This window comes from Nicotiana tomentosiformis, chromosome 2 (genome assembly GCF_000390325.3).
Source record: "Nicotiana tomentosiformis chromosome 2, ASM39032v3, whole genome shotgun sequence".
Classification (NCBI taxonomy): Eukaryota; Viridiplantae; Streptophyta; class Magnoliopsida; order Solanales; family Solanaceae; genus Nicotiana; species Nicotiana tomentosiformis.
In genome coordinates, this window is record NC_090813.1 from 19,055,123 (window position 1) to 19,127,211 (window position 72,089).

General features: G+C 35.9%; 3 protein-coding genes and 1 pseudogene across 4 annotated transcripts; 3 read left to right on the plus strand and 1 right to left on the minus strand.

Annotated features, from left to right (window-relative positions):
• Positions 1 to 5,734: 5,734 nt before the first annotated feature.
• LOC104110208 (aquaporin TIP1-1) lies at positions 5,735 to 7,703 on the plus strand. Its single transcript, XM_018775622.3, has 2 exons — positions 5,735 to 6,234; positions 7,101 to 7,703. The coding sequence occupies exons 1-2, from the start codon at positions 5,851 to 5,853 to the stop codon at positions 7,461 to 7,463; spliced, it is 747 nt and encodes a 248-aa protein (XP_018631138.1). The 5' UTR covers positions 5,735 to 5,850; the 3' UTR covers positions 7,464 to 7,703.
• Positions 7,704 to 24,816: 17,113 nt separating this feature from the next.
• Positions 24,817 to 26,062, plus strand: LOC138904434 (uncharacterized). Its single transcript, XM_070192933.1, has 4 exons — positions 24,817 to 24,849; positions 24,958 to 25,030; positions 25,482 to 25,630; positions 25,772 to 26,062. The coding sequence occupies exons 1-4, from the start codon at positions 24,817 to 24,819 to the stop codon at positions 26,060 to 26,062; spliced, it is 546 nt and encodes a 181-aa protein (XP_070049034.1).
• Positions 26,063 to 36,565: 10,503 nt separating this feature from the next.
• LOC117274479 (E3 ubiquitin-protein ligase RZFP34-like) lies at positions 36,566 to 40,591 on the plus strand (annotated as a pseudogene).
• Positions 40,592 to 40,894: 303 nt separating this feature from the next.
• Positions 40,895 to 55,758, minus strand: LOC104087548 (alpha carbonic anhydrase 7-like). 2 transcript variants are annotated; one of them, XM_070195056.1, is made up of 7 exons: positions 55,514 to 55,754; positions 54,944 to 55,155; positions 43,775 to 43,881; positions 43,540 to 43,648; positions 42,481 to 42,648; positions 42,332 to 42,385; positions 40,895 to 41,167 (listed from the first exon to the last, which is right to left on the minus strand). In XM_070195056.1, the coding sequence occupies exons 1-7, from the start codon at positions 55,599 to 55,601 to the stop codon at positions 41,087 to 41,089; spliced, it is 819 nt and encodes a 272-aa protein (XP_070051157.1). In that variant the 5' UTR covers positions 55,602 to 55,754; the 3' UTR covers positions 40,895 to 41,086. The 2 variants fall into 2 exon arrangements, with proteins under 2 accessions (XP_070051157.1, XP_070051158.1); XM_070195057.1 differs by lacking the exon at positions 42,332 to 42,385 and having other exon boundaries at positions 55,514 to 55,758.
• Positions 55,759 to 72,089: the final 16,331 nt, after the last annotated feature.

A 72,089-nucleotide genomic window follows, 5' to 3' on the forward strand; every position in this document is an offset into this window, starting at 1 on the left:
TATGTGATGATAATATTACTGATCATGATATGTTGGAGAAAACTTTCACTACTTTTCATGCCTCGAATATGCTCCTGCAGCAGCAATATCGAGAGATGGGATTCAAAAAATATTCTGAACTTATCTCACATCTTCTTATAGCCGAGCAACATAATGGGCTATTAATGAAAAACTATGAAAGCCGACCTACTGGTTCTTGTCCATTCCCTGAAGTGAATAAGACGAACTTCCACCAAGCTAAATGTGGAAGAGGACGTGGCCCCAGTCGTGGTCATGGCCGTGGTCGGGGAGGAAACTCTAATCGTGGTAATAATAATGCACCAAAGAACCCTCCTCACCACCAGCAGTGGAAAAGGAAGGAACAAAAGCATGAAGCGGTGCAAGCAGCAAAGCCAGAAAATGCATGCTATAGATGTGGAGGAAAAGGGCACTGGTCACGTACATGTTGTACGCCAAAGCACCTGGTAGAGATGTATCAAGCCTCCCTGAAGAAGACAGAGAAAAATGTTGAAGTAAATTTTATTTCTGAAGATAATTTAGACTTCATGCATTTGGATGTAGCTGATTATTTTGTACTCCCAGAAGGAGAAACAAGTCATGTGATCGGTAGTGAATCTGTAAAAATATAAATATTTTAATTTTTGTTGTTTGTAGTAGATGGTATGGTTATATAATTTTTGTACATAAATAAAAGTTATGCTTTAATAATAATGTTTACTATCATATTTATTTTGTTTATGTCATTTTGAAGAATATGGATAATCCTCAAATTATGTTTGGATCAAAGACCAATCATGAAGATATTTGTGCAATTGATAGTGGAACAACTCATGCCATATTCAAAGATCAGAAATACTTTTCTTATTTGCATAAGGAAAAATCAAATGTTTCTATAATTCCTGGTAATATAAGTTTGATTGAAGGCTCCGGAAGAGCTATTGTATTTCCGTCTAAGGGAACAAAACTTATTATAGATAATGCATTATTCTCCTCCAAGTCCCGAAGAAACTTGTTGAGTTTTATAGATATCCACCGAAATGGGTATCATGTTGAGACAATAGATGAAATGAACGTGGAATATCTTTGTATTACAAAGAATATTTCTGGCTAGAAATGCATTGTAGAAAAGTTACCAACTTTATCTTCTAGCTTATACTATTCAAAGATTAGTACAGTTGAAGCACACTCTATCATAAACCAAAAATTTACTGATTCAAATACTTTTGTGCTTTGGCATGGCCGTTTGGGCCATCTTGGATCAATAATAATGAGACGAATTACTGAAAATTCAAGTGGGCATCCATTAAAGAACCTGAAGATTCTTACAAATGATGCTTGTTATCAAGGCAAAATGATCACTAGACCATCACCAATGAAGGTTGGCATTGAGTCCCCTGCCTTTTTAGAACGTATACATGGGGATGTATGTGGACCTATTCACCCACCAAGTGGGCTGTTTAGATATTTTATGGACCTAATAGATGTATCTTCAAGATGGTCTCATGTGTGCCTACTATCATCTCACAACCTGGCGTTTGCAAAGTTATTAGCCCAAATAATTCGATTAAGGGCACAATTCCCAGATTATCCTATAAAGGCTATTCGCCTTGATAATGCTGGAGAATTCTCATCTCAAGCTTTTGATAATTACTGTCTATCAGTTGGAATAAAAGTTGAACATCATGTAGCTTATGTTCATACTCAAAATGGCCTTGCAGATTCATTTATTAAATAACTGCAATTGATAGCAAGACCACTACTTATGAAAACAAAATTGCCCACTACTATTTGGGCCCATGCTATCTTGCACGCAACATCACTTATCCGTCTCAGATCAACACATTATAATAAATATTCTCTGTCACAATTAGTTTTTGGTCATGAACCAAATATTGCCCATCTACGAATTTTTGGATGTGTTGCATATGTGCCAGTAGCACCACCATAGCGCAGTAAGATGGCCCCCCAAAGATGGTTAGGAATATATATTGGGTTTGAATCACCCTCTATTATTCTCTATCTTGAACCATTGACGGGAGATTTATTTACTGCTCGATTTGCAAATTGTCGATTTGAGAAATAAATTTTCTACAATTAGGGGGAGAGAAAAAAGAAATCAAAAGAGAAATTATGTGAAAAGTTTCATCATTATCTCACTTTGATCCACATACCCATATATGTAATCAGGAGGTCCAGAAGATCATCCATTTATAGAATATAGCAAATCAAATGCCAGACGCATTTACTGATTTGCTAGACCTTTGGGTTCTAAGGATCGAAATCCTAGAAGAAGAAAATCGACAAATGATCAAAATGATATTATGAAGGGATCTCGTGAAGAGACCCAAGATCTGATTAGTTGTGAAATTCCTGAAAAAATCAATGAACTTGAGACTCAAGTGCGTGAGAAACTTTTAATAAGTTATACTGGTGATGGAATTAATTTAAAGCGATCTGAAATAGTGGTGGATAATATTTTTGCATAAAATGTTGCACTTAACATTATGCAAGATAGTGAGAATCTTGAACCCCGATCTGTCGAAGAATGTCGACAAAGATCTGATTGGATGTTAAGAGTCAATTCAATCGGAATTGAAGTCACTTGCTAAAAGAGAGGTCTTTGGACCAGTAGTCCAAACACCTGCTGGTATAAAGCCAGTTGGTCATAAATAAGTTTTTGTGCGAAAAAAGAATGATAAAAATGAAGTTGAAAAATACAAGGCTCGCCTTGTTGCACAAGGATTCTCATAACGACCTGAAGTCGATTATGAAGAAACATATTTACCAGTTATGGATGCCATAACATTATGATATCTCATCAGTTTAGCCTTACGTGAAAGGCTTGAAATACATCTAATGGATGTGGTTACAACTTATATGTACGGTTCACTTGATAATAAAATGTACATGAAAATCCCTGAAGAATTTAAAATGCCTGAAGCATATTCAAATTCTCGGAAAATGTACTCAATCAGATTACAAAGATCTTTGTACGGTTTAAAGCAATCTGGGCGCATGTGGTATAATCGCCTCAGTAAATATTTGCTGAAAGAGGGTTACATAAATGATGTTATTTGTCCATATATTTTTATAAAGAAAATGGCTTCAGAATTTGTTATACTTGTTATTTATGTTGATGACATAAATCTTGTTGGAACTCCAGAAGAGCTCCAAAAGGCAATTGAATATCTTAAGAAAGAATTTGAGATGAAAGATCTTGGAAAGACAAAACTTTGTCTTGGCCTGCAAATTGAATATTTAGTAGATGGGATCTTTATCCATCAATCTACCTATACAGAAAGGGTCTTAAAACGCTTTTACATGGACAAAGCGCACTCATTGAGTACACCAATGGTTGTTCGATCACTTGAAGTGAATAAAGATTTGGTCCGTCCTTCAAAAGAGGATGAGGAACTCCTTGGTCCCGAAGTACCCTATCTTAGTGAAATTGGTGCACTAATGTATCTTGCTAATGCTACAAGGCCTGACATAGCATTTTCTGTTAATTTACTTGCAAGATATAGTTCTTCTCCTATACAGAGACATTGGAACGGGATTAAGCATATATTGCGATATTTAAAGGGAACTCTTGATATGAGTTTATTTTATTCTAACAAAGATAGTACAGATCTTGTTAGTTATGCAGATGCAGGTTATTTATCTAATCCCCATAAAGCTAGATCTCAAACAGAGTACGTATTTATATGTGGAGGTACTATCATATCATGGCGCTCCACAAAATAATCTATTGTTGCTACTTTTTCAAATCATGCTGAAATAATAGCTATTCATGAAGCAAGTAGGGAATGCGTATGGTTGAGATCAATAATTCATTTTATTCGAGAAAAATGTGGTTTGGAATGTGAGAAAAGACCCACAATTTTATACGAAGACAATACTGCATGCATAGCCCAATTGAAGGGAGGATTTATAAAAGGAGATAGAACGAAGAATATTTCACCAAAATTATTCTACACACACGATCTTCAGAAAAATGATGACATTGATGTGCAACAAATCCGTTCAAGTGATAATCCGGCAGATTTATTCACCAAATCTTTACCAACTTCAACTTTTGAGAAGATGGTATACATGATTGGAATGCGGAGACTTAAATATTTGAAACAAGGTTTTCATCAGGGGAAGTAAAATACGCGATGTACTCTTTTTCCTTATTAAGGTTTTTTCCCACAGGATTTTCTTTATAAGGTTTTTAATGAGGCAGCTAGAAATGCGTATTACTAAATATGTGTACTCTTTTTCCTTCACTAGGATTTTTTCCACGGGGTTTTTCCTAGTAAGGTTTTAACGAGGCACATTATCTTTTAATGAATATCCAAGGGAGAGTGTTATGAATATATTATATTATGGATGTTCATTTAGTACTCTGTTGTAAATAAGCTTCCTGAAGAAGTTTATCCATATGAGACTCCGCCATAAATACATTTATCTATTTAGTACTCTATTGGAAATAAGCCTCCTGAATAAGTTTATCCTTTCGGTACTCCGTTATGGATAAATATTACCCATGATAGAAGATTATCTATATCTGGCACAACAGTTTAGAGCAGTAGCTTACAAGCAGCTTACACAGCAGCTTACACAGCAGCAGCTTACAAGCAGCTTGCAATAGCAGCTTGCAGTAGCAGCTTACACAGCAGCTTCCTTTCTTCTATAAATAGAGGAGAATTCAGTTCATTATGTACAGAAGTTTGAAGTTTGAATAATATATCAGTTTCTTTCTATACTTGTCTTTATTTTACGGTCTTTATTTTATAACAATTATGTATTTATAAAAGGTTAACTAAAAAATTGGTAAAGTTAATTTGGAACATTCCAGAGAGGCAGAGACCAAGCTAGAAAGACAAAATAGACAACAAGAAAATTGGATAACATCTTATCAAGTATGCCACGTGTCAACAATTTGAGTCCCCTCTATGCCTCGCTTTGCTGGACCAATAGTGATGGCCATTTAAAATTTAAATAATAGACCAAAATACTAGAGAATTAAACCAAATAAGAGTGCCAAGTAAATATTCCAGCAATCTTAATATTAATACCAAATAGTTCAAAATGCAACTTGTTAATTGCACACTTTCTACCTGAAACCGATTACAACCGGGAAAAAACATTTAGTCGTACTATTAATCTAACTTATTACTTATATCATAGTTAAATACTTTCTTTGTCCCCATTTATGTGACGGAGTACGGATTTTGAGAGCAAAACAATTTTTTTTATGGTATTTTTTTCGTGTTTTTTTAGATATTTTGAATTATTAATTATTGTGACTTGTAGTATTTTTTTTATGTAATTTTCAATTATAAAAATTTTGTTTCAAAAAACTTAAAGATTCTATGTCTAAATTTACAGTCAAAATTAAAAAATTTGACTCTCAAAATCCGAGCTCTGCCAGAGGGAGTAATAAAATAAGGTGAGGCGTATAAAACTTAATCATGATTAAGCGAAAACAATTTATGTGCAAATGCGTATCCATTATTTTGGTGCACACTCAAATAATTTTGTCTTTCCTAAAACCCGAGCATATCCTTTTTTTTGTTTCACATCATTTGTCCAATACTCGCATGGGAGAGCGACTAAATTCGTATTTGAAAATTTCACATTAAGAGATAAGTGCTCCCTAATAAAAGTAAATTTAATTTCATACCCAAGACCAGAGATTTTTAAAAGAGCATACCTACTCTTGGCATCAACTATATAAGTAGTCTAGCATGAGACGTGGAGATCAGTATACTAGCATTTAATTAAGGATCACCATATACGTACCCACTAAAACTCCTAAACTCTCTTCCATTTCTTTGATCAACATTCATTCTTGATTTTCCGACGATGCCGATCAGCCGGATAGCAATTGGAAGGCCGGAGGAAGCCACTCACCCCGACGCCTTAAAGGCGGCGTTGGCGGAGTTTATTTCCACCTTAATTTTCGTATTTGCAGGTTCAGGTTCAGGTGTAGCATTTAGCAAGTTGACTGGTGGTGGTGCTAACACACCTGCTGGTCTTATTGCTGCTGCTATTGCTCATGCTTTTGGGTTGTTCGTGGCGGTTTCCGTTGGCGCTAACATTTCCGGTGGACATGTTAACCCTGCTGTCACCTTTGGTGCGTTTGTTGGTGGTAATATTACACTTTTACGTGGAATTCTTTACTGGATTGCTCAGTTGCTTGGCTCTGTTGTTGCTTGCTTGCTTCTCAAGTTCACCACTGGTGGCTTGGTAAGTTATTTATTTCTCTCTTGTTTTTCTTTCTTTCTTTCTACATAACTAGTTTTTCTTTGATTAATAGAGTTTAATATGTTATTTTAATTTGTTTGTCCCAAAGAAATGTACAATATTTTTATCTTAAAAAGAAACACACACTATTGCTATTTGGAAAAAGTTTTTTCTTCAATCATAGAAAATTTAATTAATTTTAAAATTTTTAACTATACAGATTATAGTTTTTGATAAGTTCTATATACTCCCACTGTTTCGTTTGCTCTCTCCTTATATCCAAAAACTCAATAATGTTAACATCTCTAGTTTAATCTTTTGGTCTATCGTATATATAATTGGCTAATATATCAACATAATCATATTTGTGAAGACATGTGTCATTTATTGATTTGATATAAATATTCCGAGTGATAAGTTCTTACCCGTCGTCTTCTCAAATTTTGTTTCCAATCAAATATCACGGTATAAAATGAATAATGAGTACTTCCTCCTGTCCATAATAAGTAACTTTTTTGCCTCTTTATTTTAGCGTCAAAATAAGCATCCTTTTACATTATTATGAAAACATTAACCTTATTTTTCAAAAAATTGTCCTTATTTATATAATCGAAGGTGTCAAGTTAATAATATGCAAGTTTTAATTAAGGGTAATTTAGTCAATTTTTTTTTTTTTTTTTAGGAGTTAGTATTTGCTTAGGAAATGTATCAAAGATCAAAGAGTCACATATTGTGGATCGGAGGGAGTAACTTCTAAAAACTTAAATTTTATTACAAAAAAAATAAAGAAATTAATGTTCAAATTCAAATAAAAGATTAATAGAGTACAAACTAACATTACATTATTTGACTTGGAATAAATAATGCAGGAGATAGGTGCATTCGGCTTGTCTGATGGAGTGGGTGTAGGAAACGCATTGGTACTTGAAATAGTAATGACATTTGGCCTAGTCTACACCGTGTACGCTACCGCAGTGGATCCAAATAAGGGTAGTTTGGGAACAATTGCACCAATTGCAATTGGTTTCATTGTTGGAGCCAATATTTTGGCTGGTGGGGCCTTTGATGGAGCGTCAATGAACCCAGCAGTTTCTTTCGGCCCAGCAGTTGTGAGCTGGAGCTGGGCCAACCACTGGGTTTACTGGGCTGGGCCTTTGATTGGTGGTGGGCTTGCTGGGCTTGTTTATGAGTTCTTCTTCATTAACCAGACCCATGAACCTTTGCCCCAATAAACAAAAATGTAAATGGTGAATTTTCTCTGTGTGATTTTGTTCTAAGGGGTTTTGTTATTCTCTGTTTGATTTGATTCACAATTGCCCTTGATTTGGGATGAACTTGGTTGTATTGTGTGATGCTGTTGGGGTGGGGTTGTGGGGGGGGGGGGGTTGAAGGGGTATTTATGTAATTCATGTGTTGGTTCCGTGTTTCAATTGTTCAGCTATTTTCATTCTATTGCATTTTCCTTTCGTTAATTGAGTTGCATCAATATTACACAAATAACCGGTCAGATTTACTGTATACTTTTCTTAGCCGGAATATATAGATTATAATTAGGGGTGCATATAGGTCGGGTTAGTTCGAATTTTTTAATTACCAAACTAAATCAATTGTGTCGGGTTATTAAATCTAAAGACCAAACCAAACCAATAAAAGTAGGGTATTTTAATCTCCGGTTTTCTCGAATTTTTCGGATTTTCTGGTATTTTTTTTTTTCTTCATAAAGTCTTCATAGCATAAAAAAAATTTGTACTCTATATATTTCTTCAATTCTAGTAAGACAAAACTATATAAGGTATTTTTCAAGAAAATAACATAAAATATGAGATGAGTCATGGCATTGTTCTAAAATATTGAACAATAAAGATAATAAAATTGAATAAAATAAATATTATTAATAAGCTATAATAAAAATGAACATAATCTAGACTTATTAAGTTGTTAAGATAAGTACGACTAATAAGTACTGTTATTTACATGAGTAAATACTAACGAAAATAAGTTATACACTATCTAAATCATGAAAAAAATTAAAAAATAGATATCTAACACTATTGTTATTCCTAGTGCAATTAAATTGAATGTCTTTTGTTAGTATTAATATAGATTTGATTTTGGTTTGGGATTTATTTGAGTTAGTAACATTTATGGACTATAAAACTTAATGGAGCATTCAAAAATTACAGTAAGTTCAATCCTGAAATAATCTGTTAAAAGATAAAACTATGAAAAAGTTTAAGAAATATTTATCAACTACGCTACAATCAATATTTTTATGTACTAAATATATTAAAAACTTCTATACATGTAATGTCGGGTTTGTTTGGTTTCGCTTTGATTTTTTTTAGTTATAACCAAACCAAACCAATTATGGTCGGATTTTTTTTCCCAACACAAAACCAAATCACAAACCGAACCATAGTCGGGTTTCTTTTTTCGGTTTGACTCAGATTATTAGTTTGATGCGGTTTGTCAGTTTTTTTTGTACACCCCTAGATTATATATTGAGTATGCATGAACTATACATATATTATACATTCGCCAATTATTTTTTGTTTAAGCGATTATTTAGGTTAATTCTTTTTTATTTTAACTCGCATAATAATACATGAGTGCAAAACATAATCTAAGTCTCCCTAATCCATATCATTAACGAGCGCAGGTCCACACCCTCCTTAATTTGCCATCTTGTTGGGAGCTTATTTTAATTTTTGGACACTTATATTAACTAGTAATGTGAAAAAGGGACTACAATAGCAATAGTAATGCCATATTTCAACAATTTGGCTGGAATCAGTATTTCAATGCGTATTTGAACAGTTATATATGGATAGGTCCTGATTTCTAATTCCCTGGCTCTCTCATGTAAGCTATTTGTTCTTTAGAGTAAAATGAAAAATAGGACTCCTTATCCTTTGGATTACGGACTAGTTGATACACAATCAAGAAAATATTAGGTTTTGCGGTAGCTAATAAGTTCTCTCTCCTGCTCTACTTCTGGAAGTGTTTTTTTAGAGAAAAAAAAAAACTATCCATATTACGTGTACAGGCAGAACAATATATCATAATAATTAGTCAATCAATTCTAGCATCAACAATATGGACTAATTCCGATCCGTTTTCCTTGAATAGAGACTAAAAGTATTGAAGCAGCTGGAAATAAGTAGTTGATTTTTTTGGTATTAAAATATGATGTTAAAGTGACATAGGGGTGACAAATGGACTGTTTGGGCTAAATTTGGACTGAACCAATAAATGAGTCATTGTCTAATCCAGTCCAAAACTTACTTGGGTTAAAATTGATTGGGTCAAGATTGACTAAACAATGTGTCAATGCCCAACCCGCCCAATTTCACCCGCCTACTTCATTTTTTATGCATGATTTGGTATCTGCTTTACATTTTTGATTCGCATATAGTTTAGACGAAATGTGATCAAGAATTATGAGACACATGGATATATTTCCTACATCGTTCTTTTGAGATAAAACTATAAAAATGAAAGTACATCATTTATCTCATTTTCTGAAATAGATAATTATTTAGGAAGTTAAGAACCAATCTCAGAAATCATTATTTAGAAAGTCAAAATAGCTTGTTAATTGATTAAAATTTTCAAAACATTTTATAGATATCTTCATCTATTGAATATTGTGAGTATAATATATTTTATATAGAGTATATAGGTGCACAACTATAAAACTAGAATTCTTTTGCTTAGTCGGCATTTAGGAAGTGCATTTTGTTTTAGAATAAATACTATTAGCATTTAAAATGAGTTCATAAATTATACTCACAGTTTTCTTATAAGTTAATAAATATAGCACAAAAAAAGTAAAGCACCTTTTTATTAAATAATTACGTTAATTTATCATTCTTCTAGATGGGTCAATATGGTCAATTTGCCTAATGATATCAGTCATTGTTAAACTTCTAGTAAACATAGATCATATACTTAGAAAACTAATTAAAGTGGTAGATATACTAGTGAATAAAATAAAAGGCATACATTTAATAACAAAAACAATATAGGAAGTTACAAAAAACTTCAATTTGTAGTATTTATTTAATCTTTTCTCAAATATAAATTTGTTTAATTCCTTAAAGAAAAACTGAAAATTCCCTAAAGCATAGTTCTGTAATGTCCTCATCAAATCGCTTCGTTCCGTGCAAAACAAATGATAAAGCATTAGAAAGAAAAATACTTTCTTTTCTAAATAAAAAAAAAGTATAGAAGGATAAAGATTGCCACGTTGAGTCCTTGACCCATAAGCCGCGGCTAAAGTTGCAAAAATTAGGGGGATTTGCATATATACCCAGTTTTTGGGTCACATTTTAACCTATACCCACTTTGCAAAAAAAATTGCAAGCGTACCCACTTTTCGGATAACTTCAGGCATACAGGCCTGAAGTAGCAAAAATTTATGTCTAAAGTTTGAACTTCCGAATTTTTTGCCTGAAGTGTAGCCTTATCAAAGCAAAACTTGCCTGAAGTTTGGCCTCACTTGCAAAGGCAATCACGTAAATTCAGTTCATAGCGCAAGGGAAAACTTCAGTTTCCCTCACTTCATATTGCAAACTCCAGACAAATTAGTTTGAAATTCTTCAATTTGTAGTGCAAACTTCAGGAACTTCAGTTCATAGTGCAAGGGCAAACTTTAGTTTCTCCTCACTTCATAGTGTAAATTTCAGACAAATTAGTTTGAAATTCTTCAATTTGTAGTGCAAACTTCAGGAACTTCAGTTCATAGTGCAAGGGCAAACTTCAGTTTCCCCTCACTTCATAGTGCAAATTTCACACAAATTAGTCTAAAGTTCTTCAATTTGTAGTACAAACTTTCGGACAAATTAACTTTTCAGTATAACTAAGAGCTAGTTTGGCATCACATCGGGCTTTACCAGTTTACCTCATGGGGAATTCTTCATCTTCTTCATACTGGATTTGGAACTTTTGTATATTCAGTATGAGATAAACACATAACAAGATGAACTAGAGAGTATCTGTTGCGCTCTCGATGCATTTGGATTTGTATTTCGAGCTTGCAAAATAAAGGATTGTAAAATTTGCAGAAGCCCACGTTTTATCTTCTGTTGACAGGGTTGCTGAATTCAAATAGAGAACAATAACAATATTTTGTTTTGATATTTTATGACAATATTTGATCAAATGTAGGTTAGGTTGTTAATTTGACTTCACATTTTGTTAGTGAATATATTAAAGTAGTGGTTAAAAAGTTAATTTGATAGACAAGAAGAGGAGAAAGAAAGGAGTGCATAGGTCAGGAGGAAGAAATGAGCGCATAGACAAGAGGAAGAAGAGGAGACGTCTGAAGTTGTTAAAATTAGGGTATAGATTAAATAATTTTAAAAATATGGGTATAAGTTAAATGGGGGCGACCAAATAGGGCGCCCGTGTAATTTTTACAAAAATAAGAGCTTGAATACCACTTGTAAATAATCCAAGGAGCATGACAGGTATAGGAACTACTAAAGGTACTAAAGAAACAAGAACAACAACTACTAATTCATCAACTAAGATATTCCCGAAAAGTCAAAAATTAAGTGATAAAGGTTTTGTGAAATCTTCTAAGATGTTAATGGGTAAAAGGACTTTCGCTATCTAGGGTGTAGCATTCGGGCTGCTTCGCCTATCAGCACAACGCTTGTATTGCTCTCCCACAACCCCGTTTTTCACGTTTTAGGCTGCTCCCATTTCGCTCGTCGCTATTACGGGAATCACTTTTGTTTTCTTTTCCTCTGGCTACTAAGATATTTCTGTTCGCCAGGTTGTCTCTTGCCTGCCCATGGATTCAGCATCAGTTCGAAAGATTTTCCTATTCAGGAATCTCCGGATCTATGCTTATTTTCAACTCCCCTCAGGTACATGCCAACTTTGGGTTCTGCACAGAACAACTGCAATGATAATGACCTGTTGGGTTGATTTTTAAATTTCATGGGTTAATTTGGGATTATCGACTCAGCCCAAGTTGACCCATTTATTACACGGGTTAGTTTGGGCAACACCCATAATGACCCATCATCAGATATAGCATTCGCCCAACCCGTGAAATATTGGGCGTTGAGCGGGTTGAGTGCGTCAAATAGGTTTGGGCCAAATTTGACAGCCCTAAAATGACTGAATGTGATCCTACCATGTGCGTCAGCTGCTATATGGGATAAGAGCTGTTCTAGTGGAAAGTGACGGCTGAATTTAGGAATAGGGCCACACTAGATATCTTGACAATTCAGCTTGTTACTCCCACTACGGCTACATTGATTGGTTTTTTCTTCTTCTTTAGAGAAATTAAAGAAGTTTAAATTGCTAGTGTTGATAATAATAAACTTATCTATTTTCAGGAAGAATTGAATTCAAAGAGAACCGAAGATCTTAAGAAATATTGATGATTCAGACTTGTCACTCCCACTCAGGCTGCATTAGACATTTACTTGTGTCATCACAACTTTTTTTTCTACTTTTGAGATAAATTAGCAGGCATTCTTCTATTTTCTCTTTTCATATTGTACTATACTTTGTTTTCCTCCCAAAATTGAACTGCAGTATGTTTAAACTAAACAATATTATAAAACAAAAAATATGTTTATTACTTTATTAAAAAATCCTAGTGTTAGATTCTTGATGAGAGGATGTGGAATTAGAGAAAAGAGCTTTGCCGAATGGAAAGACATAAAAGTCGGCGCAAACAATGTTTCTCATCAGAGTGGGACCCAATTTGCGTCAGATAATCAACTGAATCTATCCATTTCTTAGTTTAATAATTTGGCTTATAGAAAAGTAAACTTCACTTCATCTATACGGTTGACGAGGAGAAAACTGAAAAAATATCTTTCATCCGTTGATTGGTCGTTAAGTATTCGAAATATTTTAACCGCACTTAATATTTGTGAAAATTAATCAACACGATTATACGAGATACTATGTATTATGCGTATAAATTTTATTACTTAATTATGAAAAATTTACTAGTTCATCCGGTTAAAAAAGAATAAACCTATACTAAGCACGAATTTTAAAAAAAAACTAGAATAATTTTGAAACATGTGATCTAAAATAGTAATGCATGGATATTTGTGACTATAAATCATCTTATTTGTAACACCCCGAACATTCAGACTAAGTGTGAATATGTTAAATAGGTATTAATTTGATATTTTAGACATATGAAGTCATAGTGGATTGAGTATGGGTGAAAATAGTTGTTTTGGAATCAAGACGGAGAGTGAGATGTATAAGATTCGACATAATCGACTAAGTTTACAAAAGGTCTATCTTGCAGTATGATGTAGTGAAAATGTGTAAGGAATATGAAAAAACTCAAAACACAAAAGTTATAGTCCTTTGAAATAACTTTCCAACTATATATTATGGAGCCCGAACGGATCTCGGTGCAAAAGGTTATGTGCGTTTTACAGCGCAATATGCGCGCTCGGATGGTCCCGTGCGCGACCGCGCACTTGTGGCAGTGTTATTGCCTTTCCGGGAGGGGGGGGGGGGTCATTTTTAAAGCCTTACTTCGTCCCCCACACCCAAAAATACAAAAACATGCTCTAGAAAGGGAAGCTCTCATGAACCTATCTCCTTAAAGGTCCCTTTCCATTATCCAAGGTAAGTTCTAATGGTGATTCTAAGTTAATTCCAATTTTCCAACACCTTATTAACATGGGTAAACCCTCCAAATCATTAGATATTCGATTGGGACATCATGGTTGAGAAAAGAAACCCTAGAACTCGAATTCAAGAGGATTGAACTTCAAAAAGGTAATGTCTTCACCCTCTAATTGATTATAACATTGGATTAATAATTATAGACTCTAAGTTCATAAGATATGAGTTGATGGGTTTGATAGAAAAGCATGAACGGTTATGGATTTGGGTTGTTGGTTGTTGATTATTGATTAAGGGTGTTGTTTATCTTATGGGTGATGAAAAATGATATTGATTCTAACAATTTGAGGTTTTAGAATTTATCTAGGAGCAAGAGAATGAGTTGTTTGGTGTAAAAACACCATTAATGAGGACTATGAAGCTTTATACCCACCAAGTGTTTGATAAAATGCCTAAGTGACCAAAACATGAGTATTATTGCTAATATGGAATCCTTTTGACTTGTATTGATATAGATTAAAGTTGAAAGGGTTGGCGAATGTTGTATTATGCTCAAGAGCAGGAAGTTAAGGTATGTGAGGCTAACTCTCTATGTTTGGGAATGTCAATGATTCTCCCTACACTACGTTTTTTTTATGACGTTACTAATTGCCTCAGAAATATAGTTAAGCCTAGTTCCTTGAATAGTTGTAGAACTTCTATTCTCTAGCTTCGTAACCCGTTCATGACTTTCATTTTGAACGTTGTGAGCTTAGTGTGTAATCAATATAGACTTGGGTTTGATGCCCATGAGTCTTAGTCTAGATTACTCAGCATGTCATAAATAATTGAAGTTTAAGTTTTCATAATCAGTTCAAGAATACATGTCTCGGTCTAGTCCTATTCAGTATTCCAGTATCATGTAACTCAATATGATTAAGTATTTCAACATCACATATTACAGTATGATTTCAGCTCCAGAATTTAAATCCCTGAATGTTGAACACCTGTAATTGGGCCTGAGGCCGCCATTTATGCTTTATGCATGTTTGGACCTGAGGCCGCAGTTTATGCTTTATGCATGTTTGGGCCTGAGGCCACAGTTATGTCTACGTATACTTGGGCCCGAGGTCGCAGTTTGTGCACACACACACACACACACACACACACACACACATATATATATATATATATATATATATATATATTAGGCCTGAGGCCGCAATTTATTTATTTAGATAAACATGTTGTTCATCATTCAGAAGAGGCAGTATTCATATCCTTACTTCCTTTGTTCAATTATGAGTTATCAATTATCATTTCCGTTATCAGTTATCAGTGTAGTTTCAGTTTCAGCAATTATCATTTGAGTTAGTTATCTGTTCTCTATTATCAGCTCAATTTCAGTTTCATCATTTACAGTTCTTTCTTTTAGTTGCTTTACATACCAGTGCAATTCAAATGTACTGACATCCCTTTTTGCCCGGGGCATGCATCTCACGATGCAGGTAATGATTTACAGGTTGACGATTTAGAGCACTAGGATTCTCGTACTAGCTATTTGGCGATCCCTAGTTCTTTCGGGGCATTATCATTACCTTACAGTCTTCAGTATTTTCAGACAGTCAGTGTTTTCAGTACTTCATTAGAGGCTACATAGACTAGAGTAACAATTTGACAAAGTCACATGCTTTTTATTTTAAGCTATGTTGGCTATAAATATGTTTCAGAATTATATTAGTATTTCCGCACTTTGATATATATCATCAAGACTTTCAATATATCAGCATGTGTTAGTTTATCTTCTGCATTCAGTATGTTATGATATCACATGTTGATTCAACCAGCCAGTTGGTTCGCTCGGTCGCATGTAGTCAGGCACCGGGTTCCATGTTACGTCCAAACCCAAGTTCGGGGTATGATAAAGCTTGGTATGAGAGCACTAGGTCCAAGTGTCCTAGGGAGTCTATGAAGTTGTGTCTAGTGGAGTTTCCTTTATATGTGTGCGCCAGCCATGCATATAAATGGTTAACTACCACGACATTCACGATTGTCTCATTTTTCTTTTCTACTCTAGATTGTTCCATGAAGCTTAGAGCAATAAGCGACCTTCTCTTCCTATCGAATTCTAGACGTATCGAACGCCTAAGCAACGGGTAAGAAAAACTCAAGTTCCTAGAGAGGATAATTGCCCATTAGGGTATAATTATGGAGTACAAGTTGGTAACAAATGAGACTTGAGAGGATGTTACAAGTGGGATGCAATGGATAGTAGTATAGATTAGAGCATAATCTTATCAGAAAGTACAAAAGCAGTTATCATGTTCTATGGTTATTAGTTTACCTCAGTTACCAGTTATACAGTCTTTTAATTAGCAGGTTTATGGTTATTTAGTATGCCAGTTATCAGTTATTTTGTTACTAGATCTCCAATTTTTAGTGTATCCAAATTCTAGTGATACAGTGATGCCTATGGGTGCTAAAAGAAAATGCAAGTAACAGTGATTGTGGCAAAATATTTGTATGTTTTAGGTCTGGATTAAGACCCATGATTTGCTGGATGGTGCATGAAGTGATTTATCAGATGATTGTATACTCTAGAGGAGAAGTTTGTGTATGGTAGTGTATCCGTATGTGTTTTACCTCATAGAATAATTTTATTTTAATTCTTGAAAATGGAGCGACAGGTTGAGTGATGATAGTTTAGATATCAGACCCCATAGTGTAACATGCTAAGAATTTAACCTCAGGGGGCATGGAATTGATCACTATAGTTTTGGACAGAAAAGAGCCTAAGGAAAAAATATCTTGCAGTCAGAAACATTTGATATTACCAAGGATGCGTTTTTCGTACGACTCATGCATATGACTAAGAAGATATGATGTATGAAATGAGAACCAAGAGCAGTCGATATTGAATTTCGGGAAATGATTTTAAGTTGTTCATATTTATTCAAATCAGATTTAGATAGTACCACGTTGGTGAATTACTATGAGAAGCAACTATTATTGTGAGATAAATGATATGACAGTTCCCCCTTAGGTTATGTGACTATGTGTTTACCTCAGATGTTTATAGTCTGATATAATTTTGAAGTATATAAAAAGTTTGGGGTTAGATATTCTAATTTTGTTTAAGACAGATGAACTTCTCCTAAGTATGAAGATATTCCAATTTCGTTTAAGATAGATAAACTTTCTCTAAGTGTGATCCATGTACATAGTTAAAAAAGAATGATAGTATGCGACAGTAAAATAAGGTCAGATAGTGAGGGAATTTAGAAATAACCTTATACTTCACTTTAGTTATTCAAAGCAGAACAAGAAAGCATGATGCTAGCAGGTGGTTAGTAAAAGAATAGTAAGTAAATTTTGAGTAGATACAGTGAATTAACAATTTCAGCAGAGCTAGTAGAGGTAAGATTTGATTCACTTAGCCAGTTTAACTCTAATGAGTGGATGACAATTTGAAATACTGAACGCATGTTAGAACCCAAAGAGCTTAAGTTACACCCGAAGTTCAGTGACAGTGGAAGACAAAAAAAATCAACTCAATAGTAAGAGAGCAAGCTACAGAAGAATACCCTTTAAGAGTTATCGAAAGGAGGTTTCCCCAAGATTGACAGAGTGAGCAGAGTTAAATCATTAAGATTGTATATGATAGTTGTGAATGCATTAGTTTTCTGTTTATGTAAGTAGTCTTCTTTTTCCTAGTAAGGAAGCTTCCTCATAAGTCAGTCAGAAGATGAGTCTTCATTGACATAAAGTGCAAAAAATTGCAGAAGATAAGAAAAGTTTTTCGGATCCCAACAAAAGAGAAGGATCCGCAAGTACAAGACCTTAACCTTTGTTCTAAGGTAGAGATGTGAAAATCGTCAGTAAGTCTGGTTGGAGATTTGAAACCCTCATAGTTAGCATGGGATATGAAAATTATGAAATCATGCCTGTTAGGTATCATGAGGGTAGTGCCATTGCACGAGACTCTAATCTTCGGAGTACGGGTCAAGACTTAGCTCACAAAAATGTTATAAGTATTTTCAGGAAGTACCTTAAAGATAATCAAGTATGGGAAGTATAGCTCATGATTGAGGCAAATAAGAGAACTATGGTGAAAAAAGTTCACCGTTTAGCCAAGCTAGGAGTTCGACTATCGGATTCCAAAGATGGTGGAGTTATTTTCCAAAACATGACTTGTTCCTCCTTAGTAGCCGAAGTGAAAGAGAAATAGATTGATGATCCCTACTGGTTACAACTTAAAGAGGGGATTCACAAGCATAAGATGATGGCTTTTGAACAAGGGGGAGATGATGGTACTTTGAGGTACCAAGGCAGACTATGCGTTCCAGATATAGACGGGGTCAAAGAGTGGATTATGTTTGAAGCCCAGAATTTCAGGTATTCTATTTACTCAGGTTCCACAAAGATGTATCATGTTCTTAAAGAGATTTTTGGTAGAACGACATAAAAAAGAACGCCGCAAACTTTTTGGCCAAGTGTCCAAATTATCAGCAAATGAGCAACAGAAAACCAAGTGTTTTACCATATAATACACATATTCTTGAGTAGAGATGGTAAATATGGAGTTTATAACATGTTTATCTCGCTTATTTTGAAAGCATGTGTAGGCATACAAATTTTATTGAATTTAAATTCAATAAAATAATTTGGACTATATTTTAAATTCAAGATATATTGGTCTAAATAAATATTATGGGCTAATATATAATTGAATTAATTATATAAGTCCAATACATATGGACTAAATGAGTAAATCTTAGTCCATTGGGCTAAAATGATGAGCATATTTCATTAGGCCCAAGATATCATCTTTCTAGAGGCCTAGTTTGGTGCCACACGTGAAATGACGTGGCACGCCAAGTGAAACGGAAGAGCCAATAGGATCGTTCCATGTGTCAAAATGACAAAGCATGCCAAGCCAAATTAAAAGGCCAATGAAAATGCGCCACATGTGCAAGTGACATATTCTGGCCAATCAAATGCGGCCTTGTCACACTTGAGTCTGATTGGTCAGAAAGAGTTTGCTCTTATCATAACTCTTTCCTCCCACAACTATAAATAGGGGTCTTCATAACCTAGAAAAGAGATCGGAAGTTATATCAAGAAGCAAGAGAGAGCTCGTGGATCAAACGCCGTAAATTTCTCTACAAGTTTCAAGCTTCAAGCAATCAAGTTCAAGTTCAAGAAATCAAGTTCAAGCTCAAGAACGAAGAACTTCAAGCTCAAGAAATCAAGTTCAAGCTCAAGAACGAAGAACAAGTCAAGATTCAAGGAGTACGAGTTCAAATCAAAGTTTTTGCTAGTTGAATTCAATATCACCATTCGCGGAAATAAATATAGATTCAAGATCAAGCTCAAAGGCCCTTGAATTTATTTACTATTGGAAAGAAGAATCAGAGGATTCATAGAGATTGTACACTCAAATATTTGAAATCAAATACTACGATTGTTGCAATATTTTCGGTCTCGATTATTTTCCTGATGCAAATTTATTGTCTACAAATTCTGGCATGCCCAGTGGGACAATCTCTACCTCTCATCTCAACTTTTCAATCATTAAAGTTCAAGAACATTGAAATGGCTTCCAAGAAAATCAACTCCAGTTCAACTTCCACCAAGACTGTTAATTCCAGGTTTTATGCTGATGTGGAAAACATCCTCGATGTTACCTTTGGAAGCTTTGGACCAGTTACGAGGAGCAAAGCAAGCTCGTTAGGACAACAAGCACCCCAAGTGTTGTCCGTATCAACCCCTATTTTCGGATCTTCATCCTAAAAAGGAGCAAGATCTTCCACAAACGTACCCGAAGGAAGAAGCGATGTTGCTGAAAAGATGAAGAAAACTCTTGCTATGCTTGACCTCTCCGGATCCAAGAACTCGGCTGTGAAGGAAGATGATGATGCTTCAAGTGATGAATCTTCCCCACTTACACCACGTAGCGTGAGCCATTCGAGAATCAATCTGTGTGATAATCCATGTTACTCCTCATCATCTACAACAATCATACAAGCCACAGTGACAAACACATTATCTGTGGAAAACTAGTTGGCGAACTTGACGGAAGCAATCGCTGGATTGACCAAGTGCATGCAAAATCAAGATGCTAGAATTGACAAGCTAACAGACAGGGTGGGAATCTTGATGGAAGAAGAATCCACCCATATACCCGGAAAAGCTCCCAGAAGTTCCAGAGATTGATTCTCCCCCGATACGAGTAGCATCCGCTAAGGCTATCCCTGTCTTATCTGAAGGTATGATTCCCATCGATCAACTGAAGGAGTTCATTGAAGGAACTACTAAGAATAAATATGAAGTTGCTGCCAAGTCCTCCGTTAATTATGCAAAGTTGTACACTGCAAGGATCGATATGTTGAAGATGCCTGCTAGCTATCAACCCCAAAGTTTCAACAGTTTGATGGTAAAGGCAAACCAAAGCAACATGTGGCGCACTTCGTTGAGACATGCAACAATGCTGGGACTTATGGAGATTACCTTGTCAAACAGTTTGTTCGCTCGCTAAAAGGAAATGCTTTTGATTGGTATACAGACCTCGAGACGGGATCTATTGATAGATGGTATCAACTAGAGCAAGAGTTCCTCAATAGATTTTATAGCACAAGGAGCACTGTGAGCATGGTGGAACTCACAAATACTCGTCAACGGAAGGGTGAACCAGTTATCGAGTTTATCAATCGTTGGAGGAACGCAAGCCTCAACTGTAAAGACAAGCTTAGTGAAGCTTCTGGCATAGAGATGTGTATCCAAGGCATGCATTGGGGATTGTGCTACATCTTGCAAGATATCAAGCCTAGCACATTTGAAGAACTTGCAACTCGTGCCTATGACATGGAATTGAGCATGGCCTCTGCTGGAAATGAAAGGTTGACCATCAATGAACCTCACAAAGAGAACGACAAGCAAGAAGTCAGAAAATGGAACAAGTTTGTACCAAGATATGAAAATAAAGAAGCTATGAATGTCAACACATCACCTGTGAAGTTCACGATGAAGGTGAGCAAGAAGCAGAGTATGAAGTCCACTTCGTTTCAAGATAAGCCAAGTGTAAAGTTGACGCTAAAAGAAATGCAAGAGAAAAAGTACCCATTTTTGGATTCTGATGTGCCAACCATTTTCGAAGAACTCCTCAAGTTAAATCTCATTGAGCTTCCAGAGATGAAGCAGCCAAATGAAGCTGGGAAAACTGATGACCCAAATTACTGTAAATATCATCGACTTGTGAGCCACCCTATGGAGAAGTGCTTTGTCTTCAAGGACAAAGTTATGGACTTGGCTCGTGAAAAGAAGATCGTGCTTGAAGATGAGAAAGCAAGCGCAAACCAAGTCTCTATCACATTTGGCTCATTGAGTCTAGACGAATTATGTAGTTTTAAAGAAAGTAAAGATAAATAATTACTGGAGAACAACAAAGTTGAAGAACCTGAGGATGGTAGAGGTTGGATGTTGGTGACTCATCGTAGGCACCACAGAATGAGCCCATGAAAAGAATCAATAGAACAACCAATAAGGAAAATGATGGTAAAAAGACCAAGGAGATGGAATCCAATTAAGCACTTAAAGAAAGCAAAAGTGGAGGTGCACCGCCCTCAAAAGCCACGACATCCAGTGACCTTGGAGGAGTTTTTACCAAGTTGGTTCCGCACGAAGATTTCCCATGGAGGTATTGATGCTTCCTGTTGCCATGCTAACGAAGGGGAAGAAAAGAGTGATGACCTACCATTGGCACCATCTTCGGAAAAGCTCATCGAGTCCACTCCTCAAGAATTTAATGCTTGTGAGGAAAAAGTCATGTTCACAAATGACGATCTTCTGCTAGGTGACACTCTTCATAACCGCCCATTGTACCTGGTTGGCTATATGTCTGATGAAAGGGTAAATCGAATTTTGGTTGATGGAGGATCCTCAGTGAACATTTTTCCAATTCGCACTGTGAAAGAACTTGGTATTCCCATGAACGAACTCTCAGTAAGTCATGTGATGATCCAAGGATTTAACCAAGGGGGGCAAAGATCCATAGGTGCTATCAGGTTGGGAATCACCATTGAAGATATGCAATCAAGTGCATGGCTGCGTATGATCGATGCAAAGACTTCATACAACGTCTTGCTCAGAAGGCCTTGGATACATGAGAATAAAGTGGTTCCATCTACCTACCATCAATGTTTGAAGTACTACGAGGGTGAATTTGAGAAGAAGATAGTTGCTGATGATGAGCCATTCACAGGGGCTGAGTCACACTTTGCCGATTCAAAGTTTTACTTGAAGAACCGCATTATGAAGAAGCTAAAAGCTGACGATGGCATGAAAAGCAAGAATGGCGAGCCCACAACTAAAAGAGCTGAGGTGATTGCTGGTAGAGCCAAAGCTGTTACTGAGGAGGTACAACCCAACGCATCTTATGTCAATAAAGTAAGTCCTGCACTCCAATATGTCCCTAAAAGAAAGAAAGATGAAGGCGAATCATCTAATCTCCAAACTAACATACTAAAGGAGTTAAATCTTCCGGTAAAACGAATTGAGGCAGTAAAGTTGTCCTCAAAGTCACTTGCAGGGTTTGTAGCCCAAAATCGTTTGCACAATGTGGCACTCCCTACAAAGCGAACAGATGAAGGTTTTGATCATAATGCTTACAGGCTATTTGTAAAAGATAGATACAATCCCAATGAGCCATCAAAGTTAGGGAAGCTCCTATCAGAAGATGTGACGAGGCAACCACGTGAAGGTTTGGGATACAAGTAACCATCACCAGTGCACATCTCCATAAGAAGGGTGAGCGGCAATTATATTACTGTAGAAGACGAATTTGCCGCTTCTAACATGCCTTCTGTCTTTGATCGACTTGGAAAATCAACTGTGAGAACTTTTGTATTTGAGAGATTGGGTCCATTAAAGAAGGGGAATAAGTTCCTGAGAAATTATCGAAATACAAAAACAACCGCTTTTCCCAAAATTCAGAAGATCTCTAAATATTTCCAAAGTTTAGTTCCTTTTAGCGTGAAGCGACAAACAAAAGTCATGGTTTCGTGTGATGAGGTACTGAAGGTGAATCCATACACTGTGGTCTACACTAAATAACGTGATGAAGACGAAAAAAGTGTGGGTTCTTCGTATCATGTTACTGCACAAGGCGAGCATGGTGTTTTATCTCTAATAGAGGATGACGAGAAATTGGACGATGTTTTACCGTGTTATCACATATCCTTCAATGATGAAGACCCTCAAGAAGATGAAGATGTGAAAGATGCTCCACATAAACTTGAAGAAGGAGTGAAGACTACAGTTGATGCCTTAAAAGAAGTTAAACTTAGCACCGATAAAGAACCAAGACCTACCTACCTAAGTGCTTTACTAGAAGTGGATGAAGAAAGCACTTATATAGAGTTACTCAAGGAGTTCAGGGATGTTTTTGCTTGGAGATACAAAGAGATGCCTGGCTTGGACCCGAAAGTAGTAGTCCATCACCTTGCCGTCAAGAATGGTACTCTCCCAAAGGCGTTTTAGGCCGGACTTAGTTCCCTTGATTGAAACCGAAGTTAACAAACTCATCAAAGCGGAATTTATTCATGAAGTTGGGTTTCAAGTATTGTCCATGTAAGGAAGAAGAATGTCCAGATTCGAGTGTGCGTCAACTTCAGGGATCTCAACAATGCGTGTCCCAAAGATGAATTCCTGCTTCCTATTCCATAGCTGATGATCGATGCTACTACTGGGTATGAGGCAATATCGTTTATGGATGGTTCGTCAGGCTATAATAAAATTCGCATGGCACTAAAAGATGAAGAACTTACTGCATTCCGTACCCCCAAGGGTATTTATTGCTACAGGGTAATGCCTTTTGGCTTGAAGAACGATGATGCTACTTATCAAAGGGATATGCAGAATATTTTTGACAACCTTCTACACAAAAATGTCGAATGCTATGTGGACGACTTGGTGGTAAAATCAAGAAAGAGAGGCGACCACTTGAAAGACTTGAGAATGGTGTTTGAGTTACTGTGGAGGTACCAACTTAGGATGAATCCATTGAAATGCGCCTTTGGAGTTACTTTCGGAAAGTTCCTTGGTTTCATTGTCCGACATCGATGGATTGAAATTGATCAAGCCAAAGTAATGCAATCTTGAAAATGCATGAGCCTCAGGATATTCACGAATTGAAAAGTTTGCAAGGAAAGTTAGCGTACCTTAGGAGATTCATCTCAAACCTAGCTGGAAGTTGCCAACCATTCAATCACCTTATGAAGAAAGGTGTCCCTTTCAAATGGGACCAAGCGTGGAGCAATGCCTTTGAGAGCATTAAATTCTAATTGATGAAGCCTCCAGTTTTGGCAGCCCCTATACTTGGAAAGTCCGCTGATACTATACATTTCAGCACAAAAAAGGTATGTTGTAGCGCTGTTGGCCCAAGAAAATAGTGAAGGGAAAGAAAACTCCTTTTACTACTTGAGCAGGATGATAACACTAAATGAACTAAATTATTCGCAAATTGATAATTTATGTTTGGCGCTAGTCTTCTCAATCCAAAAGTTAAAGCACTACTTTCAAGCTCATACCGTTCGTTTGGTTTCTAGAGAAAATCCCATCAAGTTCGTGATGTCAAAACCTGTCCTTAGTGATCGACTAACAAAGTGGTACCTCCAGTTTCAACAATTTGAAATCGTGTACATCCCTCAAAAGGCTATAAAAGGGCAATCATTAGCGGACTTCTTAGCAGATCACCCTATACCTGATGATTGGGAGCTAACTGACAAACTACCTGATGAGGACGCAATGGTCATTGAAGTTCAGCCTCCTTGGAAGATGTACTTCGATGGTGCTGCACATCGCGGATGAGCTGGTGCTGGTGTAGTATTTGTCACTTCTCAAGGTGAAGTTCTGCCCTACTCTTTTACGTTGACGCAACTCTGCTCTAACAACGTTGCTGAGTATCAAGCACTAATACTTGGGCTTTAAATGGCTGTCGAAATGAAGCGGTTGCAATTGCAAGTATTTGGTGACTCTTAGTTAGTGGTCAATCGGCTTCTAGGTAGTTATGAGGTTAAGAAGCCTGAAATACACCCATATCATGATTACGCTAAAAATTAATGGGTTCAGCATGTGCCAAGGAAAGAAAATAAGAAGGCTGATGCTTTAGCTGCCCTAGCTTCATCGTTAAACGCAAGTTACTGTATGCCAAAAATGGGTAGTACCGCCGCCAAATGAGGCTGAAGGTGAAGAAAATGAACTCAGGCATCTTGTCGATGTTTCTAAAGTTTAGAAAGAAGAATGGCGACAACCCATTATCGACTACTTATACTATGGGATACTTCCAGAAAATCCGAGAAGAAGGACTGAAATCCGTCGCTGTGCACCTCGCTTCCTTTACTACAAATATACTCTATACAGAAGGTCATTCGAAGGAGTACTATTGCGATGCTTAGGGGAAGAAGAAGCACTCCAAGCTTTGCAAGAGGCACATTCTGGGTATGTGGGTCACACCAATCTGGACCAAAGCTCCACTTCCATATAAAAAGGATGGGATATTATTGGCCAACGATGGTAAAAAAATTGCTTGGACTACACTTGAAGATGCAAGGCTTTTCGATTCCATGCGAATTTTATTCATCAACCTCTTGAAGTGTTGCACCCGACTGTGGCATCCTGGCCGTTTGATGCTTGGGGATTAGATGTTGTTGGACCGCTGCCAAAGTTCTCTGGTGGGCACCTATACATCTTGGCTGCAACTGACTACTTCTCAAAATGGGCTGAAGCTGTTGCTCTTAAGGAGGTAAATAAGGAAAATGTTGCAAGTTTCATCTGAGTAAACATAATTTATCGCTTTGGCATTCCTCGTTACACAATAACGGATAATGGAAAACCATTCGATAATAGGTTGATGAACAAGATTTGTGATCTCTTTGGCTTCAAGCAACATAACTCTTCGATGTATAATGTTGTCGTCAATGGTCTAGCTGAGGCATTCAACAAAACTCTATGCAACTTGTTAAAGAAAGTCATCTCCAAATCCAAACGAGATTGGAATGACCGTATGGAAGAAGCTCTATGGGCATATAGGACGACTCACCGCACACCAACACAAGCGACTCTTTATTCACTCATTTATGGAGTCGAAGCCATTTTTCTACTCGAGCGTCAAATACCTTCATTACGATTGGCTATTCAAGAAGGAATCACTGATGAAGAAAATGCTCGACTTTGATTAGCAGAATTGGAGGCTCTTGATAAGAAGAGGTTGGAAGATCAACATAGTATTGAATGTTATAAAGATCGATTGTCTCACGCCTTCAATAAAAGAGTTCGCCCGAGATCCTTTCAAGTAGGAGATTAAGTCCTTGCCATACGAAGACCCATTATTACTTCCATAAACCTGTAGGGAATTCCACTTCTGTTACACCCTGTGCGTCCTAAGGTGACGTAATGAATATGAGACTTGTTAATCATAATTTAAATGATTTTAAAGTCATAATATGGCTATATATAATATTTGGATAGAAAATATGAAGTTTGGGAAAAATTGGATTAAAGTTGCGGAAAAATCGACTAAGGATTTGCCATGTAACAGAGCTTTTTGAGAAATATATTTCGTGTGCTATATGAAGTATTTTTAGGACATATTATATACCAAATTGAAGGTATTGGAATGTATTTTCCAACGCACTTAACCGTTCATTTATACAATATCCGAATAAAAGTTTATAAGCCTTGGAAGATGGGCGAATGAGAGGGTACCAAGCTAGCACCTTTTGACTTTTCAAACGTTGATATATATGTCTTAACTCGTCTATCTTCATTTCTACATAGAACCTGACCAGAGAATACCATAAAACCTATCCTTGAGCTCTCTAATAGTGTTTCAAAGAATATTATCATCCCGGGCACGGAATCGAGAAGCGATAACATCAGAACGATCCCTACGACGTAAGTATCGCTATATCGCCTCTCTTTTTCTTTGTAGTTTGAGTTTTGGAATGTATTTAATAGTTAATAAAATTCCTAATTTCTGTATTTAAGTGCTTAAATATCAAGTAAGGTTCATAAATTCATTTCCTAATAGTTAGAACTCACGGGACGGTGATCGGAAGCCGTGAGTTCGAGTTATTTGACTTTATAGTGGACTGTTTTGTGGGTTGTTTCGTGTTGCCTTTGGGGTGTATATTTTTATAAATTTTAATGGAGTTTTGGAGGACAAATTGTGTGGAGAAACACCGCATAATAATGGAATGGTGGGCTGGTCGTTCATCATTATATTATTTTAAGTTGTTTGACACTACTTTTGTTGTCGTTTTATGTATGAAGTGATTAGGGTGTGTGGGCTGTTTTGTGGCATATTGTGATGGAGATAATGTTGGAAAATGATGCTCACATGTTGTTATTATTGTGTTCTTGTTGTTGTTGGTATATGGTATTGGAGGAGGGCCTAGTTACAGGGGAGATGCTGCACAAATTTACATAAACGAACTACTAGTTTAAATTGCGGACTTAGCCTTTACTCAGCACTGATTTTGAATCTCCTTATGATGTGGTAGATTGAATTGAGTGGTTTGAAGAATTTCTTGGAAGGTATTAAGTAGTCAACGGAGTTAAGGTATGTTAGGGCTATCCCTTCTTTCTTTTTGGCACGATCCAAATGATACAAACGAAACGAGCAAAATACACAACTTTCATAAATGACTATATTCATAGAAATACTAGGAGTGTCTATATTATTTATTCCCCATGTGAATTATTATTATATCCTCTATTCATGGGTCTCATAAAAATATGTATTTGATAAAGTTTATCCGAAAGGCATATTGATTTTATGATATTTGAGAAATCTTATTAACGTATTTTTTATGCATTTCATGCATTTATACATGTACATTGATCCATGACCAGAAGGCGTTATATATGTGTATATTATATGTATATGGGATATGGGAAAAGGTTATGGCGTTATATACGCACCATCACCCGATCAGCTGGTATACGTTGATGACTTTGCCCATATTGGCTGAGATGATATGATGAGATGCCCTCATAGGCTTGATAATGTTATGAACGCATATACCTATGCATGGTATGACATTTATATGCACATGCATGATATTATAAATTTTCATGATTCACTGAGCTATTCAGAATTTCAGGTTAAGTTCTTTACTCCATGTTTCTTTCATGTCTTTTATATACTACTGTCATGCCTTACATACTCGGTACTTTATTTGTGATGACGTCCCTTTTGCCTGGGGACTTTGTGTTTCATGCCCGCAGGTCCCGATAGATAGGTTGAGAGTTCTCCTAGTAGGCTATCAGCTCAGCAGAAAATGTTTGTGCACTTCACTTGCTCCGGAGTTGCCTATTTGGTCAGTATGATTTGAATATATATTTTTTGGTATGGCAGGGCTCTATCCCGAACTTTATGATATTTATGTACTCTTAGAGGCTTGTAGACAGATGTCATGTATATATATACTAGTATGGCCATACATGCCAATACGTCATATGTATAAGTCGGTATATCAAGTTGGGTTACCTTATATTGAGTATTTCCTCATGTTTTATTCTACTTATCTCACGACATCCTCTCCGGCTCAATTACTTATGATAGTGTGATACGAAAGATACGTTACGTTGGTACTCGGTTGAGTAAGGTACCGGGTGCCCGGCGCGGTCCATCGGTTTGGGTCGTGACTACATCAAAATGGGATGGGCCATATGTCATACAAGAAGCTTACTCAAGTAGGGATTACAAGCTAGTTGATCACGATGGCATGAGAATCGGCCCTATCAATGGCAAGTTTTTGAAGAAGTATTACCCTTGAAGTTGAAACGCTCCTTGACGCATGGGCCTAAACTGCATGTTCCTATACTCCTGGCCCGTATGAATCTAAACTGTGTATGGCCCACCCAAAAAAAAAGTCCGCTAGGTTGAAAACCTCGAAAGGGGCGACCTAGATAAAAGATAGGACATAAAAAAAAAGAAGAAAAAAATAAAGTCCTCTAGGTTGAAAACCTCGAAGGGGCGGCCTAGGCAAAAGTTAGGACAAAAAAAAAGTCCTCTAGGTTGAAAACCTCGAAAGGGGCGGCCTAAGCAAAAGTTAGGACATAAAAAAAATATATCCACCCATTCTGAACTACGGTATGACTTGATCCTCTTCACCGAGGTACGTAGGCAGCTTAGAGTTTCATTCTGAGTTCAGTAGCATAAGTTCAAAAGGGAGATTATATGACTTAGAGAGGGCAAACCTTCATGATAAACCAGTGTCTTCAATAGGGAGATTATAGTCTTTTAGGAGGCTACCAAGTATTTGCACTGAAGTTTAGGGATTTACTATGTTCTCATGTTCACCAATTCTTTAAGTACTCTAGTTTTCAAGTTTGCTGCTCTTCAAGTTGAAATGTTTAAACCCTCAAAGTCTCCAAGTTAAAGTCTTCAAGTCCGTCGGTCTTCAAGTTGAAGTCTCCAAGTTGAAATCTTCAAGTCCATTGGCCTTCAAGTTGAAGTCTTCACGTTCGCCACTCTTCAATTTGAAGTATGCAAAGTCCGTCAAATCTTCAAAGTTTTCAAATATTCAAGTCAATATCGTCAAGTCCACGAAGTCTTCAAGTTGAAGCTTTATAATTTTCCAATCTTAAGGTGGACATATAAGTCCTTTTGCACCTTAAGTTGGCCTCTTCGTGAGTTTTTTTCCTTAAAAGGAAACTATAACTTTCCAATCTTAAGGCGCACATATAAGTCCCTTTGCACCTTAAGTTGGCCTCTTCGTGGGTTTGTCCTTAAAAGAAAACTATATTTTCCAATCTTAAGGTGGACATGTAAGTCTCTTGAGAGTAATCTCTCCTATAGTTGGGGCATATTGAGAGTAATCTCTATAATAGTCGGGTCATTTTGAGAGTAATATCTCCGATAGTCGAGCCACATTGAGAGTAATCTCTCATATAGTCGATTCATATTGAGAGTAATCTCTCCGATAATTGGGCCATGAGAGTAATCTCTCCGATATTCGGGCGGGGATGAGTACCCATCCCTTCACACTCTAAGATTATCTTCTTTATGCATGGATTATCTCGTTAAACAAGAACATATCCTTCTCGTTTGACCTAAAAAAAAAGAGACAAAAACGCAAAATTGCAATTGATGCTTAATAAATAGATGAGCAGGGGTTTATATAGATCTTAAAGGGGGCTACTGAAACGTGAAGTGCCGATGTGGGATCAATGTTTAGTCGGCTCCGACAATTAGTTTCCCACATGAATTGGGATGCGGTAATTTGATCGGATAATAATACTTTGTTCCACAATCCAAGTAGAAGTCTAATTAAGTATTGGAAAGAAGCTTGATTCTGACGGAGCCACGTGCACTAAATTGCACAACTATTTGAGAAGAAACTCAAGACTTACATGACGTGATCTTGGACTTACCTTGAAAATTCTGATCTAAATAGTTCATACCAATCAAAGCCCACTTTACATGGAACTTGCATAAAGAACTCATCTGGCACTTGTGTAGGAAAATGCCAAAATATCATGCAATGCTATGAGTTGGATTTGAGATTATTTAATTAATCTAGAATGGCAAGTATACTATACCTATGACTATTATGATTCTCCATTTTGGCTAAAGTCAAAATGGAACATTAGCAAACCAATAACATGTTCATCGTGACTGAATTTGGAACCTTAGTGTTTCAAGCTTTGGAGTTATCATTATTACTTTTTAGAAGGATGGGTTAAGCTTTATGTGAAAATAAAGAGGAGGAAGGATGTTTCTTCACATTACTTCAAGCCTAGTCGTTAAATGGGATGAGTTTTGAAGTAGGGGATATTTGTAGGCACACAAATTTTATTGAATTTAGATTCAATAAAATAATTTGGACTATATTTTAAATTCAAGATATATTGGTCCAAATAAATATTATGGGCTAATATATAATTGAATTAATTATATAAGTCTAATACATATGGACTAAATGAGTAAGTCTTAATCCATTGGGCTAGCCCATTTAATTGAGCTAAAGTGATGAGCCCATTTCATTAGGCCCAAGATATCATCTTCCTAGAGGCCAAGTTTGGTGCCACATGTGAAATTACGTGGCACGCCAAGTCAAACGGAAGAGCCAATAAGATCTTGCTATGTGTCAAAATGACAAAGCATGCCAAGCCAAATTAAAAGGCCAATGAAAATGCGCCACATGTGCAAGTGACATGTTCTGGCCAATCAAATGCGGCCTTGTCACACTTCAGTCTGATTGGTCGGAAAGAGTTTGTTCTTATCATAACTCTTCCTTCCCACAACTATAAATAGGTGTCTTCATAACCCAGAAAAGAGACCGGAAGTTATAATAAAAAGCAAGAGAGAGCTCGTGGATCAAACGCCGCAAATTTCTCTACAAGTTTCAAACTTCAAGCAATCAAGTTCAAGTACAAGAAATCAAGTTCAAGCTCAAGAACCAAGAATTTCAAGCTCAAGAAATCAAGTTCAAGCTCAAGAACGAAGAACAAGTCAATATTCAAGGAGTACGAGTTCAAATCAAAGTTTGTGATAGTTGAATTCAAGATCATCGTTCGTGAAAATAAATATAGATTTAAGATCAAGCTCAAAGGTCCTTGAATTTATTTACTATTGGAAAGAAGAATTAGAGGATTCATAGATATTGTACACTCAAATATTTGAAATCAAATACTACGATTGTTGCAATATTTTTGGTCTTGATTATTTTCCTGACGCAAATTTATTGTCTTTGATTGGGTGATTATAGATCAACTTACCAAGTCATCACACTTCTTGCCAGTAAATACCACAGATTCAGCAGAAGATTATGCCAAGTTGTACATTCAGGAAATCGTCTGATTGCATGGGTCTCCGTTGTCCATCATTTCAGATCATGGTGCTCGGTTTATAACGAACTTTTAGAAGACCTTTCAGAAAGGATTAGGCACAAGTTCTTTTTATCCTTAGAAAGATGGCAATGCAAAGTGCATTATTCAGATACTTGAGGATATGTCCATGATGTTAAAAGTAACTGGGATGATCACATACCTCTCATTTAATTTTCTAATAATAATAGCTATCATTCTAGTATCAAGATGGCATCGTACGAAGCTCTGTATGGGTGAAGGTGTAGATCGCCAATTGGTTGGTTCAAAGTTGGCGAAGCAGAGTTGTTGGGACCAGATTTGGTCCATCAGGCTATAGAGAAAGTCAAGTTGATTCAAGAGCGTTTGAAAACAGCTCAGAGCCACCAAAAGTCCTATATATTCGGACGTGCTACATAGAGACCTAGATTTTCAAGTTGATGATTGGGAGTTTCTGAAAGTTTTGCCTATGTAAGGTGTTATAACATTTGGGAAGGAAGGAAAGCTCAGTTCCAGATACATCTGGCCGTATAGGATCCTACGAAGGATAAGCCAATTAGCTTATGAGTTAGAGTTGCCACTAGAATTTACACCCATACAACCAGTATTTCACGTATCATGTTATGACATTCAAGTTTCTAGTACTCAGATACTCATGTAAATTCAGTACTCATTTACTCATATCAGTTCAATACTCAGATACTCATGTCAGTCCAGTACTCAGATATTCATGCCAGCTTAGTACTCAGAAATTGACGTCAATTCAGTACTCAAATATTCGTGCCAGTTCAATATTCATATATCCATGTTAGTTCAGTATTCAGGTATCCATGGCAGACCAGTATTCACTCAATGCAATAGTCATTCAGTTCAGTATCTAAACAGTTCAGTAATTATGTATTCATTCAGTTTAGTATACAAGTGTTCATGAAATTCCAGTGTTTAAATGTTTCCATCAGACCCGTTTAAGGTCCAGAGTTAGTCATAGTTTCCGTCAGGACAATCATTCAAGGACGAATGATCCCATGGGGGAGATAATGTAACACCCCGTACATTCGGACTAGGTGGATATGTTAAATGGGAATTAATTTTATATTTTAGACATATGAAGTCCTAGCGGGATGAGTATAGGTGAAAATAGTTATTTTGGAATCAAGACGGAGAGTGAGGTGCATAAGATTTGATAAATCGACTAAGTTTACAAAAGGTTTGTCTTGCAGCAGGATGTAGTGAAAATGTGTAAGGAATTTGGGAAAATGCAAAACACGAAAGTTGTAGCCCTTTGAAATATCTTTTCAACTATATATTGTGGATCTCGAACGGATCTTTGTGAAAAATGTTATGTGCGTTTTACAGAGCAATGAGCAATATGCATGCTAGGTGCGCGCCCGGATGGTTCCGTGTGCGGCCGCGCACTTGTGGCAGTGTTACTGCCTTTCTGCACGTTAGGTGTGCAGTTGGGCCTTCAAGTGCGCGGGAGCGCACCCGGGGGTCTTTTTTAAAGCCATACTTCATCCCCCACACCCCAAAACACAAAACACTTGCTCTAGAAAGGGAAGCTCTCAAGAACCTAACTCCTCAAAGGTCCCTCCATCATCCAAGGTAAGTTCTAATGGTGATTCTAAGTTAATTTCAATTCCCCAATACCTTATTAACATGGGTAAAATCTCCAAATCATTAGATATTCGATTGGGACATCATGGTTGAGAAAAAAAACCCTAGAACTCGAATTCAAGAGGATTGAACTTCAAAAAGGTAATGTCTTCACCCTCTAATTGATTATAACATTGGATTATTGATTATGGACTCTAAGTTCATGAGATATGAGTTGATGGGTTTGATAGAAAAATATGAGCGGTTATGGATTTGGATTGTTGGTTGTTGATTATTGATTAAGGGTGTTGTTTATCTTATGGGTGATGAACAATGATATTGATTCTAACAAATTGAGGTTTTAGAATTTATCTAGGAGTAAGAGAATGAGGTGTTTGGTGTAAAAATAACATTAATGAGGGTTATGAAACTTTATACCCACCAAATATTTGATAAAATGCCTAAGTGACCAAAACATGAGTATTATTGGTAATATGGAATCCCTTTGACTTGTATTGATATAGATTAAAGTTGAAAGGGTTGGCGAATGTTGTATTATTCTCAAGAGCAAGAAGTTAAGATATGTGAGGCTAACTCTCTATGTTAGGAAATTTTAATGAGTCTCCCTACACTACGTTTCTTTTACGATGTTACTAATTGCCTCAGAAATATAATAAAGCCTAGTTCCTTGAATAGTTGCAGAACTTCTATTCTCTAGCTTCGTAACCCGTTCATGACTTTCATTTTGAACATTGTGAGCTTAGTGTGTAATCAATATAGACTTGGGTTTGATGCCCATGAGTCTCAGTCTAGATTACTCAGCATGTCATAAACAATTGAAGTTTAAGTTTTCATAATCAGTTCAAGAATATATGTCTCGGTCTAGTCCTATTCAGTATTCCAGTATCATGTAACTCAATATGATTAAGTATTTCAACATCACATATTACAGTATGATTTCAGCTCCAGAATTTAAATCCCTGAATGTTGAACACCTGTAATTGGGCCTGAGGCCGCCATTTATGCTTTATGCATGTTTGGACCTGAGGCCGCAGTTTATGCTTTATGCATGTTTGGGCCTGAGGCCACAGTTAATGCTTTGTGCATCTTTGGGCCTGATGTCGCAGTTATGTATACATATACTTGGGCCCGGGGCCGCAGTTTGTGCACATATATATATTGGGCCTGTGGCCACAGTTTATTTATTTAGATAAACATGTTGTCCATCATTCAGAAGAGGCAGTATTCATATCCTTACTTCCTTTGTTCAGTTATGAGTTATCAATTATCAATTCCGTTATGAGTTATCTATGCAGTTTCAATTTCAGCAATTATCATTCCAGTTAGTTATTTGTTCTTTATTATCAGCTCAATTTCAGTTTCAACATTTACAGTTCTTTCTTTCACTTGATTTACATACCAGTGCAATTCAAATGTACTGGTGTCCTTTTTTTGCCCGGGCTTGCATCTCACGATGCAGGTAATGATTTACAGGTTGACGATTCAGAGCGCTAGGATTCTCGTACCAGCTATTTGGTGATCCCAGTTCTTTCGGGGCATTATCATTACCTTACACACAGTCTTCAGTATTTTTAGACATTTAGTGTTTTCAGTACTTCATTAGAGGCTTCATAGACAGAGTCGCAGGCTTTTCATGTTAAGCTATGTTGGCTATAAATATGTTTTAGAATTGTATTAGTATTTCCGTACTTTGATATATATCATCTAGACTTTCAGTATATCAGCATGTGTTAGTTTATCTTCTGCATTCAGTATGTTATGATATCACATGTTGATTCAGTCATCCAGTTGGTTCGCTCGGTCGCATGTAGTCAAGCACTGAGTGCCGTGTTATGTCCAGGCCCAAGTTTGGGGCGTGATATTATTAGGATAAAATATTATGTTTAAAGTTATATTACTTTCAAATTTAGAAAGAAGTTATTCTTTTTTAAACGGACTAAAAAGAAAATAAATCTATTCTTTTTGAAATGGAGGGAATATAATTTATGATTACTAATACTCATTCCATCTTAGTTTATGTGAAATTTCATATCTAGTTGGTTCCAAATAAGAATGATCATTTTTATAGTTAAAAATAATTTATGTTACTGCTCATTTAAACCGTAATGACAGGTTTTCAAGCCATACAATTATTATAGCGTTCAAAAATTTTATTACTATACAACTATTATGGTATATTTAGTTAAGATCATAAATTTTTAAAAAAATCATTTTTATTTTTAAACTTCATATCCAAGTCAAATAGGATCACAGATGGATAAGAGAGTATTAAATTAATTGATTCTGTATGAACATCTAATGACTATTAATATTTTCCCTGAAAGTATTCTAGTGCCAACAAGAGATAGAGATGTTTAAGATCATAAGTGTTAAATATTTTTATTTCTTTTTAAACTTTGTATTCAACCAAATAAAATTTATTCAAAAGTCTGGCAACAATGATCATGAGAGAAAAAAGAGAAGTCTAATCAAAATTTGGCTTATTTGAAGAGTCAAATTATTTTTAACATAATTTTTTGTATTTCAAAACATATTAACGGTTTAAATTGTTATTTATATTATTCATTGTAGTTCTAATTAGGTAAATATCTACATTTATATCAAATTGGACGAATTATACTGGTGGTGAGTGCCAAATCAGAATTTATATTTTATGGGTTCATATTTTAAGGTTTTTATTTTTTTAGTATTGAACCTATTACATTTTTAATATTATGAGTTCATATCTACTATCTTTATAATTTTAATAATTTATTATATATTATTTTATATTCCGTATCAAAAATTATGAGTTTAATTAAACCTTTTATTAAATCACTAGATGCACCCTGCTAGTAATAGTAGTTTTTACTTTTGAAGGAATTTAGAGGAGATACTTTAACTAGAACTCTCGAGTTCAAATAAGGGCTAAACCGAAGAAATGCAAAAGTTTTTTTCCATTCTTGTTGTGTATTTACTACTCCATGTGTCTCATATTAACAGTTGTGATTATTAAAAATAGTTGTCTCAAATTATTTGTTATTTTAAAAGTTTAAGACAAAATTGATTGTTTATTTTCTTTTTCACTCTTAGTAATAATTGTTCTTGAAGATGGAGATAACATATAAATATAATAAATATTCAATAAAGAGAGAATATATCTTAAGATATAAATAAGGAAAAAATAATCTAATCTCTTTCCTAATTAATAGTAATTTTTACTAGACGTGTAAAAGAGAAATAAGACAGAGGGAGTATTTTATTAGCATAGAGAAAAGGAAAGATGGTTTGAGTAACTTTAGATCCGCCAAACTCTGGCGTGTCGCCTCGTCATCAGTACTATGGGGTTGGCCTTTGGGATTATCAAGGTTCTTGCAAGAAACCTTCATGTTATCAACCAAAAGCCACTCAATTTTAGCGTAATCTTTTACCCTTAATCGTTTAATCTGTTAAAGGTCTGATTTTGATCCATTTTCAAACTTTTCTTTTATGCCTATATTTGTATTTCTAACAAAGAGCTTATTTATATATATCTTTTCTTTTTAAATTATTTTGATTTTAATATTAGTTGGTGAAGAAAATGGAAACTGGTTCTCATGAACAAGGAATTTCACATTCATTGGCTGTTGATGAATCTATGACAGAAATGGGTTCTGGGAATTTCGGGTATTTTTTCATGCTTGATTATTTTAATATCTAAAATAAATTCGAGTTTATGTTTTATTATTTTTTAACTTCTCTTTTCTCTTTAGATGCTCGCATTATAGAAGGAGATGCAAAATTAGAGCACCTTGTTGTGATGAGATATTCGATTGCAGGCACTGCCACAATGATTCAAAGGTCTAAACTTTTTTCCTTTTCACCAAAAAAAGAAAAAGAAAAAAAGAGAGTTGGTTTTTATATCTTCTGTTGTAAATTGTAATCAGCTATAAGCTTTTTTTATCCTTTCAAATTTGAGCAGAATTCGTTGGAAGTTGATCCACTCAAACGGCACGATGTTCCTCGCCATGATATAAAAAGGGTTAGTAGTTTTTATGCCACCTTTTTCCTGCTCTATAAAGATTCAATTTGTATGAAGGTGAAGGTTCTGATCTTTGTAGTTACGTACTTATGTGCAGCCCGGTGCACGAAGCATCTCGCGTTTACGGGTTGTGATCAACCTATCCTAATGCAAACATCGGTGGCTAATTTTACGGCACGAACTCATGACCTACATGCCATACGGAGACAACTTTACCGTTGCTCCCAGGCTCTCCTTCTAGTTTCATACTTGTGGAACTACTAATATTAGCCTGCTGAGTTTCTAGTATTTGTTATCTTTAGTTATATATTGATAATTGCTACTTTTTGACGTGGATACACTATTTAATTCGTCACCAGATGATTATTTTATGTAAATAGGGATGTTACTAACTATTTTCTTTATGTTTGTTTCATCTCTTTATTACATTTCCTATGAAAGCTATAGTGGCTGAACGTAATAAAATAGAAATTACAACCGAAGAAGTAATAAGTATTTGGTCATGTACTTGGAAACTCCCCATTATGGCTAATCGAAATTTCGCCAAATTGAGAATGCAGTAGGTGAAATAAGGAGTATGCGATCAATGCCTTGGATTTATTGAGCGATGGTTTTTCAGAACCATATTTAACTAATACCACCAGAGTAGTTGCGTTCTACTTCTAGTCGGCCATGAACTAGATCAGAATTATTGGTGTACGTACAAAGTTCTGCATTGGTAGCCAAAAAATTGGGAACCTACATGTACAGTGTAGGGATCTATTAATGGTGCGAGGCCTTTTGGGAAAACCATGCGAGCTTGGCCCAAAGCGGACAATATCACACCATATTAAGAGTATCTTTGCGTTGGTTGAGCCCAACATGAATCTTTCTCAGCAAGTCCGCAAGAAGTGATCCCATTTTTTATCGGGTCTGAATAAAGACCAAAAGTCTTGAGTGACCGATCCTGCGAAACAACTAAAAAGATAAAAAAACATCATTAATTCATCATACTCGTTTCTAATAAACTAGAAAGAGTTGAATGAGGAACCATTCTGTTTCATCTGTGTCAGTTTAAGTTTCCTCTGCCATGTTAGTTAAATTTCTTTTGATGTGAGAATGAATGTGTGTTTGTTATATTTTCTTGTTTTTCATTCCTACTTTGTCGACTATTTCAACAATTAAGCTCCATATGATTTTTTTTCCAGGTCATTTGCTCATTATGTAACACAGAACAAGATGTGAGTTTTCTGGAAGTTAATAACTTATTCAGGTCATTATATATTTATGTTTGTTGCAGCATGGTTAAAACTGGTTTTTAACCCTGATTGCGCTTTAGGTTCAACAAACATGTGTTAATTGTGGGGTTTGTATGGGGAAGTACTATTGCTCAAAATGCAACTTCTTTGATGATGATGTAAGTTTCTGAAGATCATTCTACTCAAACGTTCTTGGTTCACTGTATGTCGTATTCTTAATCTTGCTAATTTCTATTTTTAGGTTTCCAAGGATCAATACCACTGTGATAAATGTGGAATCTGCAGGTTCATGTCTTACTAATATTGCTCTAAACTTTCAGTTCTTCGATACATTTTCCTAAACATTTCCGTTCATTTGAACACAAAGTCAACGATATCTGAGACATTGACCTAGTCATAAAATATTTTATCTGAAATCTCTCCAGCCGACCATTTTTAGTATGAAATGGAAAAACACTTGTTGGTTAATTCTCCATAAATGCTTCATCTCGTTCATTAGAATTTATTTGTGGGCTGTGGTTGATCATGGATAGTATTGGAGTGAAAATTAGGACATATTACTTAACATGCTCATCATCCATTTTACGTTTGAAGTGTGTTATATCGTGTCTAATATTTTCCTCTTTTTTTTCATTTCCTGCTCAAAATGCTTAAATGCATAACTGGTGGCAACAATAATTTCTTTCACTGCAACAGATGCGGTGAGTGAGATGCTTTACTCTTATGGATGAAATACTATTCTGCAACAAAAGCTCCTACGACCATCAGTTTTTTGTTTAGTTGATTAGTTACAGAAACAGAAAATCTGTTAACCTTTCCTTTTTCCTGCTTTTAGAGTGCTGTTATTCAAATCTGATGAAGGAATCACATATTTGTGTAGAAAGAGCAATGCACCATAATTGCCCTGTTCGCTTTGAGGCAAGCGCTAAATTTGAGGAAAAACGAAATTTTAGAAGGTGTAATTGAAATGGCAATTTATTTATTTATTGCTGGTATCACTTTGTGCAGTATATTTTTGACACTACAAAGAACATTACTGTCTTGCCTTGTGGACACACAATGCATCTGGAATGTGTGATGCAAATGGAACAGCATTTCCAATAAGCTTTCAGTTATTGTTGTTCTTATGTTGTAAGTCTACTGAAAGATACTGATTCCTAAACCTGCCCCCCTTCAAATCCCGTCGTTTTAACAATGTGGGGACGCAGGTATATATTCTTGTTCTGTTTGCTTATGATCATATTATGATATGTCTCGTGTTTGGGAAAAACTAGACCAGGAGGTACGCATATGACAACATGATTAAAATTATTTTCAAATATCTTCTTCACACTGATTAACTTCATCTATATTCTACTTCTAGGTTGCATCAACACCTATGCCTGAAATGTATCAAAATAAGATGGTGAGAGAAAGTCATATCTACCTTTGTGATTTTATACAAGTATGATACTCTTATTTTACATTTGAATTTCTGTTTCAATTGTTCAGGTTTTGATTCTTTGCAGTGATTGTGGGAAAACATCAGAGGTTAACTTCCATATTGTCGCACGTAAGTGCCCTAACTGTAAGTCCAATAACACAAGGCAGACGAGAGGAGGCCCCGGTTCATGCTCATCTAGCATTGAAGAAATGGTTAGCTGAGGTTTAAGGTTCTTAAATTAAATGGAGACCTAAGAGTTGCATTCTGTTTCCTGTTGCTGTTGTCAAATGTCAACCACCGATCGTTGTATCAATGTTCAAGGCAAGTTTAAGGCAACATCATTTGGAGGTTGTTGATTTATCTGTGGACTGTGGATCTTTTGGCTTTATCCTGTACAACAACAATAACTACGCTTAAATCCCAAATAAATTGGGAAACCGAAGTGTATTGAAAATTGGGATGGTTTGGTTCATTGGCCCAACAATACCCTGGGATTAGGTTCAATTCTAGTCTAGAATTAGAAAGAAGACCAAATAGTCTAAGGCTTGTTAGTGAGCTAGTCTAACCAAAAATCCTTCAGCCATTTTTAAATAATTAGATCTTTTCTTATTTTCATCCTAAATTGCAAATTTTAATGCTTTTGTGTTCCTTATGCTTTAGGGACACCATTTTTTTTTTTTCTGATTGCCATTATCAGTGGATAGGGTTCACCAAAGATGTGCTTATATAACTTTATCAAGCTTATTATTTATTAAAATATCGTATGTTGTAGCTTAGTGGTCAATAAAGTGGAAGTAGAACATGTAGCCTTAGATTCCAATCTCAATGTTGCCAAAAAAAAATAAAAATACCACTTGTACCCGATATCATCCTTAATTTGGATGTCAAGTTGATTCAACACTAAAAAAAAGGCAAAAGGAAAAAGGAAAAGAATTTCTATTATGCATTTCTCTTGGGTTTCTTTCCAGCAAGCACTTTGCCTTAACAAAAGATTCAGAACAAATCATATCTACCAAGTTTTTTGCTTTAGCCAAAATAAGAACAATCAAGAGAATTTAACGTTAACAGCCATCTTTGTTACTTCAAATACGAAATTAAAGAATAATGAGCTCAAACAGTAGCTCCTGGTGCCATAAGATAGACCGGTCTCTTGTTTAGCGGTTGCATTGGCCTTGCATTACTTGCAGCATACTGCAATCAAAAGTAGATTATAGTATCAAAAATCCAAGCGTACAAGCGAAAGACTCTACCTATCCAATATTAACAATGAAAGAAACTCATCGCAGATAGGACAATATAGAGGGTGAAATTCAAAAATAGCTAGATTTACAAGTGGTAATTGAAAAATAGTCACAATTTCAAAAATAATCGAAATTTAGCCATTTTTGATGTAAAGATAAATTTGAACGAAAACACTGTTCAAAATCCGGAAAATATTCCAGTATAATATACTGGAATTCCAACATAAGATACTGGAGTACTAGTATAATATATTGGACTTCCAGCATAATATAGTGGAGTTCCAGCATAATATACTGGTCCAGCATAATATGCTAGAAGTTCATACACAAGTGCTTAAATATCTAGTATATTATGCTGAAACTTTCCGTGTGTTGGAGTTTCAGCATAATATGCTGAAAGTTCATACACAAGTTCATCAATCTCCAGTATATTATGCTGGAACTTTCCGTGTTGCAGCAAAATAGTGACTATTTTTCAATGACTTTGCAAACGTTGGCTATTTTTCAATTACCAGTCTGAAAATTGGCTAGCCCGTATTATTTCCACCAATATAGACACTTAGTGGCCCGCAAGGGTTGGCTGAGTTGGTTGGCTGAGTAATTTCCCACATGGGAGACCTGAAATCAATCACCGGCAGCCTCCTCAGTCAGAGCCCGTTGCATCGGGTTTGCCTAGTGCGGTTTATATCCCCTGTGTGGTTTGTGAGCCATTGCACAGTGAGTATACTCGGTACGCACCCGAAAGGTAGCGGTTGGGGTTTCCTCAGAATTTTTCAAAAACATATAAAATATAGACACTTGTGATGGTTGACGAAAGTCATTCTTTCGAAAAATATTTTCTACGAGGAAGTCGTTGGCATTTGGTTACCAGAGAAAGGGGAAATGGACTTCTAATCTCATGAATGGACGGACGTCATTTTCCTTACAATTACCATAATGTTTAATTTCATGTGGCTTACTCAATCCATCAACCTTTAATACTCAAATATTTTATTGAAACACTATCTCATTTATTAATAGTCTTTAATTAATATATAGAAAAATAATATTATTCATAGTAAATGACTTCCGTCATATACCTAACACAACTCTTTGTGGAGATAAGGGAACTTACATCATGAACGGCTTCTCTAAGCAATTTAACTTGATCTCTTGAAATAGTCCGTACCTAATTTGATTTAAGTTGCAGTATATATCAAATAATTTATCTTGATCTGAATAATACGTTAGTAAATGAGGACTTAATTAGTGTCAGGTTGCTACCTTCTTTTTGATAGACCAAATGACTCCTTCAGTGCAAGGAGGAACTGTGAGTGAACCCACATATCTATAATATTTTCTGCTACCAATCTTGATTTCTCTGGGATTAATCATGCCCGCATTTTTCACTTCGTCCTTTTTGTCAATCATAGATGATATATTTCTTATCAACTGCCAACAAAATTAATGGTACCACTTGCGTTAGAAAATAGCACACTTTCAGCTTTCAAAAAGTGAGAAGTTAAATTGGGGTTAGGTTAAAAAATTTGATAACTGCATGCAAGAAAGAGTAGGTACGTTTATGTTAAATAATTTGATTAGTAGTTGCGTGAAAGATTTGGTATGTTTAATCTACTCTTCCACTTGAGTAAAAATATCCAATGTTAACATTGACTAGTTTAGATATATTAACCATGCAAGAATCCAAGAACTGATTTCCTCTCTTAACTTCCTGAATAATTTGATTAGTGGTTACAAGAAAGAGTTAGTAAGTATAATTTATTCTTCCACTTGAAGTAAAACATATATCCAATGTCAACCATCGACAAGTATAGATATGTTAACCCTGCGAAAACTGCTTTCCTCCCTCCGTTTCTGCTTTCATTCAATAAGTTGTTTAAATATCATTTTCAACTAGTTCTGATCAGTAATAGAGGGGCTCAATCAGAGGAGAAAATCTGTCTTTTACCAAAATCTAAAGAATTTCCTGTGATGAGTAAGCACAACAAGGAGAATCGGAATTTAAAACTGATAATGTTGAATATCTATGCATTCACTACATCTTTGTCACTTAAGAGTATGGACTTATACAAATTTATATCTTAAGACATACTCTATGTTGCAATTTATTTGTCTTACCTTCTTTATTTTCAATCTGTTTCAAAAAAATATCATTTTTCTTCTAACATATTAGATGACAAGTTTAAGAATGTAAGATTCAAAACATTTGGGTTCACTATATATATCTTTAGTTTAAGACCACAAGGTAAACTTAGTGTTTTCGATCAAACTAAAATATATAAAACTAAAATGTGGAGTATTATATATAGAGACGAGGTTTACCTTGGAGAGAAATTTGTCGGGTTTGCCAAACTTGTAAAGGACTCCAATCACAGCTATCTTATTTGTCGCATTTTCGTTTAAGTGAACCATATGCATTTCCATGGCATACCTGTCCCAAAATATATAACATTATATTAATAAAATAGGAATTAAACTTATCCAATTTTTATAAGGATGCTTAGCGTAAAGCTGACAAAGTAGAGGGACAGAAAAATAAAGGAATATATTCTCCTACTTTCTGCCATTAACAGTATGCTCTGAAGGAGAGTGCCAGTGAGCTTGCTGTAGAGGATACTCTGTTCCATTTATCAAAACAGATCCAGCGTCCCCATGCCATTGTAACTGCAACAATACCATATATCATTGATTACATCTTTAGTTGAACTTAATTAATGCTTTGTTTTCTAAAATATTCTACATATATATGTCTTGTATCAACTCCGCCAAACTCACATTAACGGTCCTAAGCACGGATAAAGGAGGAAGATTACCATTCCACATGTGATTATTAAAATTAAATTGAATTGGTAAGAGTGGAAAGCAGGAAAAATCAGAAAATATTTTTTTTCTTTTGTGAAACATTGTAACGTGAAGAAAGGCAGATTTTTCTATAACACCCAGAAAAATACAATAAAGTAATCATTAATAAAGGGAAGAGAGATGTTAAAGTCGGTAAGCATCTTTAAGATTACAGAAGTGCGTGTAACATTCTCAAAATACGAAGAATAAAACATTAGACTCGTCTTGTAATTAGCAATTTTTTATTTGGGTCACCGACCAGCTGTCTCTAAACTTAGCTGTCAACAGCTTTTATAAGAAAACTATTTTTTAAAAAAAACGAAAAAGGTATTTCTACCACACTAATTTCATACGGGTCAATTTGTAACCCTAGTACTTAGGAAAATCTAGGTATATCTTATAAGTATGACTATTAACTAAATTTTTATTATATAAAAATATAATACATTTATACATCTTTTTTACACATTTTTACTAAATATTTGCATAAATCAGATTGGCCGCAGTTGATGAAATACTAAAAACTATATGAATATTTATTATGCGGAAATAGAAAATAGGTATACATGTTTTCCTTAGCTATTTTACTAGAATCTGCATTTCTTAATCGGAGGTATTTTTTCGTAACTGAATTTTTTATTAAAATCTTGAAAAGTCATCAAGCTTTTCTTTTCATTTTTTTGTTGTATGCTAATATGAACATACTCGTTGGTTTTTATTACAAAATAAAGGAATAACAAAAAACGCGACTGTAAATAAAAATCCTCTAGCTATAATATGACATGAAATATATAATAAACTATATGATTGTATTCTAATATTATGTGTTTAATAGTGAGAAAGTTTATTTCATTTCTAATAATTATCATGTCATACATGAGTATATTTGAAATTATTTTATCATAATTATATTGGTAAATTTTAACTAGAACTAATGTGAAAGAAATTTTCCATGATCATCTAGCAAAAACAATAAGTTAAAGCAAAGGACGTAGTGGACAAAAGAAATAATACAATAAACATAATTTTCTTTGATTCATCTCAAAATTTAACTTATTCCAAATAATATTTGAATTAACCACCTAACATAATATAATACATATTTTTATATGTATGACTCAGGCAATGGATCTTCATATGGTTGAAGGTACCGCAGGATAAAGAAAAATTACAATAAAATCTATATTTTTATTTATATTATATTAAAATGATCGAGCTTGATATTTATATCTATATCATATTAAAAGAAGGGTAGTAAACCATGAGTTTAAGCCAAGTGGCATATTGAGAAAATACCGCTTCGCACTTTTAAGACATAACCTAAATAGATTTTAGATAAATCAATCTCTCTCTCTCTCACACACACACATATATTCATTATTTTTCCTTCTATATTAACTAGAACGTGGAGGTAAAATATTAATTAAAAAGTTATAATAGACAAAAATAAAAAATATAGAAAGACGTAGATTGAAATAACCTATGACTATTTTTACTTTGGGGTAAGTTAAAAATAAAATAAAGTAAAAAATTACTTATGATATTAACAATTTGATGACTTTAAAAATTAAAAATATACCAAACAACAAAATAAGATCTCTCATAAAATACATAAGTTATTTATAAAGTAAGAAAATAATTATATTATAATAAAATCGTATTAATTTTGACAATCTATATTTACTCTTTTAGTTGAAAGTTGAAAATATTTAAAATTTAAACTTAAGTTTAAACTGAGAGATAAATTCAAGAGAGGCTGCAAGGCTTAGAGAGAAAATCTAGTTGATTGAACTAACGAACATAATATTATCAGTCTCTTGTCTATTTACCAAGAAAAAAAGTAAATGAATATACTTAAAATATTAGTCTGATGAGTTTTAAAAAATTAATAAAATTTTGAGCTTGAGAAGAATAAGATCTTAAATAAAATACAAAAATATATATTTATAAAGTAAGACAAAAGTAAATCTATATATTATTAAAAGAATGACAATATGCAATGTAGTTAAGCTAAGTGGAAACTAAAACACATAGCAAGTTAAGATAATATCAACCTGTGAGAATAATATCCATATATTGCTCGATCATACCATGTTTTTAAGATGATTTTCATCTTACCAAATACCAAAGCATGGCTTGATCATGAAAAATATCAACTTGAAAATCATTTTTCCTCATATCAAACACACCTTAAAAAGAAAGCAATTTGTCACTAGTAATTAGCAAGAATATTAAGCCTAATGGTAAGCTAATAAAAGTTATGATAATTTAATATATAAATAAGTAATGGATAATTCAATAATAATAAACAAAAAACAACAAGAGGAAAACATATAAAATAAAAAAATTCAGGTGTAGGTAACATAGAAGAATAATGTTGATTTAAATTTAAAATGAGAAAATTATTTGAATTCTAAAAATAAAGGTCATAGTATTGTATATGGATACATCACATAAATAAAGCCAAAAAAATATTAAAAATATAAGAATTTCAAGCAGCAGATTAAAACTATAAAAATATAATTAAACTTCATATATGTAATCTCAATAATTAAATTAAAACTTGATATATGTTGGGGGGAAATAAGGAAAACGTAATTGCTTATTACATATGACAAATATATTAATTTTGAAATATATTAGTTTTAGAATAAAATATACATATTCATTTAAGTATAATATATTCTTATTTATTTTGCATTAGGTATATTTTTAGTTTTTTTATAGTAAAATTTTTTATTTGTATATTTGAATTTTATCCAAAAACATTCGTAACTAGGATTTAATTCTTTTAACTTCATAGCGTTTTTCCAATTGAGTACCTTTCAATAAAAAATAAGATGATACCTGTAAAAGCCGGATCACAATTTGACATGATTTTTATTCTTTCATATTCTCCGTGCATCGCGTGTGTTCTAATACTTGTTATATTAAAAGGAGAATAATGAAGTATAATATCCAGCCAAGTGATGTATTGAGAACAAGTCACTTGATACTTTAAAGTCAACATCTAATAAAATATAGGATAAAATCTAATAAGGACTATCAATACAAATTTTGAACTGATAATATATATATATAAAGAAGAAAGTAGTTTTCAATGCAAATAATATCTCCAACATAATCTATTGTAACGATCCGGCAGGTAGTTTTGAGTATTACAACCCCTTTTTTTATTTACTGCTCAACTTATGCTTTACAGTTGTTTTATGACTTACCGAGTTAATTGGTTCGGGTTCGGTGAGGTTTTAGAATGAATTGGAGCACTTAGTTCCAAAGTTTAAAGTTTAAGTTAAAATAGTGATCGGATATCGACTTATGTGTAAACGACCCCGGAATGGAGTTTTGATGATTCTAATAGCTACATATGGTGATTTTGGACTTAGGAGCGTGTCTGGAAAATTATTTGAAAGTCTGTAGTGGAATTTGGTTTGAAATGGCGAAAATTAAATTTTTCGGAAAGTTTGACCGGGGAGTTGACTTTTTGGTATCGGGGTCGGAATCCAGTTCTGAAGATTTTATGACTTATGTGCAAAATTTGAAGTCATTCTGGATTGATTTGATGTGTTTCGGCACAAGATATAGAATTTGAGGTGCGATTGGACGTTTTGATGTTGTTTGATGTGATTTGAGGCCTCGAGTAGGTCTGTGTTATGTTATGAAACTAGTTGGTATATTTGAACGGGATCCCGAGTGGCTCGATGAGTTTCAGGGTGACTTTTAAGCGCTGTCCGGGCATTTCGGCATTCAAATGTTGTTATCGAACTTTTGAAAAAGTGCGAACCGCACAATTTAAAGTGCGGACGCACTTCAGAGGAAAAGTGCGGACCACAGAGGAGAAGTGCGGACCGCACAATTTTGTGTGCGGCCGCACTTCAGGAGTACTGCAGGTTCGATGGTCCTATTTCGGAGGCTTATATCGTTTAATCCACAATGAATTTGGAGATGATTCAAAAACGAAAGTTAAAGCCCTTTGAATCTAGTTTTCAGAAAGGTATAGAACGAATCATTTGGACATTTGTACATAAAGTTATGTGCATTTTAGTAAAGTCTAGTACTATAGAGTGTTGAAATGCGGCCGCACAATTTGGTGTGCGACCGCAGGACCTGAAATATGCGGACCGCACAAAAATTGTGCAGTCAGCACAATGAGGAATCAGATTTTTATACTTTATAAACAAGAGTTAGAGTATTATTTCATATTTGGACTTTGGGAGCTCGGTTTGTGGTGATATTTCGTGGGATTTTCAAGAAATTCATCGGGGTAAGTGATTCTAACTCGGATTTGGTTAACACACATGAATATATCATTGTTTTCACTATTCAATTATTAGTTTGAGATGAAAATTTGGGGGAAATTATAGAAATTTCATAAAACGAATTTTTGGGATTTGAATACTGATTCAGAGTCGGATTTGAGTGAAATTAGTATGGTTGAACTCGTAATTGAATGTGTTATCGGATTTTGTGAGTTTCGTCATATTACGAGATGTGGGCCCCACGGATAATTTTTGGAGTAATTTTAGATTTTGTGGAAAAATATTAGTATTTTGATATGGAATTAATTTTCATAATTGTGTGGACTAAATCAAATTAATTGTGGCTAGATTCGAGCCATTCAGAAGATGATACGCGCAGAATGGAATATCTGGAGCATTGTTTAGCTTCTCGATATTGGATTCGTCTTGTTCGAGGTAAGTAACTCTTCTAATCTTGGAGCTGAGGGTATAAACCCTGAATTACACGTGCTATGTGTTTGGTGTTGAGGTGATGCACATGCTAGGTGACGTACGTGTGGACGTGCACCGTGTGAACTGTGTAGTTACGTGAACTTATCTGAAATTATGGAAATCTCTACGTACTAGAGCTATTGAGATGAGAATCATGTTAAAATCATGTTGAGGCTATATGCCAGTATTATTGAGACCCATGGAGGTCATATTGTTGTTGAATTTGTTTAAATTGAGATTTGAAACTCATTCATGTTCATTCATTTTATATCATCGAGTCTTTGTTGCTATTTATTGATTCATCATATCATCATTTTTGGGTTGATTTAATGACATTGTGAGCCCGAGAGATTGGAGAGATTGATGACTGAGTGAGGCCAATGGCCTGATTGTGAGGATGATTATGGCATCGGGTTGCATGCCGCAGCAGGCCATATTGGCTTTATATATATATTATTATTTATGGGATCGGGTTGCACGTCGCAATATGAGTGACTAATTTTTGCCATGATTGGCTTGTTATAGCGCTTGTGCTGAAGGAACTCCTCCGGAGTCTGTACACACCCCAAGTGAGCGCTAGTACCTACCGAGTGCGAGTGCCGAGTGACTTGGGATGATTGAGTGACTGTGAGGATTGAGTGACTGGGAGGACTGAATGATTGGGAAGACCGAGTGACTGAGAGGATTGAGTGACTGGGAGGACTGAGTGAAATGATACTCTGAGAGTATACATATGGTTTTATCACTGAGGTGCATCGCATTGACATGCACACTTGACATACATGCATAGAGATGCATTCTTCTCATGTTGTATGGTATCACGTCATTCATGACTTCTCACACATATTGGCATATGGGTATAGTGATGCATTTTTCACTGGCTATGTGGAAAGAAAATGGAAATCTTATTTATTGTTGAAAGGAATTTTTGAAAAATCATAGTTTTCAGACTTACTCATATTTTTGGTGATTTTCGGCAAAGGATTTGAGTTTTACTGTTATACTTGAAAAGAAAATATTTATTTTTCGGAATTGTACGAGCTGAGCATTCTATTATTGAGTTATTACTTGTGCTGCTTTAAATTGTATTGTTATGAGATGTTATTGGTTATTGGAGTGGACTCTGACTTTCGTGCAAGCTCGTCACTACTTTCAACCTAAGGTTAGGTTTGTTACTTATTGAGTACATGTGGTTGGTTGTACTCATACTATACTTCTGCACCTTGCGTGCAGATGTTGGCTGCTGATGATGCTATCTTCGTGGGGAGCTGGATCTGAAGATGTACCTGCATTCCGGTTGTAGCTGCCTCTTGTTCATGGTAGCCTTAGATTTATAAAGAAAATCTGTTTATGTACATTTCAAACAGATGATGTATTTATTTCATACCATCTTTGTAAATTCTAATCTTAGAAGCTCATGATTTGTACTACCAGTCCTTGGGGAGTTAATAGAGTTAGTTAAATATTATTTGAATTAGATATATGTAAATTGACTTACCTAACGGGTTGGGTTAGGTGCCATCACGGCTAGTTGGATTTTGGGTCGTGACATGCACACATTTTTTAAAAAGAATTGAAACTGTGTGGTTTGAGTTGATGCTTTATTCGTTTAAATAAATCGATGTGAGAAGTATTTTAAGCTTAAGAGTTTATGTAATAAGTTACCTACTACTAAGCTGAGGCAATTGACCTTCTTTTCAATGATTGAAGGTACCGCATGCCAAAGAAAAAATACAGTAAAAATTTATATTTATATTTACGTTATATTAAAATTAGGATAGTCAAGCTTGATATTAAGCTAAGTGGCGTATTGAGAAAAATCACTTGATACTTTTAGGATAAAGCCTATTTTTTTTTTAGAAAAATCTAATAAGGATTAAGAAAATATGATTCAATTTATTAAGGATTAAGAAAAATTCAGACAAATTAATTATGATTGATTCCTATTTATATAGTAAATAGCTTCTGAAAGCTTCTACGTAAAAGATTAGACTCTTATTTTAAAAGTTACCACTAACTACATGACCCGTTTTCTTTCATTTCATAACTTTATTTTCATTTTTGGAAACACTATATAGAAAAACAAAAAAAGAGTAGGAGTTTTGTTGCAACATTATATATAATGTGTTCAGAAAAATAAGAAAATAGTTTTTTATGATTAATATCTTAATTGGGAGTCGCTAGTTTAATTTTTTTTTTTAGAAAAATCTAATAAGGATTAAGAAAATATGATCCAATTTATTAAGGATTAAGAAAAAATTAGACAAATTAATTATGATTGATTCCTATTTGTATAGTAAATAGCTTCTGAAAGCTTCTACGTAAAAGATTAGACTCTTATTTTAAAAGTTATCACTAACTACATGACCTGTTTTCTTTCATTTCATAACTTTATTTGCATTTTTGGAAACACTATATAGAAAAACAAAAAAAATAGTAGGAGTTTTGTTGCAACATTATATATAATTTTTAATTTTATTTGTAATATTAAAACGAGTATGGTAGAATAAATATTAAATTCAAAAAAGTTAATGTTTCTTGCACCGCCAAAATTTCTTGGTTTAAATTCATGTTTAGCTTAAGGAGAAAAAAAAATGAAAAGTTTGTTTTGTTGTTGATGTGTTGGTTTGAATTCATATTGAATATAACGTATACTATATTTTTTTATTAAATAAAGCATATAATTTTTTTAAATTAAATAAACTGTATAATTTGTTATACACATAAAATACACAAAATATGTAGAGATTTTTCATCTTCATCCGTATGAAAATATGGATCAATTTTAGTTGCTTAATCTGTTTTGGGAATAGGAATAGGTTACTGCATTTATTAGAATGTTTTGGAGGGAAAAGTGTTGGGAAAATATCACAAAATTCGAATAAGGTTATGATAGTCTTTTCATAGGTGGTCGTTTAGCAGCTCTAAAAAAGTTGCTTAATTTCTATATGTATTGGCCACCAACTGTGTAAAAAGTATGTACATACAGTTAGGTTGCTTATTAGGTTAATTACAACAACAACAACTAACCCAGTTTGATCCCAACAGGTGGGGTTTGGGAGGGTTGTCTGTACGCAGACCTTACCCCTACCTAATGCAGGTAGAGAGGCTGTTTCCAATAGCAAGGAAGGGCAAGAAGAAGAAGAGGAAAGCAAGGAAGGAAGAAAGACGGAAGAGAAAAGAAAAAGGGAGAGATAATGATAAGTAGTATCCAATAATAGCAACAAGAAAATACAATACCTGAAGCGAACAAAACCACATAACGTAATAAAAATCTAAGAATATGAAGAGACATGCATGCTACTAAGACTATCAGTGAACAACTATAAACTACCCACTAACCTTTTACCTTAATTCTCGACCTCCACACCCTCCTATCAAGGGTCATGTCCTCAGTAGCTGAAGCAGAGCCATGTCCTGCCTAATCACCTCTCCCCAGTACTTCTTAGGCCTACCTCGACTCCTTCTCAAACTCTCCATGGCCAACCTCTCATTCCTCCTGACAGGAGCATCAATGCTTCTTCTCTTAACATGTCCGAACCATCTCAGCCTCGACTCCCGCATCTTGTCCTCCACGGAGGCTACTCCCACTCTGTCCCGGATAGCTTCATTCTTAATCTTATCTCTCCTGGTACACCCACACATCCATCTCAACATTCCCATCTATGCTACTCTCATCTTCTGCACGTGGGAGTTCTTGACTGGCCAACACTAAGCCCCATACAACATAGCCGGTCGAACTACCACTCAATAAAACTTACCCTTAAGTTTTAGCGGCACATTCCTATCACACAAAATACCAGAAGCGAGCCTCCACTTCATCCATCCCGCTCTGATGCGATACGCGATATATTCGTCAATGTCCCCGTTACCCTGGATAATAGATCCGAGATACTTAAAACTCGCTCTCTTGGAGATAACTTGAGCATCAAGCTTAACCTCTACGTCTGCATCATGGGTCCCGTCATTGAATTTGCAGTCCAACTATTCTGTCTTGGTTCTACTCAGTTTGAAACCTTTAGACTCCAAGGTCTGTCTCCAAACCTCCAACCTCGCGTTAACTCCGTTACACGTCTCGTCAATCGACACTATATCATCGGCAAATAATATGCACCAAGGCACCTTCCCTTGGATGTGACGTAACAGTACATCCATCGCTAAGGCAAACAAAAATGGGCTAAGAGTCGATCCCTGGTGCAACCCCATCACCACAGAGAAATACTCCGAGTCACCACCCACAGTCCTCACCCGAGTCTTAGTATCACCATACATATCCTTAATCACCTTAATGTACGATACCCGAATACCACTAACCTCCAAACACCTCCACACGACCTCCCTCATAACTTTATCGTATGCTTTCTCAAGGTCAATAAACACTATATGTAAATCCTTCTTCCTTTCCCTGTACTGCTCCACTAATCTTCTTACCAGATGAATCGCTTCCGTAGTCGAACGCCCCGGCATGAATCCAAACTGATTCTCGGAAATAGACACGCACCTCCTCACCCTGGCCTCCAACGCCCTCTCCCAAACCTTCATAGTGTGACTCAACAACTTGATACCCCTATAATTATTGTAATTTTGGATATCACCCTTGTTCTTGTAAAGCGGAACCATCGTACTCCACCTCCATTCTTCGGGTATCTTCTTTGTCTTAAAAATAACATTAAACAGCCCAGTGAGCCACTCCAAACCTACCCGTCCCGCGCTCTTCCAGAATTCCACCCGGATTTCGTCTGGCCCCGTCGCTCTGCCCCGCACATCTTAAGCATCGCCCCTTCCACCTCCTCTTCCGTAATCCTCCTACAATACCCAAAATCCTGCCGACTCTCGGAGTGCTCCAACTCACCCAGCACAATGCGTCTATCCCCCTCCTCATTCAACAGTTTATGGAAGTATGTCTGCCATCTTCTCCTAATGAGTGCCTCGTCCATCAACACTTTGCCATCCTCGTCCTTGATGCACTTGACTTGGTCTAAGTCGCGGGCTTTCCTCTCCTTCACCTTGGCCAACCTGTACAACCTCTTGTTCCCGCCTTTGCCCTCGAGCTCCTCGTACAAACGAGCAAACGTTGCGTTCTTAGCCGTCGTAACTGCTAACTTCGCCTCTTTCTTTTCCTTTCTGTAACACTCCCGATAAATCCTTTTTTTCTCCTCGTTTGTACTCTCTACTAGCTTCAAATAAGCAGGTTTCTTAGCTTCCACTTTACCTTGAACCTCTCTACTCCACCACCAGTCCCCTGTATGACCCCCAAGAGAGCCCTTCATGACCCCTAAGATCTCTCTAGCAGCTAGCCTAATGCAATCTGCACTCGTGAACCACATACTAGACGCGTCCTCCCTACTCATCCAGGCCCTCATAGCCAACAACTTCTCCTCTAACTCCTGAGCTTTATTGTCTATAAATATTTATTGTAAGTATTAAATGCTAATCTACTTAAGTTGAATTAACTAATTTTAATAAATTAAATGGTATCAATCGCGTACAATTTATTTATTATTATTATCAATGTACATGATAACTTAAGTTCTAGTGCATAAAATGGTCGCCACAAAGTATCCAATTATCAAGTTGTTTGTAGGGTTGGGCTAGTTTGCAGCCTGTCCTGGATAGAAGGAAAGGGGTTGTTGCCTTGTTGGACAAAGAAACTATAAAGTCACGTATTGATTAATATAATGAATAATTGTACAAATAATAATCATAGATTATGATGGGGTTGGAATAATTAGTCCAAGAAGTATCGACAAATATGTGACGAAAAAACATGTTTGTCGTCAATATTCTTGGAAAATTTTGGATTATTTTTGTTGTTGAAAAATTTATACTCGTTAATATAGATGCGTATCCAAAGACTTTTTTCAATCTATTTTTAAATATAAAACGTTTACTGTGACAGATTGAATTTTTCGTGATATGCGCCTAAGCAACAAGTCATGTCTGGAGCTCTTACCATTAAAGCAAAAGTTTGGGACAAGATAATCTTCATGATTGGACAGGTTTAAAATTTCTTGTCCCACAACACAAATTTCTGAACAAATATTTCATGAAATCCTTTCAATGGACAGGTTTAAAATGTTTTCTGATTAGTTTACAATGGTATTCATTTTCAAAAAACAAAAATAAAGTTCACGAATTAACTTTGAAAAACTTACCGAAATGTCATGGCCTCTGTTCTTAACAGTAGCATTGCAGAGCTTGTAATTCCTTTTTTCTGGCTTTCGAATAATTCTAACTCTTTCATTCGACAAATCTATAGGAGACTGCATCTCCCCCTTATTGCAAGCATCCCATTCTTTCTTCAGTTTTCCCCACATTCTTGGACCTTTCTCACTTTTTACAGCATAATCAAACTCCCTCTCATCCTCTATATATCACAAACACCATAAACCAAATATCAATAAATCAAACAATTAAAAAAAAAATAAGTAATACATAAAAATGTACACGACAATTCAGTAAGCTCCAGCTATATATACGATCAGAAAAGGACAAAGATCACTTTTAACCCGCAGTCGAAACTATTTACATCTAATAGCCGCAAAAATATATAATTTTTTAATATTTTTCGCTATTATTTTGAGAGAAACTATACAATGTCGTCATTTTCACATCAGAAAATTAGGGCCAAACAACATTATTGTCTCATTTTTTCGATCATGATCATAACAAAAGATTAGTGCACCAAGCTATCAAACCCACAAAATAAATATGGTAGCACTTACCAACTTCTTGCGCTCTAATGGATGTTGCAAAGAAGAAGAGAACGAAATAAAACAAGACCAAGACTGACAAATATCTTTGTTGCCTCATTGCTAGGAGCTAGTGTTTTACTTTTTGGAGAAGAAAAATGTTAGAATAAATTGTGATATTCAGAGGGTTTCACCTAGTGGCTTTATATAGATGAGATCTATGGAAATTGAAGTTCGTAATCTGTGTGTATTTCCCTATGTGGCTGCCACATGAGACTTTCCTATCAGTTTCTTCTTTCAAATTTTATTGGACACTATTATAAAAGACCATATGGCGACAAATTAAAAAAGAAAAACAACATGTGGAAAAAGAAATGGAAATAAGTAGATTTACTGGTCGTCTTTGTTTTTTACTACCTAATTAATGAACTCCTTTGCAATTAATATGTCTTTCTTAAGCCAAGCTAGTAAGACCATATTTGAACAATCTAGAAGGCCTATCATTCAAGACTAGTCAACGTGCATTGAATGTTTTTTTTTAAATGTGTTTTAAAATTGAAATCTTAAAAAGTTTAATAAGCACTCTTGCGTTGATGAAAATATATTTATAAAATCATATATTACAAGTAAATTATTATAATAAGAGCGTTGATTAGTAATTGCTAAAGATAATAACAGACTTACTATTACAGATTAGCAGCCCCTTGAGGTTCTAGAGGATCTATCTGAAGTTCTCTACAATAATTTCAAGAAATAATAGAACATATTTATGAGTTAGTGCTAAAATAAAATCATGATTTGAGAATTGTTTTAGACATTTAATTTTAAAATGTAAAGTACTAATCACTATTAAATGAACTGTATACACAGAAAAATAATAAACTTTCATGTCATATATATTTTAGCATAACTATGTTGAATTATTTTCCACAATATATGCTTCCCTACCATGCATGATTTGAATATCCATAAAAATCCAAAAAACATATTAATTAATTTAAAAACTTCCTTTATCGATCCTAGCAAATTTTCTTCATGTCTAGAGAATTAGGGACTATTTTTTTTGTGGAAATTGTACATGCTATAGCTAAATAATTCACCATATTTATTATAAATCAAAATACTTTAAAAATATTATTATTTATAATTATTTTTTTATATTTTATAGCAAAGTACAAATAACATACAACTGAACCTCAACCCTCTCTCTTACCTCAACTCTCTCGCTTTTTCTCTTTTCTCTCTCTTTCTGAAACCCTAGATTTAGTTCGTCGGCGGAGGCCTACTAACAATGTTGACCTAGATTCCGATTTACTCAAAACGAAGCCTTTTCCATCTGGTTTTGCTGATCAAAATCTAGTTTTGGTATTGGGTTCTCCTTCTTTGGAGTCCATGGCTTCTTCTTCGGAATCTATGGCTGCTTCTCCTTCTTTGTTCGTCCGTTGACCCAGATTCCGATCTCAAAACAAAGCCTTTTCCCATATAGTTTTGCCGCTCAAAATTCGGATATATTCGTTCCATACAAATGGATCCATGACGCGATGAAAGATTTGATACAACGTATTCAATTTATTTAAAACTAAACATATCTATGTAACAATTGAAAAGTCGGAGGCGCGACGGAAAATTTGAGGGCCGGTTTTTTGTTCGTCTGCATATTTAGTTTTAATACAATGTATACAATATTTTGCTTGGCCGAAAGATGCTATCTCCGGCGAACTTTCTTCTCTTCTTTGATATTGAGTCACATACAATGATACAAATATATTATATTGTGTACAAATACACTCAGATACATTATATTTCTATACAAATACATTGTATTTTACTTGTATTTATGTATTCCGAAAGTTATTTTTTGTGGCAGATCCCTATATTTTTTGATTTTTTGTTGTTTGAATACAACCGAATTAAATACAGTAAATTAAATAAAGTGTAAAAGCAGCTACGAATGAATATAGCCAATTGAATACAGTCGAATATCACCGTTTTTGTGATTTTTTTTGTTTGAATACAACTCTCTATTGAATACGGTGAATTGAATACAATGTAAAAAAAGTTAAGAATGAATATAGGTGAATTGAATACATTGTATACAACCGAATTGAATAGAGCGGTATACACCATATTTCTTGATTTTTTATTGTTTGAATACAACTGAATTCAATATAGTGAAATTAAATACAATGTAAAATATATAAGAACAAATACATATGAATTAAAAATATAGTGTATACAATCGAATTGATACACGATGATTTATTGCGCTTTCCGTTATTAAACAATTGTAATCCCTAATATAGGCGAATTACCTCACTATATTTATAAATAGCGAATACATGGAATACAACACAGTAGCAACGAAATTGTAGCTACGACCAGTAAATATAAATATTGTAGCTATAGTACGTTAATAGCCACTTAACTATAGTGGTTTATGAAAAGGGAAACTACCAGCTATGTCCATTTATAAGTATCTCATTACAAAAATTGCCAATTCATAAAATATTATTAATATTAGCCAAATATTACTAATATTAACCAATTGGCTATTTGTAACAAAAGAAAGTCAATTTTTTGCTTTCTTTTGAGTGAGTATTATTAGAATAGATTGAGTATATCTTAATGAGCTTGAATCTCATTTTTGGGATGATTTGGTGAAGTATTGAGGTGGTTTGAATTGAAAATTCGAAGTAAAAACTAAACATGAAAAAATGATATGTGTATCACACTGTATATCATTTGTGTATCATATAGGTATCATATTTGTATCAATTATGTATCACATGTATATCCATGTATACATGTGTGGCAGAAGATTTTTTTGAACTCGATTTAATTACGAATTTTGATACAAAATCAGTCCAAATCATCTCCAATGTTCCTCAAATTTTGTATATTGACTTATCTATATGTTTTCAGTGAATTTCAACTATACCCATTGAAAAAGTTCCTTTTTTGCTTAGATTTTTGGAATATTGTATATATATATATATATATATTGTATTTCATCACCTTATTTGCTATCCCTTCAATGAAATTTCTTTTCCTTCTTGCATCTAATATTGCTAATCACGCTTAAAAATATGTAAGGAGATTTTTGCATGTGATTCTTTGAGAGAAAGAACCTTATTTATTTGGTTTTTTAATTTTTTTAAGTGTTTGGCTAGTTTTGGTAAGTCTATGACTAATGGCTAGAGGTTAGTAAGTTGAGACTCATTTGGGACATTTCTGTAAGTTCCCTTATGAAAATTCCTCCCTTTTTTTTCCTTTCTTTTTGCCTCCATAAATTCAAACATTTATTTCCTTTCTTTAATTATAGATTAAGCTAAGTTGAGGTAAGCCCATTTCATTACCTCTTTAAAAGTCCTAAGCCCAATCGATTAATTTGCTTAGTATTAATAATTAGATTTGAATGACGAAACAGTGAATATTGATGAGGTTATCAAAAAAGTTACTGAGCTTCCTAATACGTAAGAAAGCACTGAGGCAAGGAAATCATAACGAACAAATGACACTAAACCAGATAATTACAAGTGCCTCCTCTTTATTATGCCGCCACAAAATCCTTGTTAACAAAATTCTCACCTTCTCTTTCTAGATTTTTGTCTCTTTTCCCTGTGAACTTTCCATCCTCCGGTTTTTGACACCAATTTTTATTTGAAATCTTCACTATAGGTTGAACCTCAACTAATGCGTGCAATACACATGAACGGATATAGTCTTTCGACTATGAGTTCAATCGAAAATCTACTAACTTTCGATAAGGAGCATGAATTGTTTATGTAAAAGTATACGCTTGTTTAAAAACAATTGACACTATTTCTAGTCCGTGTAAAAAAATTTGGCACCTATCAATATTTCCTTCGTAAAAAAATAAATTAATAGCCACACAAGTGATATGACATGTTTCAGATCACAAGTTTCAAAAGTTTTACAGCCACACAAATACTATGACTTATTTAAGACTACATATCTGAAAAGTCTTTATTTTCTTCTTTATTAAAATTTGTGCCAAGTCAAATCAAGATTAATCTTTTTGAAATGGATGAACTAAAATTTCAACAAGTATTAGATTTGATCTCATCTTTTTAACAATACAATAAGTGTAATGCTAAAAAATTTAAAAGTTAAACCCGTTAAATTTAAATTATGAATCCGCATCAAACAATACAACCTCAACTAATGCTTGCAATTCATGTATGTTTACCCCAAAAATCGGATAATAATTGAATTTATACGTGATTTTAAGGATACGTGACATAATTTGATACAAAGCGAGAAATCAGATTTAATATGGAAGAATAAGTAGAAAAATAAATACAAACCATACAGATTGAATAACTTAAGTCTCGTAGGATTAACTTCCTTTGAACTTAGGAGAGATATTTCCGGAATATTATTGAAGCCAAAACAATATGAACAAAGCAAAAAAGATAGTATGTTCTTCTTTTAAGTATGTTACAATGTGTCCAAAGACTTACTCCATTACCTTTATATATACAGGGAGATGAAACCTTTAAGACATTATTTTATAGGAAATTATGTAGACCGTTGGCTCTCCTTTTGACTTAATCCTGTAATTTCCGCCATAATGATTGGTCAAAGGCGAGAATTACGGATACTTGTCGTGTGAGTGGGTAAAGCTTTTCTTCGAGGCCGTTAGAAGCGGGGTCGGTCGTGCCCCGATAAGCTCAAGGGCAAATCCGATGGTCTTGTTCGAACTTCGACCCTCGATATCGAGCTCAGTTATATCGGTACCTTCGATCTCTTATGCCGAGCCTTGACCCATTGTTCCAGATGTCTCGATCGAGCATTGAGCTCGGTTCTACCCGTATACAATGTCCAAAAGCGAAATTAAAATTAGACAAACACAAAATGGGAACATCTCATCCTGTCAAAGTTCAAAAGCACTTTTTACTGTTTCAATTAGATAAATATATATTCTGGAAACTTCGTCAAACTAAGTATCTTTCAACAACTTCATTGATGATAAATTGCAAAGTGGGTTTTCATTATCATTGCGAGGTGTCTTTGTACTATTTGCTAACAGGATTATTTATGGGTAACCCAAAAATGGAGCACTGGATCTAGCAATCACAGGTGGAAAGCCCACATTCAGATATTTCTAAAGCTCCTTTGTCATGATATTTATCTACCCTTTCCTTACCGGCAAATTCCTCCTATAAATATAATTGTGTAACCTTAATTAATCGCCAACATACAGCATTTGATGAAGCAAATATTCTGGACTAAATGGCTACGAAAATCATACTATTATCTATGCTTTTTCTATTTTTGGCAATAGACCCGGTAATTTCTATAAATAGAAAGATGGCTATAATGGTGGCAACGAAGTCGGTTGTCGGTGTAGTTAGAGGCAGATCTAGGACGCTGTTGAGGAGGCAGAAAGAAAAGAGAAGTTATTTGAAAAAGAAATGAATGAGGATTTGCAGGCTGATATAAATAACCATCATAGCATTCCAAGGGAGTCTTGGGGTAGTAGCCAAGATCCAACTTCTCCCTCTACCAATATTCAAACTATAAAAGGATGATATGATGATTTCATGCTACATCTAAGTTATCGGCAAGTGTACTGTTAATTAGTGTAGTATAGTTTAAGAACTACAACATAGATTAGCATAGAGAATTTATAGCTGCATATATACAATGTATGGTCTTGTTATTATCCAAATACATTGATAATGTTATATTTAAGCTTTTTTTAGGTTTTATTTAAGAATTTATATTCTATGCACTGACTGCGTATATAAATTTTGATAACTTAGAATAAGCAATAAGTAACCTATGGTAACATATGCAAAATGCCACTAACGATGTAACATTAAGTTCTTCGGACCTTCATTTCATATAACTTAAATTCTTTATTTAATCTCTGACTGTAGCATATAGAGGCTATTTTGCATGCATGGTGCAGGGTATTGAGGCTCATAAAGAAGGGATTTGGCTCACCTCCCATACAGAATCTCTCCATTTCCAATTCAACATTTCCATAGATGCGCATTTAATTTAGTGATACTTGTCCTCTTTCGGATCTAAGCGCCAAGATTTATTTAGAGTAAATCTTGGTTAAACTAAATATTCTTTTGCTGGGTTAAACTTAAATTGGAAAGAGAAGATAGTAATCCGAAAATTTTGCCAGAAAATTTCGTTCTGACTGGGCAGACAAAATTAGTTAGTCAGAGAAAAAAATATTTTCTTACCAAGATTAAAACTAAAAAAACCTATATTTTTTCATTTGTCCTCTTTCAGAGTTTTAATCTTGGTAAGAAAATATATTTTCAATTAGAATGCTAAGAAATATTTTTCCTCATTCTCTTATACGTGTGCCATTAAGGGTAACGATTTAGAAGACGATGAAATCGAATTTGTGTTGTTAAAAAAATTCGGAGAGACCCTCTCGAAGGGAGCAATGATTTGGTATCACAATCTACCACCGAATTCCATCGATTTATTTGCCATGTTAGGAGATTCTTTTATAAAGGCACACGCCGGTGCCATAAAAGTCGCAACAAGGAAATCAGACCATTTCAAAGTAAAACAAAGGGATAATGAAATGCTGAGGGAGTTCGTGTCCCGATTTCAAATGGAACACATGGAATTGCCACCGGTCACAGACGATTGGGCCGTTCAAGCTTTCACCCAAGGATTGAACGAGCGAAGTTCGATAGCATCACGTCGGTTGAAACAAAATTTGATCGAGTATCCAGCAATAACTTGGGCAGATGTACACAATCGATACCAATCAAAAATCAGGGTCGAAGACGACCAATTAGGAGTTAATCCCGGATTAGTACATCCAAACAGGTCGGCTATGTCGGCTATTAAAAACCAAAGAGACATTGATAGAGAGAGCCAAGGTCGAACAAAGACCAATATCAACCATACATTGCAGATCGAAGGAACAATAGTTCGGGGAGCAATTCTGTACGGAACAATCGAAGAAGTGATCGGGGGCAAAATTCTCGGGGACTTATGAACAAGAGTGGGTTTGACAAATATGCCGGTCCTATAGGGGCACCTCGGTTATCGGAATATAACTTCAGCGTCGATGCATCGGGCATTGTATTGGCAATCGGAAGAATCAAAAACACTAGGTGGCCCAGACCCATGCAAACCGATCCTTCCTAGAGAAACCCAAATTCGATGTGCAATTATCATGGTACGCATGGTCACAAGACCGAGGATTGCAAACAATTAAGGGGAGAGGTAGCCCGTCTATTCAATGAGGGCCACCTTCGAGAGTTCCTCAGCGATCGAGCTAAGAATCACTTCAGAGAAAGGGACGCCAACAGAAAAAAATTAATAAGAGGAACCTCAACATATCATTCATATGATCATCGGTGGGGTCGACACTCCACAGGGACCCGTACTCAAACGCAATAAGGTACCAATCACTGGGGTAAAACGAACTCGAGATTATGTGCCCGAAGGCACTTAATCATTCGACAACGAAGAAGCATAAGGCATTTCTCAGCCCCACAATGACACTCTGGTAATTTCTATCCTATTAAATAAAGTTCAAATTAAGCGTGTTTTAGTGGATCCAGGTAGCTCTGCGAACATCATCCGATCGAGGGTCGTGGAGCAGCTCGGTCTGCAAAATCAAGTCGTGCCCGCAACTCGGGTCTGAAACGACTTCAATATGGCTAGTGAAATGACTAAATGAGAGATTATTCTACCGGTGAACGTGGCTAGGACCATCCAAAGTACCAAGTTCCACGTAATCGAAGGCGACATGAGATACAATGCCCTACTTGGAAGGCCTTGGATCCACAATATGAGAGCAGTACCCTCGACTCTCCACCAAGTAATGAAATTCCCGACGTCGGACGATGTGAAAATAGTATACGGAGAGCAACATGCTGCAAAGGAAATGTTTGCAGTCGATGAGGTAACACCGATATCAACACTCTCAACCTCGGAAAGGTCGAGCATTAACGGTAAGCGAGAAGTCAAATAGAAATCATAGCCGCCAGTCTCGACCGAATCGGGGAAGCAGGAAATGAAAGAAGAGGATGAGGATTTTCTGACCCCTAGATCTTTTTTCACCCCCGAAGATTCTGACGCCACCAAAACAACGATCGAGGAACTGGAACAGGTTATATTGATCGAGCATCTGCCTGAGAAAAAGGTATACATGGGAACGGATTTGACCCCCGAACTCAGAAAAAACTTATTCAATTTCTTTTTAATAACATATATTGTTTTGCTTGGTCCCATTTAGACATGGCAGGAATCCTACCGTCACTAACAACACACCGGCTGAGCTTGGACCCTAGGTTCAAACCGGTGAAGCAAAAAATAAGACCTCAGTCCGAGATAAAGCACACATTTGTAAAGGACGAGGTAAATAAACTTCTCAAAATAAGGTTGATTCGGTAAGTAAAATATCCATAATGGTTACCAAATGTAGTTGTAGTCCCTAAAAAGGGGAACAAACTTAGAATGTGTGTAGATTATAAGGATCTGAACAAGGCGTGCCCCAAAGATTCTTTTCCACTACCTAACATCAATCGCATGATCGATGCCACAACCGACCACGAGATCCTTCCTTTTCTCGATGCCTATTCTGGGTACAATCAAATTCAAATGAACCCGAAGGATCGAGAAAAGACCTTATTTATCACCAAATACAAAACATATTGTTATAATGTGATGCCCTTCGGGCTAAAAAAATACATGAGCTACTTACTAACGCCTAGTGAATAAAGTGTTCGAAGAACAAATAGGTAAGTCAATAAAAGTTTATATTGATGACATGCTAGTTAAGTCCCTACATGCAGAGTACCATTTGACTCATTTGTAGGAGACGTTCGAGATTTTAAGGAAATACAACAGGAAGCTCAACCCCGAGAAATGTGCTTTCGGGGTTGGTTCGGGCAAGTTCCTTGGCTTTATGGTATCGAATCGAGGAATCGAGATCAACCCCGATAAAATCAAGGCCATCGAAGACATTACCATCATAGATATTGTGAAAGCAGTGCAAAAGCTAACCGGACGGATAACTACCTTAGGCCGGTTCATTTCAAGGTCGTGGGATCGAAGACACATATTCTTCTCTCTACTAAAAAAGTAGAACGATTTCGCCTGGACTCCGAAATGCCAACATGCATTAGAACAATTGAACCGATACCTGTCGAGCCCACCACTGCTTCACACTCCGAAGGCTGATGAGAAACTTTACTTATACTTGGCGGTGTCAAAAATCGCGGTAAGTAGCGTCCTAGTTTGAGAAGAGCAAGGTACGCAATCTCCTATTTATTATGTAAGTCGGACCTTAGGAGAAGCAGAAACTAGATATCCTCACTTAGAGAAATTGACACTTGCACTAATAAGCGCCTCTAGGAAGTTAAGACCATACTTTCCATGTCACCCCATATGCATTTTTACTACTTACCCACTTCATAATATTTTGCACAAGCCCAAACTATCGGCCCGATTGGCCAAGTGGGCCGTCGAACTCTGTGGGTACGATATCGAATATCAATCCCGTACGGACATCAAGTCTCAAATTTTAGCAGACTGCGTGACCGATTTCACGCCAACCCTCGTACCTGAAGTTGAAAAAGAACTCTTGTCAAAATCGGGTACAATATCGGAGGTTTGGACCCTCTTCACAGATGGTGCTTCGAATGCGAAGGGGTCCGGACTTGGCATCGTGTTGAAACCCCCCACGGGTGGCATTATTCAGCAATCTATCAAAACTTCTAGGTTGTTTAACAATGAGGCCGAGTACGAGGCCATGATTGCAGGTCTCGAGCTAGCTAAAAGCTTGGCAGCAGAAGTCTTTGAAGCCAAATGTAACTCTTTGCTAGTGGTAAACCAAATAAACAAAACCTTCGAAGTTCGAGAAGATAGAATGGAAAGGTATTTAGGACAAATTATAGGTAACTTTGCACCATTTCAAGGAATGGACTTTACAACATGTGCCTCGAGAACAAAACGGTGAGGACGATGCACTCGCAAATTTGGGGTCATCAGTCGAGGAATACTAGATCGACTCAGGGACTGTTTTTCAACTCTCGGGATCCATAATTGAGGAGGGGCAAGTCGAGATAAATTCTACAAGCTTAACCTGGGATTGGAGGAACAAGTATATTGAATACTTGAAGAACGAAAAACTCCCATCGAACCCTAAAGAATCAAGGCCCCTACGAACCAACGCTACTCGATTCACGTTGGCTTAATATGGAACACTATATAGAAGGATGTTCGATGGACCATTAACAGTATGCTTAGGACCAGGATACACCAATTATGTTTTATGAGAGGTCCATGAAGGTACTTTTGGAAACCACTCCGGTGCCGAATCACTGATTCACAAAATCATCAGGGCAGGATACTACTGGAATAGTATGGAAAAAGACAATAAGGAGTTTGTTCGAAAATGTGATAAATGTCAAAGGTTTGCACCGATGATCCATAAGCCCGGAGAGCAACTTCATTCAGTACTATCCCCATGGCCATTCATGAAATGGGGGATGGATATCGTCGTCCCCCTACCATCGGCCCCAGGTAAAGCTAAGTTCATTTTATTTATGACTGACTATTTCTCTAAATGGGTTAAAGCACAAGCATTCGAGAAAGTGAGAGATAAAGAGGTTATAGACTTCATCTGGGATCACATCGTGTGTCGATTTGGGATACCCCCAGAAATAACATGCGATAATGGTAAGCAATTTATATGCAGTAAAGTAACGAAATTTGTCGAAGACCATAAAATAAAAAGGATATTGTCAACACCGTACCATCCTAGTAGGAACGGATAGGCCGAATCGACAAATAAGACTATCATCCAAAATTTAAAGAAAAGGTTGAACAAAGCTAAAGGAAAATGGAGAGAAATTCTGCCCGAGATCCTTTGGGCATATCAAACAACATCGAAGTCCAGTACGGGGGAAACTCCGTTTTCCTTAGTGTATGGCTCCGAGGCCTTAATTCCAGTCGGAGTACCCAGCCTAAGGTTTCAACATACATCAGAGGAATCGAACCATGAGTCTATGAATACTAGCCTCGAATTATTGGATGAAAAACGAGAAGTGACACTTGTTCGAATGGCTGTACAAAAGCAACGAATCGAAAGGTACTACAATAGAAGAACCAACCTCTGCCACTTCAGGGTAGGATACTTAGTCCTAAGAAGGGTCACCATCAACACCCGAGATCCTACTGAAGGAAAGCTCGGCCCGAATTGGGAAGGACCCTATCAAGTCCTCGATATAGTCGGAAAATGGTCTTATAAACTCGGAAAGATGGATGACAAACCATTACCAAACAACTGGAACATATCACTTCTCAAACGATATTATTGTTAAGGTATGATTTTCTCCCTCCTTTCGTCTATATATGTTTGATGTTAATACATTGCACGAGTTCGACCAAAGACATCGAGAGCTCAGGTTGTAAAGTATGCGTTACACTCTTTTTTCCTTAGATCGGTTTTTATCCCAACTGGTTTTTCCGATGAGGTTTTTAATGAGGCAAAAACTATGTGCTACCTGAGGATAATTCGACAATATCCAAGGCCTCCTTATAGTCAACCTCGAATACTGTGGGGCTTTACCATCAAATAAATCAAGTTCGATACAAGAAAGTTATTTCATATCAAATTCATGTCAGACAGGGTCTCGATAGAGAAAAGTGTAAGGGCTAAATGGTCAAAACGAACCATGCCCGCATAGTTTTGCTCGAGCCTGACGCAAAATATGAACACATGTATAATGACTTGTAAAGCCTACGGGCTGCAATACTTCGAGTTCGAGTTCAAGCAAACACTCACTCGACTATTAAGCCTAAGATCTATCTTACTTCGAGTTCGAGCAATCACTCACTCGACCATAAATCCTACGGCTTGCAATACTTTGAGTTCGAGCAATCACTCACTCGACTATTAAGCCTAAAGGCTATCTTACTTCGAGTTCGAGCAATCACTCACTCGACCATAAAGCCTACGGGCTGCAATATTTCGAGTTCGAGCAATCACTCACTCGACTATTAAGCCTAAGGGCTATCTTACTTCGAGTTTGAGCAATCACTCACTCGACCATAAAGCTTACGGGCTGAAATACTTCGAGTTTGAGTTCAAGCAATCACTCACTCGACTATTAAGTCTAAGGGCTATCTTACTTCGAGTTTGAGCAATCACTCACTCAACCATAAAGCCTACGGGATGCAATATTTCGAGTTCGAGTTCAAGCAAACACTCACTCGACTATTAAGCCTAAATGCTATCTTACTTCGAGTTCGAGCAATGACTCACTCGACCATTAAGCCTACGAGCTGCAATACTTTGAGTTCGAGCAATCACTCACTCAACTATTGAGCCTAAGGGCTATATTACTTCAAGTTCGAGCAATCACTCACTCGACTATTAAGCCTAAGGGATACTTTACTAAAAGTTCGAGCAAACACTCACTCAACTAAATCCTCAAACTTATGAACATTTTCATAAGACACAAGTAAAACAAAATCTTCACTAGGCAGAAAAGAAAATAGAGACAAGTTGGGAAAAGAAAAGACCTTTATATATATGTTTACAAAACGTCCGATCAGGACTTTACACGAAAAGATCAAAATAAGAAAAACCCTAATTATCTACGGGAGTAGTCTTTTCCTCCATCGGGATCCTCCCTACTCTAAGACCCCCTCTTACTCCCATCACCGTCATCGCCATCGCCATCATCATCATCATCGGAGGCCAAGGCCCCAGTATCGACTTCAAGCTCTTTTGCCTTTATTATCTCTTCAGTAAGATCGAAGCCTCAAACATGGTTCTCCTCGAGGGTTTCCCTCCTAGATTGGCATTTGTAAAATTCGGCAATCCAATGTTCTCGAGTTCGAGCAGTCTCAGCTACTTCTCTCGCATGCGACTGAGCGGCCTCAGCATCGGCCCGATAAATAGCCACAAATGCATCTGCATCGGCCTTTGTCTTTTTAGCCTTGGCAAGTTCAGAAGCCAATCGAGCCTCGAGCTCCTCTGTTTTCCTTGCTTGAACCAAGCTTTTCTCCTTCAGACACTGAAGTTGATTTTTGGCCGATGATAATTGGGCTCGAGCAGCCTCTTTCTCTGCAGCAAAGCGGTACATATTTCCTTTCCATTTTAAGGACTCCTCCTTTATCACATCGACCTCCTCACGGAGCTTCCCGATCATCTCAAGCTTCTGCTGCAGCTGCGAGACTGAAAGATTAGCCATCGTTCCAGTATCAAGTCCATAGGCTTTTAATAGTGTCATTACCTACTCGGACAGATCGGTCTGATCTTGGTGAGCTTTGGCCAACTCAGCTCCGTAGTCCTTGATTTCTTTTACCCTTTGCCCATTGGAGATCATCCTCGTATCGACGCAGTTCAGCTCTAGATCGAGAACATGCTTCTAGATGAGCTACTACAGCCTACGAAGAAAGAAGAAGCAAAGTAAGAAAAGAAAAACAGACATAAGAGATAATACCAACAAAATAATTTAAGGCTTACCTAATTCAAAGCCTGCTGCACTCCGTAAAAAAGATCTAACGAATCACTAGTGCCGGTAGCATCCTCGACACCGGTAAATAGGTCACAAAAAGGATCCTCTCCCTCATGAGGCCTGTCAAGTTCGAGGGCCCCCAAAGCTTGGGCTTCCCGAATCGCCCCTTCAGAAAAAATAGGGAAGGTGGGAGAGTCTTCGATTGCTACTGTCCCAAGTGAGTCACTTGGGGCATTCTCTTCGGTTTGAAGAGTTTCGGGGAGAGCCCCTTTAGACATATCCCCCATACATTGGCTTCGATAGGAAGCATCCTCGATCTCTAACGACTCGGGGACTCTGCCCGAATTGTTCTCCGATGTATCCTCAGTTCGAGGCGGAGCCTTATAAACCACTATCGATCCAGTTGCGTGTGGAACGTCGGTGGTCTTCTTCGATCGGGCCACCAGTACGGACCCATCGTCTTCCTTTTCCTTATCTTCATACCTTGGATCCTGAATTGATTCTAAGGTCAAATGGATGGTATTCTTCCTCGACTTACGAGTAGACATTGCATTCGATTTTGGATTTTCGGAAGTAGAGGCCATTCTTCTCTTATTTCCTTCCGCCGGTTTAGAAATCGGGTCCGAGGCTTCTTCCTCGCCGGGCAGGGGCCTCAAAACCACATCTCTGCCCATGCCTACACACAATAAAGTCGGTTGAATATGTGGAAAATATTTCGTTCGAACTCTCAAAACATGAGAAATAGGCTTACCATGATTTTTGGCCTCCTATCGGCCCTTTGCCAAATCACGCCACGAACGTTCGGCGTATGTAAAGGTCGAAGCCAGGGCCCGTACCCAGCTCTTAATATCGGGAATGACATCGGGCATCCAAGGAACCGTTGTATCATAAAAGAGATATCAACAAGAAAGAAACAAAGAGACAAGGTGATAGGGAATAAGTAGCAGAATTACACTTACGCTTCATATTCCATTCTTTGGGGAATGGCATCTTTTCGGCTGGGATCAGGTTCGAAGTCTTCACTCGAACAAACCTGCCCATCCAACCTCGATCCTTGTCCTCATCTATGCTCGAGAACAGTACCTTGGTAGCCCGGCATTGAAGTTTTATTAATCCACCTCGAAAAAGGCAGGGACTATACAATCTAATAAAATGATCGAGGGTGAAAGGCATCCCCTCGATCTTGTTTGCAAAGAAATGGATCAGGATAACGATCCGCCAAATGAATCTGACCTAGAGTTATTCGGTAGTGATGAATAAAATCTATAATAACAGGGTCGAGATGTCCTAACGTAAAAGGGTAAGTATACACACTAAGGAACCCTTCCACGTGGGTGGTAATATCTTCATCGGGAGCCAAAATTACCACTTCCTTGTTATCCCAGTTGCAATCTGTCTTTAACTGAGCAAGTTGCTTTTTGGTTATCGAGCACAAATACCTTGATACCGGCTCACACCGACCGGGAACCAACAAGCCCTTATCGACTTTAAAATCAGAGGTGAGAAGACATATTTCGGGAACAAACTCCTCAGGTCGTGGCTCCACCGGTGTTTTATCGGCGGAGGACTGTGAAGAAGAAGCCTCTTCTTTTTGAGGGACGAGTTTTGATGTTTTCACCATTTTTTTAATTTGGAAGAAAGAAATAAAGAAGATGTGGTGTTTCAAAGAAAGATTTTGTAGTAAAAACCACAGAAGGAAAATTCCGCACTTAATTCAGAAGGTATGAGAAAATGCTTAGGAAATTTTGAGATTAGAAGATGTAAAAGTGATTAATGGTGAAAGAAGGGGATATTTATAGGCTGAGTAGTGGCAGTCCAATATCGGTAATGGCCGACCACCGTCTGACACGCATTAAATGCCTCGGTAAACTGAACCGAAGGGACAGCTATCGAGTACGTCACGATCTGATTCTATGCACACGTCAGTATATATCTAATCGTACCATTAGAAAATCATATCGTTTCTCGTTACATTCTTCCCGAGAAACGCGGGGACTATATGTATATGGTCAAAGACGATTAGTCCGTCGTACAGACTGGTTGGTATGATAATACTTTGATCAAAGGGCGGCTTCGTAATACCAGGTCGAGGTTCGAAGTCAGGTCATCAAGCTTCGAGTTCTAGGACCGATCAATGACAAGCTCGGTATCATTATCGAGCTCGTATCCAAATCGAACTACGGGGCAATGTGAAATTATCAAGCCTAAGATGCATAGATCGACCGACACCAAACCCGAATCAATACCAGACTCCGAGTCAGAATCAAGCTCGAGTCAAGATCGAGAGCTCGAGTCAATATCGAGATCACAGACAAGAGCCGTTGCAAGCACACTGGGAGAGAGAATCCTGACAGGAATTAGGGAAAAACTAGTTCTTCATGGGTTCCCCACTATGTATTTTTTTATTATATCTAAATTAGGATCTCTCAACTATAAAGGGGATGCTTGTTGTTTCTATGAAGACACATTTACACATTGTAACAAAAAATTATTCCTTATATTGAAAGATCAATCCTTTGAGCTCTCTTACTTCATTTATTTCCTCTTTTCAACAGTTTTTATCTTTAGTTCTTATAGTCAAGATTGGATATTTCTATTTTTCTTTATGATTTGTATCAAGTTATACCACATACCCTTAGAACTACATACAAATTCAACTCTATCTGATTTTTCGGGTAAACACTCTTAATGAGTATTTTAATTATAGCAACACAAATATAACGTCATGATATATTTATTATAAATTTACAAATCTTTCTTTCTTTCTTAACCATTGTGTGATCATATTGTGCCATTTAAAATTATAAAAGGGGTATCATTTTCCTCTAAGGGAAGAAAAGAAATCTAATATAAGTAATCATCTATCTATATTATTCGAAAAGCATGAATACAATGCCGGTTTACCAAAATAACCTTATAATATTAAGCATAATAACTCATAATAAAAGGACATAACTGTAATTCTAGATATTAGCCTTATAATCATATTAGTTTTAGGACATAATATTATACGCTAGAAATCCTACATGATTACCTTTAGGAATCCTATTAGTATAATTAATTTTGGGTTGTTTAATTCATATAAAATTGAACAAGTAAATATCTTTAGTCATGTAATCCTATTA

Bases quoted from the DNA above. Each gene is read 5' to 3' on its own strand.
- LOC138904434 (XM_070192933.1), top strand. From the start codon at position 24,817: ATGGCTGTCGAAATGAAGCGGTTGCAATTGCAA. The intron at 24,850-24,957 runs GTATTTGGTGAC...TAATGGGTTCAG, and splicing joins TGAAGCGGTTGCAATTGCAA to CATGTGCCAAGGAAAGAAAA. The intron at 25,031-25,481 runs GTATGCCAAAAA...AACCTCTTGAAG, and splicing joins ATCGTTAAACGCAAGTTACT to TGTTGCACCCGACTGTGGCA.
- LOC104087548 (XM_070195056.1), bottom strand. From the start codon at position 55,601: ATGAGGCAACAAAGATATTTGTCAGTCTTGGTCTTGTTTTATTTCGTT. The intron at 43,882-54,943 runs GTAAGTTTTTCA...GTATTGTTGCAG, and splicing joins ACAGAGGCCATGACATTTCG to TTACAATGGCATGGGGACGC. The intron at 43,649-43,774 runs GTAGGAGAATAT...ATTTTGGGACAG, and splicing joins CATACTGTTAATGGCAGAAA to GTATGCCATGGAAATGCATA.
- LOC104110208 (XM_018775622.3), top strand. From the start codon at position 5,851: ATGCCGATCAGCCGGATAGCAATTGGAAGGCCGGAGGAAGCCACTCAC. The intron at 6,235-7,100 runs GTAAGTTATTTA...TAAATAATGCAG, and splicing joins AGTTCACCACTGGTGGCTTG to GAGATAGGTGCATTCGGCTT.